General features: G+C 34.8%; 3 protein-coding genes and 1 non-coding gene across 6 annotated transcripts; 3 read left to right on the forward strand and 1 right to left on the reverse strand.

Annotated features, from left to right (window-relative positions):
* The first annotated feature begins 251 nt into the window (after positions 1-251).
* LOC123549106 (nuclear apoptosis-inducing factor 1-like) lies at positions 252-13,388 on the forward strand. Of its 3 annotated transcripts, none has more exons than XM_053534198.1 (8): positions 252-621; positions 2,704-2,770; positions 4,784-4,882; positions 5,167-5,245; positions 5,841-5,891; positions 7,922-7,990; positions 10,209-10,286; positions 10,695-13,388. In XM_053534198.1, the coding sequence occupies exons 1-8, from the start codon at positions 464-466 to the stop codon at positions 10,865-10,867; spliced, it is 774 nt and encodes a 257-aa protein (XP_053390173.1). In that variant the 5' UTR covers positions 252-463; the 3' UTR covers positions 10,868-13,388. The 3 variants fall into 3 exon arrangements, with proteins under 3 accessions (XP_053390173.1, XP_053390174.1, XP_053390175.1); XM_053534199.1 differs by having other exon boundaries at positions 5,167-5,236; XM_053534200.1 differs by lacking the exon at positions 7,922-7,990.
* A 613-nt stretch (positions 13,389-14,001) lies between these two features.
* On the reverse strand, positions 14,002-17,839 carry LOC123549105 (putative nuclease HARBI1). Its single transcript, XM_053534201.1, has 6 exons — positions 17,749-17,839; positions 17,247-17,349; positions 16,524-16,609; positions 16,147-16,219; positions 15,654-15,835; positions 14,002-14,307 (listed from the first exon to the last, which is right to left on the reverse strand). The coding sequence occupies exons 3-6, from the start codon at positions 16,550-16,552 to the stop codon at positions 14,280-14,282; spliced, it is 312 nt and encodes a 103-aa protein (XP_053390176.1). The 5' UTR covers positions 16,553-16,609; positions 17,247-17,349; positions 17,749-17,839; the 3' UTR covers positions 14,002-14,279.
* Positions 17,840-18,277: 438 nt separating this feature from the next.
* Trnaa-ugc (transfer RNA alanine (anticodon UGC)) lies at positions 18,278-18,350 on the forward strand. The gene has a single exon. It is a non-coding gene; the product is annotated as a tRNA-Ala (tRNA).
* A 2,167-nt stretch (positions 18,351-20,517) lies between these two features.
* On the forward strand, positions 20,518-27,558 carry LOC128553089 (androglobin-like). The gene is made up of 5 exons (XM_053534197.1): positions 20,518-20,775; positions 21,190-21,285; positions 21,623-21,852; positions 22,860-23,043; positions 26,131-27,558. Exons 1-5 carry the CDS (start codon positions 20,518-20,520, stop codon positions 26,332-26,334), a joined length of 972 nt encoding a protein of 323 aa, XP_053390172.1. The 3' UTR covers positions 26,335-27,558.
* The last annotated feature ends 43,010 nt before the right edge of the window (positions 27,559-70,568 follow it).

Raw genomic sequence — 70,568 nt, forward strand, 5'->3', positions numbered from 1 at the left:
TAATAGCAGACTCGGTTTTAATCTGTTTGTGAGAGGTAACAAAATGTGCAACACCTAACACTCCCTAGTACCTGCCTAAATGGAACTCTTGTTACACAACTTTGAATAGACACCAACTCCAAGGAAGAACACAGAAATACCATCCAGAGTTTGAGCACTCGCTGTGAATGGAAATGTTCTACTCAACAACATTACTTGGGAATATACGGGCGAGTTTTAAAGAAAGTATTCTAACTAGCTATTTTTGTCTGTCTTCTGGGGGCCGTTTTATCAAAGTGTCGCAGATAACGACAAAAATTGGTCGCAGACGTTATTCTGCGACTTTGTCTTACGACCGTTTTACTAAAGGTGTCGTAGGATCGATGTCGCTACAATGTCGCAGTCTTTGTCGTAGACAATAAATCACGCGAGTCACAGTCTGTGTATACATTTCCGGTGACGTCAAATTGTTGTCTATCACAAAATGTCAGACGATAAGGTCACTAAAAAATCGAAGTGGAGCGAAGGGGAGGTTATTTTGTTGGTGGAGGAGGTTACTGGGAATGAGAAATTGGGGAGAAAGTTTAGCCCGGACAACACAGCAGTTGATAGGACCAGGTTTTGGTCTGAAACTACTAAAAAGTGAGTATCGGAAATGGTTGTTTAACCCCGCCCACCCAAGTGTTTATAAACAAACAAACGTGGTTGAAGCGCTTTTAACTCCTTGATAATATAATCCTTTCATACGATTAAAAGATTTTTTTACTTGAAAACATGGTCCGAATTGTCCCTAGTCAAAATAGTTCGACGTTCAGATTGTTTATTCTAGGGCAATCTAAACATCAAAACCGTGAAGGACCAAAATAATGGAAGTTAAATCACAGTATAGTAGTCGCAACTTGACCGCGATGGTTGACCTTAGGCTGATTATTCATATCGATTACTTCATTATAGTAATCAAGGGTGCTTAGTGTAGCCGTGTATATTTATATTGAATTAGTTTGTATACATTGCAGTATCAAAATACATATACTTACATTTGATCAGTTAAAACTTTCCAATACACTAATTTTTATCTACATAAATTTATATTTCCTTTTTCTCGCGCAGCTCGTGTTTTACGTACGCTCCTTTTCAATAATAGGTTGTGCCTCATTATGTTTTATAATGCAAAGGTCAACCATCGGGGTCAAGTTGCGTCCACTATACACAGTCGTGCAAACAGGTAAAGTTATTGGTTTTATATATAGGTGTAAACACACAGGAAACGCTGATCGTGTACAGTACACACAAAGTTTAAATCACCAGAAAATGTGGAAGTTTGAATATTATTTGATAATGTTAACATATCAGTAGATTAATGAGGAATTGAATCCCCTGGTAAGCAGTCTAACATGTATATTATTAGTGTATCTATAGTATCAGTAGATCTATTAATTATTATTCAGATCAATATAAAAAATCTAAGCATTGCTCTAAACCTGCAGTATACTTTATACATGATTGAGTATTTTATGGGCTAGCCTAAAACATATAAATATTTTTATCATTGCTGGCTGACCACAAAGGCATCCAAATTTGTTAAGGTTCATGAAAATTGACACCTTTTAGTTTTAATTGGATTGCTTTCTTAACCAAAAAATCACAGTTTGGAGCCTGTATGGCCAAAATCATATCTGGCTAGTATAATTCTATGTGAATGCAGCTGCTGCCAGGATGTGAAACTTAGTCTCCGGTGAAAACCTATTAGAAAGTTTTAATTTTTTTTAATTAATTACATTTTAAAGTAATTGACACCAGGTCTGTTAGAAACATGAATTTCTTTATATAATTACAACAATTATTTGTTGTCGTTATATAATTACAACAAGATTGGCAGGTGTATATATTATATTGAAACTAAGCCTTCAGCAGAGTAAAAAATCTAAAGTCCTTAATGACTTTAAAAATAGCTAAAGGAAATAGTCAGCTTACTTCTGAATTCTTGGACAGTTGCTTCTGACTAAGGTTGGAAATTTTTGCAATATGAAAGAAACAAAGAAATACACCAAAGTCAGAAAAAAATGATTATACTGTAAATATGTAATAATTGTTAAATTTAAAAAACACAGTGTAGTAAAATAATAAGCAGTGAGTGGAAGCTTATTTACTTCAGCTGTGGCAATTCAAGATCCATGCAGCCTGACCATAATCTGCACTGTCTGCATGCTGTTCAGTTTTTAATTATCCCAAAAACTATAAATGGTACTGTCCTAATTGGAAGATAAAGCAGGCCATTTTATAAATACATAGCAGGGTAGAGAACAAAATAACCATCTCAAAGTTTAATTAATGTTTCTTTTCTTTTCTTTTTTCAAGCTATAGCTGTTAATTCTTATTTTAGTTCAGAGTTTATATTTTCTAATTAATATGAATTAAAATGTAGTGTCTGAATAAAAGTGTTCATTTTGTATATAAACTTTGACTTTTAAATAAAAGATTTGTCACAAAATTTCAACCTTTGTAATCTTTCCTTTTTTATGTAATAGTGACAAATGCAAGTCTATTTTAGAGATATTCCTAGGGACATGGCTGTAAGATATTGGATGTAGGATATAGGCTGGCTGCATTCACAATCTTTAAGATAAAGAAATGTAATATCATAGTCTATGAGCTTGTCTGATGACAATAATAATGAAACAATTTCTGTATTACTTTAAACAATAATCTGGTATTAACTTTCAGAATCAATGCTGTTGGAGGAAAGGAGAGGAATGTAAAGCAGGTAGAGAAGAAATGGAGAGATCTTAAGGTCAGTGGATCTGTTAGTATTCTAGTGTTTAGAAAATACACAGATTTTATTGTTGGTGATTATAGAATAAATATAATATTATTCCTGTAACTGAGATAAATCATTTAAAGCACGAGAGTCATCTTACACCCTTACACCTTTTCCAGCACCGTTAAAAATACCAGAAATCCCCGTCTGGTATGCAAGAAAACACTGTTTTATAAGACTGAAATGATTTTTTTTCGACTGCCTTTATTTTGCCACAGTCTACAGGCCCGTGTGCAGGATTTGTTTGCTGGGGGGGGCCCAAGCTGGGGTGGGTTCGGGAGGGGTATCCCCTCCCGATTGCGAAAATTTTTTAATATGGCACATGAATAGATGCATTTTCCTGCTACCTGAAACACCTTTAAGGATGCATGAATGTATCATATATTTAAGGAAAAGTCTACTTTTTAATCATTTCATCAAGCCTTTTTCAATGTATGTATGCAGTCACAGTGTCACATGATGGACTTATTTTTCTGTATGATACCCAGTTGAAAAAAATGTTGAAGTTTTAAGATGATTATTAAGAAGACTAGCTCCTAGACTATGATATTTATTTTCACATTTTTATGATTTCATGTAGTGAACTGAGCCAATATTACAATTTTAACATCAGTCCTCTTAGAAAATCTCTAGAATAGACTGGCTTTTGTCTCTATGAAAATAAAAAAGAAAAAAAAACAGAAATATCGTAATTATCAGTCTAGTGGCTAGCCTAATTATTAAGGGTATCCTATTTGCAAAATGGCCAAATGTTTTTAGATTTCCAACAAAACAAACAAAGTATTATGACAATTACTATTTACATCATAGATTTCAAATGACAATGAACTCTTAACTGTACCAAAGTCTATAAAAATAAATAGATGTGTATTTTATACTTGTTTGACTGTACAAACTATAACATCACAGCACATATTAAATGAATATTTTTATGTATAAAACTCCTCATAAGTAACGAGTTTTAGATGCGTTTTGTGAGATTTACTGAAAAATTACTTTTAAAACTATGGGAGTTTTTAAGTAAGGTTATTGGACCCAAAAGAGTAAAATTGATACAGCAGTTTCAAATTCATAATTGTTGTAAAATAAAAAGATAGGATAAATATCTTTCAATTTAATAAATTTGGGGAATGTGCCTTAATGTAGAAACAAAATACAACCATCATAATATTTCAATTTTCAGATTCATTTTAATATTTACTTAACAAAACCAACAATGTTCTGATCATTTTATAACACTTCCAAAGAGTAAAAAACATAATAGTTTCTCCACTACCCAATCAAGTACCATCAATGAAGCATGCACAGATAAACTTTTACCTGTGACATGCCTGGGGCTAATTTCCACTACGGGACACGGTTTTATGGCTCTTTAGCCTGTGTATTGCTGTCAAATCAAGCCAGTTGCCCTGGTGTATAAATTTGTTAATTGAGGGGCCCATAGTAATAAAAATCGTAACTAGGCAGCCAGCTGGGGGGGGGGCCAGGGCCCCCTGGCCCCCCACCTGGACACGTGCCTGGTCTATGTACTGTGAAATGATTTTTTTTCGACTGCCTTTATTTTGCCACAGTCTATGTACTGTTCATTTGGAGAAAAAAATGAAGTGAAATAGATGAAATACTATTATTATGTCTGCCCTGATGATTATAATATGAAACCGGTAGGTAGACAAAAGTATTATATATACAGAGGAAACCCATTGGATGTTTTTTTCTTTTCTGTATACAAATAAATAATTCCAATTGCAATTTTTTCATAAATAATTTTTAAAATGTTTTTAATTTTCAGTTATGTAACAATGTGTCAATACTGGGTAATAGTATTATATATTTCTTTGTTTCAAATAGTATTAAATATTTTTGTTTCAATGAAGACAGTATAAACTTGTTTTAGTTTAAACATTACTCAGCTTGTAATATAAAATTAACCTAGTATTACTAAATTGTAATTAATTGTAATTATGTAGCTGTGCAATTTTCTTGTAGAGCCAAACAAAATCAAGGGAAGTGAAGAGGCGGACAGAGGCCAAGAAGACAGGTGGGGGAGTAAGCGAAGCGCCATGTCTGTCATCTTTGGAAGAGAAGGTAATTCATCAAAACAAAAAATTTCCTGAGTCTAAATACTTTTGTCAAGTTTTGCAATATATTGCTATATGTTTGTATTGTCTACAGGTCTGATCTATCAGTTCCATTGGTCAAACACACACACTTTTTATCAATTAACATAATATCTTGCTTCATTTTTTGAACCATTTATTTTCCCCAGTAGGTTTCAGAGTTGCAAAAATTTGTTAATTCCATTTCAATGTACTCCTTAGATATCTTTTTTTTTGTGTCATGATAATACAAATTTTATTATATATTTTCAGATACTTGGTACTCTACCATCTTGTTCTTTGGATGGAATTCCTGGTGGGAAAGATTCGAGTCTTGATTCCAGTATGCATGGTATTTGAATTACTAATAAGATTTATTTTGTACCCCCATAGTGGGCATTTAGAGTTGCTTTCTGTCCATATTGAAAAGTGACATGTGGCATGCATTAGCTACCCTTAACTTAAAACGTTCAAGAGTTGCCAAACCTCATACAAATGTTAAATGAGAATTAAGAGATGTTGTGCACATAGGTACAGAATTGCCCAGTGTGCCAAGTAGACTTGAAGTAGGGTCTACCAGTTTAAGTTTGAAACTCAAGAGAATTGGTCAGAATATTTGTCTTTATGACCTCTAGGTCGGGTATGAATCTAGGTAATGTGGGATCAAAAAGAAGGGTCAGTCATTCAGATCACAAAGGAAAAGCCTGTTTACACTCCAAAGGCCATATTAATTTTTATCTTAATACAGTACTGTTCAAAAGGGATGTATGCATTGTTTGTTAAAAAGGGATGCATGCACAATGTTTTTTCATAAAAAAACGTTTACTTAAAAAAATATGATTAAAGAAATTTGCATAAATCATTGAAGTTTTATTTTTTAAACTTAAAAGTTTTTTACATTGCACAATCATTAATTATGTTAATGCCCCTGTTCATGCCTATTTCAGATGACAGTAATTCCGAGACAAATTTGAATGAGATTTTACAGACAAGATCAGGTCAGTTTATAGGTATACTGTAAATCTAAAATATTGGCATATGTCTATAAATCTACAGATATTGCAAATAATTAAATAATGTCAGGATTTATTGCAAATTCTATACTGTTCTAAAACTTGCACAAATCTCATAATTAAATTTAGTACAAAACAGTTCTACAGCTGACAGTACATGTAAGCAGTATTCTTAGGCATAAAAATATTTTGTTTCCCAGAGTATCCAGACCCTAAATGAATTTATGACACTGGAGATTTTGCTTTCAACTGTGTAATTATTTCCAAAAAAGTCAGATAGTCATGCACCTGATAAAAAAGTCAAATCTAACTTCCCTGTTTGTTTAGCATGTAAACAGAAACAAAGGATTTTTAGACCTTCAAAGTGGTTATATACAACAAGCATTTATAATTGCAGACAGAGTATAAATTACTTTTAGCTAATTTGTCATATCTTGACAAGGTGAGGTTTGTGAAAGCTAGATGTTCGTCATCCATTGTGTGTCAACAATTTGTAAAGAAAATCTTCTTATTCTTCAGAACCTCTTGGCAGATTTACACCAAACTGCATAGGAATGATACTTGGATGGTTCCTTTTCAAAATTGCCTAACAAATTTAATTACATACAACACTTTAGTTGCCATGGCAACCAGAAGGAAATCTTCTAAAATCTTTTCAAAAGCTGTAAGCTGGATTTCAAAAACATTTTGTAGAAATAATTTCTGAATGACCCTCTACCAAACTTGCTAAAGCCATTCTGTCTCAGTGGAAAAAAAAGCTGGCTAAACCTATATAGTACATTTCAAAAATTTTCTCCAAAACCACTGGGCCGATTTACACTAAACTTCACAGAAATGATCCTTGGTTGCCCCCTATCAAAATTGCCAGAATAATTGATGGAAAAACTTTAAACACTGTTCTCGTCCAAAACCACAATAGCTAAGTGATTTGATATTTGGTTTGTTGTATCATCTAATGGTCATCTACCAAGCTAGTTAAAGTTATCACCCTAGGGTCAAATATGCTCCAGTCCTTGGGGGTTATATGGTTTAAATGGACTTATATACACTTGGAAAATCGTATTGTCCAAAACCACAGGGCTTAGGGGTTTGATCTTTTTTATGTAACATCATCCAGTGGTCCTCTACTGAGATTTTTCAGATTATCCCCTAGGGTTAGATAATGGCCCACCCCAGCGGTCACATAGTTTATTATAGACTTATACAGGGAAAATTTTTTAAGATGTTCCTGGCCAAAATTATAGGTCATTGGGCTTTGATATTTGGTATGTAGCACCATCAAATAGTCCTCTACCAAGTGTGTTCAAAGTATCAGCTAGGGTCTCAAGGGGTCATATGGTTAATATAGACTTATTATAGGGGAAAACTTGGAACATCTTGTCCAAAACCACAGGGTATTGAGCTTTGATAATTGGTATGTAGCATCAACTATTGGTCCTTTACCAAGTTTTTTTTTCAATTTATCCCCCTAGGGTTAAATATTGCCAGGTTGGGTACCATGGTTTAATTAGAGTTGTTTAGAAAAAAAATTTCTTGCCTGAAACCACAAGACTTAGGCCTTAGATGTTTTGTATGTAGCATTGCTTAGTGGTCCTCTACACTGAAATTATACAAATTATGCCCCTTAGTTGAAAAGAGGCACGAACCAGGGTAACTCAAGTTTTACATAGACTTATGAAGAAAAAATAGAATAAAAAATATCGTGTCTGAAAGTTCAAGACCTAGACCTTTGGTATTTGGTATATATTATTGCAAAGTTGATTTCTAGTAAGATTGTTTGAATTATGCCCATGGGTTGAAAAGAAGCCTCAACCTAACCTTCTTCCTTGTTTTTAAAACACAGCCTTGAAATTTTGGTGACATGTACAGTTTTGCACACTGATTTTAATGAGACTTTCAGTGACCATTTATTCAATGTATTGACCTACTTTCTTACATTTGGTACATGTAGCTCATATTACCAAAGTGAGCGATTCATTATGACCCTCTTGTATTGTGTTTAATGTATTTTGTAGATGGAGAAAGAATGTTCCATCAAAAGGTACAGGAAACTATTTCAGTGAAAGCTGCTGAAAAAGCTAAAGGTATGTTATATAAATGCAGTGTTTAACTCTTACTTTATGGTTATTTTTGGTTGACTCAACTTGGAATGAAGCTAGCATCACTTGTGAGAACCTGATTCTACTGCTCAGTTAGTTTGGTTTATCCTGCTCAGTAGTAACACACACTCAAATTGCTGAATTTATTTTTGATGGTCACTCTTGTTCAGCTTGAAATTAAATGTGTTCAATTTTTGCATTTTTAGCTCACCTGTCACATAGTGACAAGGTGAGCTTTTGTGATCACCCTTCGTCAGTCTGTCCGTGTGTCCGTCCGTCAACAATTTCTTGTCTGCACGATAGTGGTTTCATTTATGATTTTATTTTAACCAAACTTGCACACAACTTGTATCACCATAAGATCTCGGTTCCTTTCTTGAACTGGCCAGATCCCGTTATGGGTTCCAGAGTTATGGCCCCTGAAAGGGCAAAAATTAGCTATTTTGACCTTGTCTGCATAATAGCAGCTTCATTTATGATTTGATTTTTACCAAACTGGCACACAACTTGTATCACCATAAGATCTTGGTTCCTTTCTTGAACTGGCCAGATTCCATTATGGGTTCCAGAGTTATGGCCCCTGAAAGGTCCAGAATTAGCTATTTTGACCTTGTCTGCACAATAGCAGCTTCATTTATGATTTGATTTTAACCAAACTTGCACACAACTTGTATCACCACAAGATCTTGGTTCCTTTCTTGAACTGGCGAGATTCCATTACGGGTTCCAGAGTTATGGCCCCTGAAAGGGCCAGAATTAGCAATTTTGACATTGTCTGCACAATAGCAGCTTCATTTATGATTTGAATTTAATCAAACTTGCACAAAACTTGTGTCACCATAAGATCTTGATTCCTTAGTTGAACCGGCCAGATCCCATAATGGGTTCCAGAGTTATGGCCCCTGAAAGGGCCAAAATTAGCTATTTTGACCTTGTCTGCAAAATAGCAGCTTCATTTATGATTCGATTTTAACCAAACTTGCACACAACTTGTATCACCACAAGATCTTGGTTCCTTTATTGAACTGGCCAGATTTCTTCATGGGTTCCAGAGTTATGGCCCCTTAAAGGTCCAAAATTGCCTATTTTGGCTTTTGCAGCCATATAGAGACTTCATTTATGGTGTTGTTTGATACAAACTTCCAAAACAACTTCAACAACAATAATTCTTGGATTTCATGACAAATCAGATCCAAGCGTAGGTTCAGAGTTATTTTATATCTGATTACCTCCCCTGATTGTAATCAAAATGGATTTATATCAATAAGTACTTATAGGACTTATTTGAAATTTCATTATTGTCATTAGTTGGACTGAGCCAATCAGGGTAGATAACTATGGACTGATTTTATGTCAAATTACCTCCCTTTATTTCAAATTAAAATGGGTATATCTCCATAACTAATAAAGATACTGATCTGAAATTTCATTTATGTCAACAGATTTATTTGGCAGATCCTTCTTTTGTTCACTTACAATAATTTTTTTTGTTTTTAATTACTTTCCTTTTACGTTACTATAAATAGCTTATATTTAGTAACTTTTTTATTATTGGCCATAGGGAAAAACCGAGACCACTTTTCTGTGGTACAGCATGGATGGTACCTCCAATTTTTAGGTGTATTTTGACAGATCTGTACCTTGTAAGATTTTTTTTTTTTTTTGTTAAATTTCTTCCCTTTGTTGTTCCTGTCCTTTTTCTGAGGACCTTCTTGTCCTCAAGTGCAATGATAACAGGTGAGCGATATAGGGCCATCATGGCCCTCTTGTTTATGCTTTAATACAGGGATATCTAGATATTTAAAAGTGCAATTGCTCTGAAACTTCATTACAGTCTTCAGGGACATGAAACAGTCATGTTGGATAATTAAGAAAGAGAATGCATAAAAGTCAATAGCTCAATGTAAAACCCTTACCCAGCTAAATTCTTACAATGAACTTGTTCATATATCAATTTGGACAGTTCCATTTGATGTTAGAAGGTGTGATTTTAAAGCACAAACTACACAGTTGTGCAGGTATGCTGATCGCAAAGGCAGAATCAATTTAACCCCAATTTGATACAGTTTATGGGATAAATGGTGTTGCCGTTTTATGTAGATTTATATGCCTGATACAGAATTACATAGCAGTTATATTTTGTTCTGTAAACTGAAATTGAACTGGATACATACATCATGTTCCTGTTTTATATGCATTTCAGATTCATCACGTCAACCTGATTTAGCATTTTCGAAGAGTACGGCAGTAACTGGGAAGAGTTTACAGAAGAGAGCAATAAGTAAATTCTCTTTTAAATAATATTTGATATTTTAGAGCTTAAACTTGAGCGATAATGCTAAAAACAATAGACTATCAACTCTAAATTTAACAAATGATCAAGTAAATTTTAAGTCCACTAGTTACCAGTCATAGACATGGAAGATACTTTTTGCATTCCTTTTTACAAGTCTATCGATAATTTCACGTCAGTTCTGTAACTAGTGTGGTAATCTGTAAGAACAGTGTAATCTATATCCTTGTAATGTATCTTGCTCAGCATTCTGGTCACTGCCACTGAGGTGGCATTTCTGACTGCAGAACATTTTGTTATAGTGCTGAAGTATTCACAAAGAATTACTTATCAACACCAGTGACATGCCCATGATCCTGTGTAATTGTTCTTTGCATTTCTTTTATTGCTTTTTAGGTGGAACTGAGGAATTTATTTACAAGATGGAGGAGAAGAAAGTGGCGGAGTTACAGTTAATTAACAAAACGCTCTCCAGCATTGACAGCAGTTTGAAAGAACTTGTTGCAATAAAAAAAAAGAAATTAGAAACTGAGATTGAGAGCAACTTTTTGCACCAGTTTGAATTTTAAACATTGATAAATCTTTAATACTTTCAAATCAAAGGAAAAGCTTGTTAACACTAGATATCACAATTTTGGCCCAATCTTAATGAAACTTGCTTAGAATTTTACCTAGAGCCATCTTGGCCCTCTTATTACCCATTTCTTACCCATCCTGGCGTCAGTGTCACTGCTAGGTGAATGTTTTGCATGCAAGTTCAGTTAGCTATCATTGGCATATAGCTTTTAAACTTTCTTTTCTTTTTCTAGGTCTATTATAAAACTGACTGGGTCAAGTTCCATAACTCTGACATGTATTTTGAGCAAATTGTGGCCTTCTTGATTTTTCACTTGCAAGTTACTGTCTCCAGAACTAATGCAGATATTGAAACTTTGCATGTGTTTTCAGGATCATAAAACTAGTCGGCAGCATAAAATTCAATAGCTTTGTCAAGCATTTTGTCTAAATCATGCCCCTTTTTGGAATAGAAAATCCTGGTTAAAGTTTTGCATGCAAGTGCATACAGCTATAACCTTGAGGCATGCAGATTAGAAATTCATTTTTTTTTGCCAACCTCACTGGGTCGAGCCCCTTAGTCTAACATGTATTTTGGGCATATTATGTCCCCATTTGGACTTAGAAAATTCTGGTTTAGATTTTACATGCCAGTTACTACCTGCAGAACAAATGGTGATATTATATTGAAACTTCACATGTTTTAAAAGTATTTGCCAGCATCAAGTACCATAAATCTGACATGCATCTTCATCAAATTGTGTCCCCTTTTAAATTTGAAATTTGTGGTTAAAGTTTTGAAAATAAAGTTTAACATGCAGGTCACTATCTACAAAACTAATGCAGATACTGGATTGAAACATATTTTAACATTTAGGGTAATATTTTCCTGCTTCTTGGACAGTAATTCGAACAGTCAAGCATTCGCTGTCTAACAGACAGCTCTTGTTTATAAAAAAATGTTAGTGGTAGACCTTTTTCATTTTTTAGCTCACCTGAGCACTAAGTGCTCAAGATGAGCTTTTGTAATGTGATCACCCTGTGTCTGTTGTCTGTCGTCATCAACAATTTGACTGTTAACACTCTAGAGGTCACAGTTTTGGCCCAATCTAAATTAAACTTGGATAGAATGTTACCCTCAAATAATCTTGGACAAATTCGATATTGGGTCATCTGGGGTCAAAAACTAGGTCACCTGGTCAAATCAAAGGAAAAGTTTGTTAACACCCTAAAGGTCACAATTTTGGCCCAATTTTAATGAAACTTGGTCACAATGTTACCCTCATTAAAATCTTGGATGAGTTTTATATTGGGTTATCTGGACTCAGAAACTAGGTCACTAAATCAAATCAAAGGAAAGGCTTGTTAACACTCTAGATGTCACAATTTGGGCCTAATCTTAATAAAACTTGGTCAGAATGTTACCGTCAATAAAGTCTAGGACGAGTTTGATATTGGGTTATCAGGGTTAAAAAACTAGGTCACCAGGTCAGATCAAAGGAAAAACTTGTTTACACTGTAGAGGCCACATTTGCGACTGTATCATCATGAAACTTGGTCAGAATGTTAATCTTCCTTATCTATAGGTCAAGTTCAAATCTGGGTCAGGTGGGGTCAAAAACTAGGTCACTAGGTCATTCAAGGGAAAAGCCTGTTAACACTAGAGGCCACATTTATGATGTATCTTCGTGAAACTTATTGAGAATGTTAATCTTGATGACCTTTGGGTCAGGTTTGAATCTTAGTCATGTAGGGTCTAAAACTAGGTCACAGGGTCAAATCAAAGGAAAAGCTTTTTAACACTTTAGAGGCCACATTTATGACTGTATCTTCTTGAAACTTAGTCAGAATGTTAATCTTGATGATCTTTAGGTCAAGTTAGAATCTTTGTCATGTGGGGTCAAAAACTAGGTCTCAGGGTCAAATCAAAGGAAAAGCTTTTTAACACTATAGAGACCACATTTATAACTGGAGTGTAATAAAGCCATTAAATAAAAATGATAATACACTAGTGTAATAAAGCTTTGACGTCGACGTCATTTATAGTATAGGCTATGTCGGTCAAATTGTCTTGTTTATTTAGTAAAAGAAAGTCGATTTTTTGATGTTTCGACAAGAAAGGCTTACATGTGATAAAAAGAATATTACATTTGTGACTTTCCACATTGAATATATTAAACTCGTTCAATAAAATTGATAAAATGCTTGGCATAGCCTCGCATTTTATCATTTTATTCAACTCGTTTAATAAATTCAATATGAAAAGACACTCGTGTAATATTCTATATTAATTTTAATATGATTTAGTGCATTACACAAATCTAATATTACTTTCAGTGGAATATATTGTCTTACAAGCTGTTATTTGTCAAATACACATTAATGTGTATTATTTACATTTGAAATATCAGGACTTTTACACATTTCACTGTAATTTTCCAGAGTTTTATTTTCTTTGTTGTTATAGTAATATGAATAATTTATTGTATAATTTCATAATGATTTAGCTTCAATAAATTTGTTAACTTATCCTAACTGCTGTCAATGTTATTTATCAATCAAACCATTATGAAAAGACACTTGTGTAATATCCTCTATTTGTTCAATTATTCAGAATTATCCGAGAACAAACAGTATTTGGTCATATAGGAAAACTGAGTCTGTATTGACAATAAGTTCTAACTTGGCTTTTATGAATCATTGTTGGAAGTTAAAACGTTTGCTTCATTGATAACTAGGGGAAGTCAAGTCATAGAGATTCTACAGATGACAGGTATAAACCATATACAGTACAAAATGTACCTCTTTATAAGTCTGGCTGGCTTTTAAATACAAGAACTCGTCTAACAGGAAATGCCCCCCTTGGAACAGAAATTATATGCTCACTGTAAGCAAAACGAAAGCTTTACTGTTCTGGCTAAATGTGACCTTGACCTTTTGACCTCTGCTGGTCATGATCAACTTCACTATCAACTTTCATGATCCTAGGCCCAAGTGTTCTTGATTTATCATCTGGAAACTGATTGGTCTACATACCAACAGACAGACTGACAGCCATCTGTAAAAAATATACCACTCCTTCGTTGGGGGGCACAAAAATCAGCTGTTCTTCTGCAGGAAAAAAATGTCATAAAAAAGCAACAATAAATTCCTTGGTCTACATTATTATTTCGGTAAATGCCAAAAATGATGTTGAAAAAACACATTTACAGCAAATCCAAATAAATGATTTCATTGAAATAATCGGACCAGCCGTGACCTTTTCTCCGAGCCAGACCTTGATGGTGGCAGCTGGCATACAGAAATGTCATCACTGGTGTCACTTTCTGCCAAATCTTCATTCAGTGGTATCTGTCAAATCAATACAGAAGTTGTGAAGCCTCACACAAGCTTCTGCGACTTTGCAGCACTTGCTTGGTTTCAACATCAGACATCCCCGGACTTGTGTAAACACCTGAAAAAGTTAACAATGATTTATTCATGGAATAGGGAGGTAGAAAATTTTGGAGAAAGTCATCAAATGTTATACAGTACTAAGCAAATAGTTTTACTGATTTTTTTCAATCTCTGTGGCAAAACAAGTTCTCACCTAGAGATAGCTAACTTACAATGTAAAGTTATCACTCTCAACACTAACTCACAGTAGTGTTAATCAATTGGCTATAGATACATTTGTTTTACTTCTGTGTATTAATGAAACCAACATAGTTGTCAAGTTTGAATATAATCGATTCACAGGTTAGAGATCGAGTCCTGGAAACATGATAATATCAGAGATCACTATTACTATATTACAGACTTATGCTTACTGGAACAGAATAGTAGGAAAGCACTTGTATGTCAAACAAAACTAGAGCTATCACTAAAGGAGATGAGAAATGTACCCCCAGCCCACGCCCCCCCCTCACCCCCCTGCATAATTATGTGGACTGTATGTATACAGATAGTAACAAAAAAGCAAGTGCCATAACTATGCAGAATATTTATCTAAAAGAACAAAACATGCCCCATGCACAACTAGAGTTGGTAATGATCACTTGTGTGAAATTTCATTAAATTGTGTGCGAGGGTTCGAAAGATTAGGCGCGCATAAGATTGCATATGCAGACTGTATGTACATAGTATGTTAACAAAAACAAAGTGCCATAACACTGCAATTTTTGTTCTTGAAAGAACCTAACATGCCCCATGCACAAGTACTGTTGTTACTTATCACTTGTGTGAAGTTTCATTAAATTATGTTAATGGGGATGAGGAGAGATGGTGCGCACAAGACAGTGTCTATGTATATAGTATATAGTATAGTAACAAAAACCAGAGTCCCATAACTCTGCATTTTTTTCTGGAAGAACCTAACATGCCCCATGCACAACTACTGTTGTTACTGATCACTTGTGTGAAGTTTCATTAAATTGTGTTAATGGGGATGAGGAGAGATGGTGCGCACAAGATTGTGTCTACGGACAGACAGACAACCTGAAACCAGTATACACCCCCTTACAACTTTGTTGTCGGGAGCGGGGGTACAATTACTCATATGTACAAATAACATAAGCTTTTTATTTTCTGAAAATTAATATACAATTATTTTAGGAAGTCATATCTTACTACAGTAATATTACATTAAAGCTCAAATCTTAGCAGAAAAGGGTTCAAGGTTTCTTTCTTTAACACTTATCATGATGTTATTGCACTATGCTGACAAGAATAAGAATATAAACAAGAAGCTGCTGAAATTACTTATGTTTCAACCATTTATATGCTATGAACTTACTAGGTATTTACATGTATATATATTACCTGAATCTGGATTTAAGAACCCCAAAAGCCTTTTCTACAACAGAACGGCCAGAACTGTGATGATTGTTAAAGTTTACTTCAGCGACTGATGAAGGATTTAAGATTGGTGTCATAAGATAACTCCTGAGTGGATAACCACTGTCTCCAAGGAGATATCCTAAATCAGCAGACTCCAAAACATCCTGGAAAAAGTACACACATGAAATTAATAATCCTTCCTCTTATAAGCGTGTCAGAGAAAGTTCTACATCTGACTTAATGCCTCTGTTATATAACAAAAATGAAATACTAAATATATTGATGTGTTATGTATATTTTAAAAATGAAAGTATAATTGACACACCAGGCAAAAAGCAGACTGTTACACAAATGGACCAACTTATCTGTTTGTGGAAATGTCTGCCTTGGTACAACAATCTTGTGCAGAATTGAAATACTGCTTATTATAACCATACAAAAAGGTATGATTTGCAATGAATGCCTTTGAAAATACCTTCAATCCACAATTGTTGAAGATGAAAGAATCATGTTGAGATCCAGGCCACCTTGCAACAATATCCAGAAATCTGAAAATTATACATGTAATTGGGTTGGTAATCAAGCACATTTAACTTAATATACCATGAAATGGTAGTAATATGTCTAACAAATAAATATAGACTAGTCAACCAATCAACTAGAGCATTTAATAAAGAGAAATTCTTTAAACTTAAAAGACAGTATTAATAAATTAAAGCATCTTTAACTTAACAATACATTGTAAAAAGTGGGAAAAGTGTAACTAACAATCAACACAGGATAGTTTTAAACATTTGATTACTGGAAATGAAATTAAATGAAATGTAAATGAAACAAATATAATACACATACCTCATATTACTGTCAACAACAGCTTGCATATTTATGGCATGAAACCCCTTCCTACAAACATATGCTGCCTCATTTTCTGCTGGGGCCTGTGTTGGCAAGAAAAAGAAATGCCTTTAATATACATAATGTGGTACAATATTAAATATTATAATTCAATCCTCTTGATGATGGAGACAAATATTTCCAGTTTTGATACCATTGCATATGAATATCAGCCTGTAAATCCATGCAGTTACATTTCAAAAGTATGTTAATACTTTTGAATATTTTCACGATTTTTATTAATAAATAATCATTAATTTACAGAATATTATTCCTATTTTGTGGGACTCACAAAGGACAAGACAAGTCCTTACTTTTTTTGTGAAAATTCTTCCAGAGAGTCTGTCAAATGAACTGATACTAGTAACTGATATACATGTCCACTATGCAATCAGATCAAGATCTTAACTGATTGCTAAAAATATGATTCAAAACTTTTAATTTAATTGCCACTGCCCTGAAATTGATAAGTTCATTGTAAAAATTCAGCAGGGTCAGGTGGAGTTGGTTCTAAAATGCTAGCGCAAGTATAAATTCACACACACACACACACGCACAAACACACGCATAATTAGGACATTTTTTCAATAAAATATACGAAAACCAATTCATACTGTCAATCAAATAAAATTAAAAATTAAGTGCTGAAAAAATTGTTCAATAAAATTGACTGAATGATACCTGTATAGGAATAAGCGTTCCGTCAATTGCTCCTATGACATTTGGCAACCCGCATTTGTTGTAGAAACTGTACTTTGTACAATTCAGGCTTTCCAAGGGAAATCTACAAAACAAAAAAAAACGTACAATTACCTATACAAGTTTATCAGCTTCGAAATGTTGTCATGTTAATTTCTACAAACAATTGTTTGTTATTGTTATACAAAAGCCTAGCTCTTTACCAAAACTAGTATAACCTTGAACTGTGCTTGCTGAAATATCTCATTATGTTGACATAATTTCAAGTAAAATTCAGTTGAAATCAGTCACAAGGTTTAGAAAAGGTTGTGTTGTAACACAAATTTAGACAGCCACTGATAAACTGCTCAGCATCTAAATGTCCAAGTAAGTGGGCAGACACAAGCAAAACACATCTGTACAGTCTGATCATGATCTGCAACATGAAACTCCCTATGAATTGTAAATGCTGCTGCCTAAATTGAAAGATGAGAAGGTTTAATACCTTATGGTGTCTAATTTGTCATTAATAGCTGTGACAACTGACTCGACTGCATGGCAGACAAATACTCCTGCTTACACCATGAAGGTCTGCTACCTCCGATAGAAGCTACCTTTAGCCAGGTATCTCAGTGTAACAAGACCTGAAATATAAATTATTTTGCAATCATGTATATGACACTGGCAAGAGTAAATAACGGCATTACAACATAATTTACAGAGCTGCATATGTATATACTGCCTCTAGAGCATAGTGGTAAAGTGTATGCCTTGAATGTTGGAGGTCTGGGGTTCGATACCCGGCTATGTCATACCAAAGGCGTGAAAAAAGGTACTGGTAGCTACCTTGCTCGGCACTCAGCATGAAAGGGTTACTACAGGAGGTAAAATAAGCACAGATAAGTACTGTTACTGGATACCAGGTTTGTTGCACAAGAGCTTTGTAGCTTGTGTTGCATTCTACTGTATGGGATGATAAAAAAGCCTGCAGCAGGTGTGTATATAATGTATATAATTTGTCTATGATATCGGTTGTCCGATTAGCTCAGTTGGTAGAGCATCTGACTTGCAAGCAGAAGGTCGCAGGTTCGAGTCCTGTATCGGGCTGCACATTTTTCCGCTCCTATTACATGTCTATGATATCCGATTAGCTCAGTTGGTAGACACACACCACAAGATGAATGCGCGCAGTCTTGTCAGATCACAGGAGCCTGAAATTCTATCTATAGAGTGGTGGAACCTATGCTCGCGGTATTTTGTAGATATATAATCTTTTTAAGAAGCAAGAAAAAATTATTATTTCGATTTGCCTATGCAAAAACATAAAGTTATCCTCCTTTTATCGAAACATATTGTTGATGTGCGTCATCACGTGACTTAGTCGTCTAGTGAGCTATCGACACGGCATACGTGAAAAGGTGAAAATTCGTCCTGAAGGGAACCTATGCTGGCGATATGTAATATCGATTAAAATAAGGACGAAAAAAAAATCAGCAGACTAAAAATGAACAAACAAGCATATGCGAATATAATATTTAGAACATTACTCATTTATTATGTGAAAAAACAAAATAAATGGGGATAAAATTTAGTATGTGCCTCTATGTGTATATTTCCCTTTCCGAAATGGAGTCACTATTAGAACAAAGCTTAAAAACTTATCATAATGTTGTTTAAAAACAGAATGTTCAAGTATTAAAGATTCAAACAACGACAGTGATCAACTCGCTAATGTTTTCTACGCTTCTTTTGTGTGTAGGAAATTTACTCCTCCCTATATCTCAGAAAGAACCATTTGGACTTTGTCAAAATACTAAGATCAACATCGATCTTTTCATGGTTCGAAAGGCACTCGTAGTGTAGCCAGGCGTCACATTCATCACATCTTGCTCTTAAATCTATCTTATATCTGAATGTAATGCATGATTTCTAAAAAACTATCTTTAGTTTAGTGATTTTGACATATATGTGTGAGATTTGTGCGACGGATACAGATTGCGTAAAATGTATCGGCTGCTGTATCCGTCACGTGAGCGGCACGCGCGGCTATCGCTACGTTTGTTGTAAAGGCATTTCACCACTGGTCGGTGTTGAACATAGCATGATGAAATATTTTTATTAGTACTTCTGCAGAGAACATATTTATCGAAATACCGCGAGCATAGGAATACCGCATAGGTTCCACCACTCTAATGCTCCAAAATGGCTAAATATAAAAATGACCCCTCCTATATAGATAGAATTTCAGGCTCCTGTGGTCAGATGCAATGCTGTTCGCTAACTGTCTCAAGTTGAACACTAACAGCATGGATCCTGACCAGACTGTGCAGATCCATTAGTCACAAAAGCACTTAGCTGGTTTTCTCATGGCATGGCTCATATTTTAGTGCTCTCAGTAGTCAATTAAAAAGGCTCAGTTAGAGCTTACAGTATGTTATACTTATACTGTATTAATTTATTAATTGTCTTGACGACATAAATCAGACTTATATCTTATCTTATCTTATGGTAAATGCCAGCCTGTGTGAAAACGGTCTGCCTTGCAGGTTGATAGACAATTCCTCTGCCTGTCTGCTAAATTATTTCCATAAAAGTGACTGTCTTCTCAGTAGATCTATGTGGTTACAGCGAAAGTAACAAAAAACCTGTGCTTTTTAAGTAGTTAACATTTTATTCATTAGCTCAGGTACATTGATATAGATGTAGGGTCCATTATAAATCCTAAACAAACATTGAAAACATTACTCTGTGCTTTCAATGTTTGTTATATTTTTCAAGGTCAAGGCCATGATTTATACAGTACAGTAGGGTTACAGGTAGATGGTTACAGGCGCAAAGAAAATGTAAGAAGCGCAAAGGATAATAATTTGGTAAAGTGAGCGGAACCGCAGTAATCAAAATTAAAAGGAGGGCTCACCTGAATTTCTGCACTTATTGAACACGATCTCCGTGTAGGTTTCATCAAGTCGTCAGCGAGTAGTCCTATCAAAGCTTCGATCGACACTCTGTCTAACCGGTATCTAGACATCACCTCAAAATCTCTTAACTGATCCAATCCTATCCTTTCACGGAACAGTCTATCATTTCTCCTTCCTTGGCAATTGTACAAATGCAACAATGCGGCCATATTGAATACAATAGACTGACGTCGCTAAGACGTCTACGACGGCACGTATGTTGTCGTAAGTCTGCGACATTTTCTACGACGTCGTAGACCACGACAAACGTTGATAAAACGGTACCGAACTGTCTGCGACACCTCTAAGACAAAAACATGCCTGCGACATGTCGTAGAACGTTGATAAAACGGCCCCCTGTAGTGGCATTCAAAGAGAAAACTGCCGAGGAGCCAGCAAAGACTGAGAAAGCTCCCGCTGCTGCTGATAAAGGTGCCAAGGGAGGTAAGGGTGGAAAAGGCGGGAAAGACAAGGGCAAAGACAAGGATGGCAAGGGGTCACGACCTCCATCACAGCAGTTTGACCTTGGAAAACCTCATTGGTCCCTCAGAGTTGTCAGTGATGCTAATGCTGTGGTATGTTTATGTTTATTCAAAGTACAGCATGTTAAGAAAATATGATGTTATTCATTAATTCTAATTCATTTTAACTAGATATTGTAAGTGTAGAATAAGTAGATTAAATATAAGGCCTCCTTGGCTTTGTGGTTAAAGTTGCTGACCTCAGATCACTTGCCATCACTGCTGTGGGTTTGAAACATCACTTTGGGTGTGGAATTATTTCATGTGAGGAAGCCATTCAGCTGACTTACAGAAGGACAGTTCTACCTATATGCCAGCCACACCTGAAATAATGTACCTCGGGGGCACCTTTGGTCTTCTTCTACTTCCAAAATCTAGAATGTTTTCATGTGACCTATCATTGTGTCAATGTGACATTACACCCAGTAGAAACAACACAAAAGTGGATTAAACATTTCATATTTTCAGGAGGAAATTGAGATTAAGAAAGATACAGAGAGAGCTGATGAGATTCGAGCCCTGAAGAAAGCTTGGGAAGATGCTGAACCTGGTAGAGTTGCTAAGGTTAGTTACCACTGATACAACATTCTGTGTTAATTTCTGTAATATAGGTCACATGATAAAAAAAAGCAAATATTTTGTAGGAAAACAATTTAAAGATGTAGATGGTGATTCTTATTAAAATATAATTGCTTAACCTTCAGAAACCATTATGCAAGATTAACAATTTCCTGCCTTGGTGTAAATAGTGACTAGAGGATAAGTCAGATTTACTAGTATCATAATGCAGAAGCAATCTTTACTGGGAAGGCAGTGGTGAAGTTATGTCTTCTGAATGTTATATAAACTATTTGTCATATTGAAAACCTTATTTAAAAAAAAAAATCAATGTACCTGCTAGGCGATGCAGTCACGGTTGAAGTACCTGTCTACACACACGATCAAGTTGAAGGATGATGAAGAAGAGACAGAGAAGGTTGAGGGTGAGGGAGCTGACCAGCCTGGATATGTACCTCCTCAGACCCCAGGGTCCCTTCTTGGTGATGATGATGGAAATCTCACACTTGAGCCACCTCCACCTCCTACACCTAAAGAAATGTTACAGCCAGTAGATATAACTCCATTCCTAAGGTTTGTAGAAATTTACATGTTTTGTTGTAAGCCATTTTAAAATATATATATACATTTATAAAACAAGCCCATCTGCATAACTCGGTATAGAGAGCACAGATCTATGGATCGCAGGGTCGTGACTTCAATCCAGGGGTGTGGCATATGTTGTTTATGACCATTTAATAAAAGACATTATGTCTCAAACCATTTGTCCTCCACCTCTGATTCATGTTGTGAAGTTGACAGTTACTTGCAAAGGAACACTAGTAAGGTTAACTTTCTGCAGTTACATAACTGTAACAGTTGGAGAAAAAAAACAGCGTTATACCCAAAAACAAACAGTTATGAAACATATATACTATATAAGGCTTTAAAATTACCATTCTGTTAATCTTTCCATATATTAGTGTCCATTCTCTATGCACCTATGATCAGGATCTGATCTGATGATTATGTGAGGAAACAAGTTTGCTGAGGGAAGACATTTTTATTACCAAAAAAAAGGCATGATTATATAACTAGTATCCAGTAAACATCTGCATCTGTTTCGTACTAGCAAAGCTAAAATATTCACAAATTTGTGTGCACCATAGGAAGGGATGGGGGCACTAGTTTAATAATAAAATTTGCCCTTCTCCCTTTGTCTGGATGTCTGTTTGTAAACATACAAAGTTTTGTCATTCATATCTCAAAAAATATTTGATCCAGAGTCATCAAACCTTATAGGATTGTTACTAAGCATCTGCATTTCTACACCCTGGAATTCCACTCATCCAGAACCAAGTATTGCCCTCGATTATGACAAAAATATACTTAGAGGGCCTAAAAGTTTGTGTTGCACGCGACCCAAGAAGAACCTGACCCAGTCGTTAATTTTACAAATAGTACCCAGTATGTGAAATTGTGCACCAGAGTTTTTTTTGTGGGATTTAAAACTCATTGGTCTACCCAAGTACCCTTTGAGGAAATATTGTTTGTGAGTCTACGTCTTCTACCATTAAAGCTTGAAAAACGATTTGTTGCAGACATACGACAGACACTCCACGATACCTGGATGAGGAGGAAATGCAGCGTAGGTTCCAGGAGCAGCAGAAACAGATCGCAGAGTACAAGGCATTCCGACAACAGGTGGAGGATTGGAGAAAGAAAGATAAAGAATTACGCAATATGACCAAGGAAAAACAATTACAGGAATGTGAAGAATTACAGGTGGGTTAAATAGTCTGGTTCTTGTCTAATGTTATTTGAAGTAAGTCGCGTTAGAATCAAAATAATAAGTATTTAAAGCATAGAATAACGTTCATTTGTCGTTCTCTATGATATCTTCATATGCATAAAAGCTCCAGACTCTGGTTATTTTATGATAAACCTAATTTTGATACTATTATTTCTCAATGAAAGTTTTCACAGATCTGTTTTAAATTTTCTGGGTCCAGATGTTATTCTAAGTTATTTGAAAAACTGACATAAAACCAAATTTCTCAAAAACATACATGCAGCATTACCTTAAAGGCACTGACCTCCAGATCTGGCTAAAAAAATAATCTCTCTTTCAAATTGAAATTTGGTCATATTAAGAACATTAGAATATGAGTTTTTGTTTCTAAAAGATTTCAAGAATTCCAAATCAAGTAAAAAAGATCACCACGTCAGGAATCAAACCCCGGACCGCTGCGGCAATAAAGACATTATCCTGTCATTGTAACCAATAGAACTACAGTAAAACTCACTTATAAGGAACTCGGATATAAGGAACACTCGGTTATAAAGAACAGTTTTCAATTCCCCGATCTAATTCCTTCTTTATTCAATGTAAAAATCCTCGGTTATAGGGAACTCGGTTATAAGGAACACTCGGTTATAAGGAACACTTTTTCTAGTCCCAAAGTACGGAATTCAATGGAAAACCCCTCGGTTATAGCGAACAGACATAAAGAATAAAAATTATTGAAAACCAGAAATAAACAGTGAATCGCTGATGACGTCAGAGTAACGTTGGCACTTTCACGCGCTTTAATGCACATGAATAAACACAGCTTATTTCATTTCTATGATATTCACTGATACGATAAAAAGAAAATATATAATATCATTAACATTTACCAAATAAAAGACGACAGTAGACTTATATTTGCTCAAGATTACGTTCGAGAGCTAGATCTAAATGTATTAGGTATTTCATGTTGACAATAGTGGACGAAAATCAGTAACGGTCACGAATAAATGTGCTAATTACGCGTCATTAACAATGGCAAACAGTCCAGTTTATCAAATTTCCAATTGTAAAAGATATAGCAGGTGCTAAAATGGACAATTGCAGAACTATAGGTATAATTTACACTTTAATCCGTATGTATGGCGCTGTTGTCTAGTCGTAATGCACTATATGTCATCAACACCCTACTTTTAGATTTTAATGGGTAGTCTAATTAAATATTTTTGTAATTAAAATTTGAACATTTTTTTGTATTAGTATTGATGCCTATTCACATAAAATGCAGTCGAGCAAGGTAAGGGGAGTAACTGCAATATATCTCATAATCATAATGTAGTGCTCTCTAAAAAAAGAGGGTAGAAAAAAAGAAAATAGAAAAAAAAAACGACAAAAAATAAACACAAATTACGGTCATTCTTACCGACGTACATTTTGGCTTAGTTTAGGTTTAACGCCGTGTTTCAACACTATTTCAGTCATAAACATGCAGGCAGTTTACCTTATCATCTCTCCAGGAAAGGACCGGTAGATCTACTAGACTCGCAACATTGATTCATGGTCGGCCCGGAGTGTGAACACATAGCCCTTTTCAAACGTCAGTCAAATAGTGTTCGCTATGCAGATTGTGTTCGTTATACAAACCTTGGTTACAAGGAACTAGTTCGCTTTACGGATATAAGGAACTTCGGTTATAAGGAACAATTTTTAGAGGTCCCAAGCTGTTCCTTATAAGCGAGGTTTACTGTATAGCGGAATTAGTGAATTATGACTTCAAATTATAGATATTTATTATCGAGACAGTTTACCTGGAGTAAAGCGTTACAAATGCTTTTAGATTTTCATTGTAAAAGTTTTAAAGCATTCTTCTGAAATATAGCATTTATTTCCAGATACCTGAAAAAATATTTTCTTTGTTGTTGAATGATCTGGAGGCCAGTCCCTTTAAGTGGGACCTTCATGGATATATGTATTGACAAAAGAACTTTGTTGGGGGAAAAAAGGCTTCAAAACCAATCAGCAGGAAGTATGCTGGTAAAGCAGATTTTTGTATGCCCGTCTCTGAAAGAACTCCCGTGGCAGTGGACAGTTGTTATATCTTGGCCAAGTTCGAAAAACTCCCAAATCACCCCAGGCACTCTTGGATTGTGGCCCTTGAATTAGGCCAAATTTGATGATGGGCGTATTTAGTGACAGTCTGGCACTCTTGTTTTCCATAATGTAATTGAAAAGAAGCACATTTTTTTACGCCCGTCTCTGGAAGAGCAAGGCATATTATGTGAACACCCATGGCAGACGGGCAGTTGGCATCCAAAAGCATATCCACTCTCTAAGACAAACAGTTTTCATTTGATCTTCATCAAACTTGGTGACAATGTTTGTGGGCATAATATCTCGGCCAAGTAGGCGCTTTGAGTTATGGCTCTTGAATTACTCGAAATCTGCAAATTTAGCCTTGTCTGCCCTCTAAATCAAACAGTTTTCATCCAGTCTTCACCAAACTTGGTGGCAATTTTTGGGTATAATATCTCGGCCAAGTTTGATAACCAGCCAAATCGTCCCAGGCACTCTTGGGTTATGACCCTTGAATTACTTGAAAAACTGTGAATTTAGCCTTGTCTGCTCTGGTAAGTCGAACAGTTTACATCCGATCTTCCACAAACTTTTAGATAATGTTTGTGGGCATAATAAATCAGCCAAGTTTGATAACCAGTCAAATCGCCCAAGGCACTCTTGAATTGTCACCCTTGAATTACTCGAAATCTGAATTTAGCCTTGTTCGCTCTCTGAGTCGAACAGTTTTCGTCTGATCTTCATCGAACCTGCTGACAATGTTTGTGGACATTATTTCTCAACCAAATTGTCCCAGGCACTCTTGGATTATTGCCCTTGAATTATGCCAAGTTTGATGGTGGGCATATTTTGTGACAGTCTGTCACTCTTTTTAACAAATATGAAATGTTTTACAACCAGTCATTAAGAACCCCAGCCTGTTGCCAGAGAGAAGTGTGAGTAATTGACATTACTTAACATCATCATTTACAATTTTATCTACTTAATTTATTATTTTTTTGACATTTCAGGCCATGCTTGATGCAGCTAGGGAATCTATAAACAAACCTAGAGAAGCATTTAGACAGACGTATCTGGAAGCTGAACGTAAGAAACTTGAAGAACTTGAAGCAAAAGAGGCAGCGCAGAAGGCGGATGCAGAGGCCAAATCCCCAAAGGGCAAGAAAGGCAGTGCTAAGGGCAAAAAGAGTCCCTCCGCTAAAAAGAAGAAATAACCAATAAACATTTAGTTTACTTTTTAATTAAATTTGATTCTAATCTGTGATAAAGTATTAGAGTAATAAGTGGATTATTTTAAAGCGAGTTGTGTAAATAATAAATATATATTTATTGTTGAAATTATTTTTTATTGTGTTGTTAGTGTTTATCGAAATATGCATGTTAATTGTGTTTGGAATAATCAGTACTATATGCGAATGTAGGCATGTTGTTTTAGGAAATTTCTGCAAGAGGATATGAAGATGAGTGTATATTTATACTGTGATGCTGAAGTCTGTGATAACAAAATATATATGTGTGACATGATGGGACTTTAAAAAAAAATCACTGTTTATTTGCTTATGATATACTGAACGCACAATTATATATAATGTCAGAAAAATTACAAAGAGGTGACATTGTGATTTCATTGTTAATATGTATGTGTATTACCTATAATTTTTTAATTAGATGGGCATCTGACTGCCCAGTGTCATGTGGCTTAGCTGCCTTGAAGATATTACTGAATTAGAGGTAAAGGTCTCAAGATCTATGCCTCCGACAGGTTGTTTGAAAATGACCCATGAAAGTGTGACAGTCAGAAATCAAACCTAGAATTTGACTTAAAGAGCTTTTGCACTTGAATGTATTGTTGATTTAATGTTGTTTTTTTTGAGAAATCAAACTCCGTCCTAATATTGCTTTATGAACAAACCTAAACTGCTTCCGTCCTGGATAGAAAATGACAGTTGCTTTTCCTCTTTGTTCTCTTCTGTTTGAGGAAAGGATGAAAAAAAATATTATTTTCATTTGGAGACAAAAGACAACTAAAAAGATTGTCAGTTTCTTTCCTATCTCACCTCAAGTGGCCCTAGAAATGGTCCGTCCCAAAGTGTAACATATCATTGGTGTTGTGCTGCAGCTCGAATCTTTTCTGTGTTGTTGCTATATTGTTGATTTTACTGATATACCTATAAGAGTTGGCCTTTATATTAGAATATACTTTAAGTCTTTGGATTTTGATTCAGTCATACTGTTCTAGATGAATGTAGGGAGCACAGTTGTATATTTAAACAGTGCAGTTATTCTCTTGTTGTGCATTTACAAGAAGACAGTTAAAATAAGACAATATGTTCCAAACACCTGTTCATTCTGTTTTCATTAGATTGCAGATTTTGATGTTGATTTTTTATGCTATAATAAATGTATATTGAAATGCAAAATAAAAACACTGGAATATCTACCAATTTGTTATTGTCATATTGAGTATAATATTTGGACAGCTATCGCTTAGTACTAGGATAAGGATTGCATGGTGTTATTGACTTCAGACTGCTACCAGGCCCAGATTTAAATTGATCTTAGTCTGAAATTTGGAGTCCAAAAAGCACTCCAATGGTCTTCACCCTTCTTAGCTCACCTGTCACGAAGTAACAAGGTGAGCTATTGTGACTGCTTGATGTCCGTCGTGCGTCAATAATTTCTAAAAAAAATCCTGAGAACTACTGGGCAGAATTACACAAAACTTAACAGGAATGATCCTTGGATGTCCCCCTTTCAAAATTGCTCAAAGAATTGAATTCCATGCAAAACTCTGGTTGCCATGGCAACCGAAAAAAAAATCTTGTCCAAAACCACAGGGCCTAGGGCTTTGATATCTGGTGTGTAGCATCATCTAGTGGGCCTCTACCAAAATTGTTCAAATTATCCCCCTGGGGTCAAATATGGTCTCGCCCTGGGGGTCACATAGTTTATATAGACTTATATAGGGAAACCTTTGAAAATCTTCTTGTACAAAACCATATGGCCTAGGGCTTTGATTTAAATTCTCTTTATCTCTGTTACAGAGAAACTTAAATATTTATTCCTCATCACCGACATCATATGATACATGGACCATGACTCTTGAAACAACATTTCATGAATTATCTTTTATATTTTACTTTGAATTTTTAGGTTAAAGTTTTGGTGCACTTACACTCTATATTTGTTATTACTAAATTGATTTTATTCAAACTTAAAATAAATGTTCCACATCACCACCCATATCATTTAACACAGGGGCCACAACTCTGGCACCAACATTTTTTTTAATTTTGTCTTTTTACTTAAAAATTCCAGGTTAAAGTTTTGTGCACTTACACTCTAACTCGGTTATTACTAAATGTATTTGAATTAAAATATTTGTTCTAAAACATTACCCACAAAATAAGACACATGATCCATAACTCTGGCAACAATTTTTCATAAATTATGCCCCTTTTTACTTACAGTTTTAGGTTAAATTTTGATGCACTTTTTATTATATATATATTTCACTCTGATATTACAGAAAGATTTGATTCAAACTTTACGTAGTTGTTTCCCATCACCATGCACAACAAATGACATACGGGTCACAAAAGTTGCTCAAATATTTCATGAAGAATTATCCTCTTTTTACTTAGAATTTTAAACCCTATATCTGTTGTAATTACTGAATGGATTTGATTCAAACTTAAGATAATTGTTTCACATCACCACCCACATCATTTGACATAGGGGTCATAACTGTGGCACCAACATTTATTTATTAATAATTGTCTCCTTTTTACTTAAAAAATTAAGGTTAGAGTTTTGATGCACTTTTACTCTCTCTCTGTTTTTAATCCCCCGCCGTGGCGGAGGGATTATAGGAATGGTCTGCGTCCGTCCTTCCGTCCGTCCGTAACAAATTCGTGTCCGGTCCATATCTCCTAAACCCCTTGAAGGATTTTCATGAACCTTTGGTCAAATGATCACCTCATCAAGACGATGTGCAGAACCCATGAGTCAGCCTTGTCGGTTCAAGGTCAAGGTCACAACTCAAGGTCAAAGGTTTGAGCCTGCCATTTTGTGTCCGCTCTATATCTCCTAAACCCCTTGAAGGAATTTTATAAAACTTGGGTCAAATGATCACCTCATCAAGACGATGTGCAGAACCCATGAATCAGCCATGCCGGCTCAAGGTCAAGGTCACAACTCAAGGTCAAAGGTTTGAGCCTTCCATTTTGTGTCCGCTCTATATCTCTTAAACCCCTTGAAGGAATTTTATAAAACTTGGGTCAAATGATCACCTCATCAAGACGATGTGCAGAACCCATGAGTCAGCCTTGTCGGTTCAAGGTCAAGGTCACAACTCAAGGTCAAAGGTTTGAGCCTGCCATTTTGTGTCCGCTCTATATCTCCTAAACCCCTTGAAGGAATTTTATAAAACTTGGGTCAAATGATCACCTCATCAAGACGATGTGCAGAACCCATGAATCAGCCATGCCGGCTCAAGGTCAAGGTCACAACTCAAGGTCAAAGGTTTGAGCCTTCCATTTTGTGTCCGCTCTATATCTCTTAAACCCCTTGAAGGAATTTTATAAAACTTGGGTCAAATGATCACCTCATCAAGACGATGTGCAGAACCCATGAGTCAGTCATGCCGGCTCAAGGTCAAGGTCACAACTTAGGGTCAAAGGTTTGAACCTTCCATTTTGTGTCCGCTCTATATCTCCTAAACCCCTTGAAGGATTTTCATCAAACTTTGGTCAAACGATCACCTCATCAAGGCGATGTGCAGAACTTATGAATCAGCCATGTCAGCTCAAGGTCAAGGTCACAACTGAAGGTCAAAGGTTTGAGCTTTCCATTTCGTGTCCACTCTATATCTCCTAAACCCCTTGAAGGAATTTTATAAAACCTGGGTCAAATGATTACCTCATCAAGACGATGTGCAGAAATTATGAGTCAACCATGCCAGCTCAAGGTCAAGGTCACAACTAAGGGTCGATTGTTTGAGCCTTCCATTTGGTGTCCACTCTGTATCTCCTTAACCCCTTGAAGGATTTTCATGAAACTTTAGTCAAATGATCACCTCATCAAGACGTTGTGCAGAATTCATGAGTCAGCCGTGTCAGTTCAAGGTCAAGGTCACAGCTAAAATCAAAGGTTTTACCCTTTCACTATCCATAGCAGTGGCGGGGGATTTAGCTGTCTTTCAGACTGCCTTGTTACCAAATGGATTTGTGCTACCAAATCATGTTGAGATGCCCCCCCACCCCGGCCTACGTTGAAACAAGAAATATCTTTAAAAAAGATGGTCGGCGTGATGTAACTGAAGCACAAATTATAATATGTGCAGAAACCTGTATTTTAAATCTTTTGGCAATGTTGAAAGGGGCCTCTCTGAAGTTTTGTATAAATGAGGACAGTAGTTCTGAAGAAGACTGTGTTTAGAAATTGTGGAGGGACACACGACGGACACAAACAATCACAAAAGCTCACTTTGAGCCTTTGGTGCTTAAAAGGCTGTATGTAGCTTTTGTAAAACTATTTACAACCAGTAATATATACAAAAGGAAGCTCATGATTTAAACGTGTTTTGTGCATGCTAACATCAGAGTTTCCCTCTTTTCAACAGTTGATCATAAAACGATTCCTCGCCGGGAAAAGCTCTAACATAAGTGACAAAATACTAAACTATAAAGTAAACATGTATATAGGGTTTTTTGAGATAATTTGTATGAAGTCAGAGCACAAAAAACTCGTATAGTCATAGGAACAAACTGTGCATCCCTTTGCGCACATTTGTTAATATTTATTGTTATGAGAGAGAATTATGTTCAGCCCTTCTTCAGATACGCCGGAAAGTCAAAACTGGGAGGACAAATACATCTAGAAAATTATACGTTAAAACCACAGAATGCATTCAAGGAAAATATAAGTTTACATTACTTCTAGATTGCTATATAACATTTTTGAAAAATGTAAATGAAGCAAAAGCCATCGATATGCCACAAATTAAATTTCGTTTACAGGAATACTGCCAACGGTTTTGGCGTAAGCGGCAAGAGTGAACAATAAACTATTATACACTATAAGTGATTTATTTCTGATTAATAGTATATTATTTTACATATTGGTCACAAGCTACATATAATTATAGATGATACATGTATGTCAAATTGTAGAAAAGTAGAAATAAAGCAAATCATTCTTGACTCTGATTATTATGCGATCAAATCTGTAAAATATAACATGAATGCAAACATAAATTATTCTAATAATATTAAAGAAACTGAACTTCTGATTGTGGCTAGTAAATGATTTTTTTTTTAAAACTTAAGTTCGGTCATATTATGAATATTGGAAAAAGACTTGTTATTTTAAATCATGAAAACAAATCTAAATCAAGAAAAATATGTCTTAGCTGGGTATTGAACTCAAGATTTCCTGACAATGAAAACGTTCTTACAATCTTGACAAGTGCAGCACGGAGGAATTTGTACTTAACGGCCGTTTGTATCACTTTTTATGATTAAGGCAATTTACCTGGTATCCCGTAATAAATGCTTTTCATTTCTGATGGGAAAATTAGGTAAAACAATAAATAACCGTTTGTTTTCAAAAATATTATCTATTAGTAACTAAATCTCAAAGCCTTCTTAAGAAAATATAACATCTTAAAATATGTTTTTCTTTGCTTCCGTTAAAATCAAATGATTATGATTACGTTTAAATGAACACTCAATAATGTTGGGTCATTTTAAGCATGTTATCGTAAAATCAATCTAAAGTTTGTTTACATTTATATGAAAAGCTTCAATTACACAGTACATGTCAAAATGAATTTCTTTTTCGAGAAAGAAACATGTCTATTGGATACACACAAGGACTTCAAAAACACCCCACCTTTGCATTTTGAAAATGTGATCTGACAACAATCTCGTAATTTATAAATTTATCAAATATGTAAAATAATGAATAAGGGTGATTAGGCATAATTTATTTGTAATAAACGAAGCGTGACTACAGCTTAAGAAGCTCATATTCAAGTAGGACCTATTCAGATATATAGAGACTTGGTTGTCGTTGCCGGATAAGAATATCCCCGTTTAAAGCTAATAACAAATTTATAAGTTTATCCAGTGATAAAAGGATAAATTGATTTAAAAATACTTGACTTCACTTTGCAAAAATGAAAAACAAAAATCATGGCAACCACCGCGCAGGAATATGGTCAAACAATCATCCATGCCTCCAAGCAAATCACGTGACAATGGTACAATCATATGATCCTAAATTGGCGACACTATTGGCACGCACTGCCGGGTAAATCAACTGCTTGCCATAATCTACTGTCAAATTGACATTTATGTCATAAAGTTTAAAAACATATTTGTCTATATTTTGCAGTATGTCATTCGTCAAATTCTCTAACTGTTCTCAAAATACCGTCAAGTAATTTATTTGATTACATTTTTGAACGTGCGCGTCTCAACACCAGAAAAGAAGCAATTTTAGTATTACTGCATTATATCTAGTTGTTTGCATCTCGTTTTACAAGCAAAATATATAATATTTATCTACTGAGCTTAAACTGTGTACAACAATATCACAGTAATGAAAACAAATAACTCGGTTGAAATTCAGCCCAATTTATACGTGGTGGCAGTGTCTACTAAGAAGTTTACATATATGGGAGAGATATTTTTAAAGTCCTTGAATATATTTGACTTTAAACAAATAGCCAGCATAAAACGTTTAGTAATGTAATCGATAATCTAACATGTATATCAGTTTTATATATAATGACATTATCACTCTAGTATATTTAATCTAATTAGAAACATAATGGATATTACCAATTTGAAAAATACGTAAATTATTAATCTAAAATTACAAATTATTTTTCGTATTCCTATAACGCAAGTTAATAATTAAAAGCATTCACATTTTTATGAGATTAGTTGCTAAAGAAACTAAGTTTAATTTGGCATTTTATTATAACATTTCTTATGCAACACAGAGAAATATTGATAAAATATTACAATACTATCATTTCATGTATTTTCACAGCACATGCATCTACATAGCGTATTAAACCATGTCTTTGTTGTAAAGTAGTCACAATTTAAGATGTCATTTATATGCGGCATGCATAAAAGTGCAGTCACAAAAACCTTAGAATGCTATAAAACATTTTTGAAATTTAATGTCAAAATTAGGTTTCCCGGAATACTGCAATCGGTTAAATGAATATGAAAGAAAACCTAGGTATTATGGTCATCTTACAAAGTAACAAAAACTAAATAATATTATAAATGGTATATGAAGAATCAGAAAAAAAATATGCAAATAAAATAATCCTTGATTATGATAAATACAAATATATGCAAACAAATAATTGTGATTATGTTAACAGGAATCACCAAGAGTATTCGGTCATTATCAATCGAGTTTCCTTTCAATCCAACTAAAGTCCATCCGCCATTATATAAAAACATGTAATTTGTATTATTAAGAAAAACACCCCAATCAATTCAATGTAAACCTAATGTAACCTGACTGATATAATAAAAACCTTTAATAAATGTATAGAAACTTATAATTGATGATCCTCTAACATGCTCATCAGTTCCATAAACTATCAAACAGTAAAATATCTGTCGTCATTGCAATACAGGACATATAATTACAAATATAATAAAAATTACAAAAAAAAAAGAAAATAAAAGTCATTATTTACAAATATTTATAAAGTATTTCTGGTACACAGGTATCCTAAGTAAAGTATGAATTTAGCGTTTTAAGATCAGTTTGTAACTAGTACATGAACTTTCGTGTCAGTAACTTAACTTATGTTACTCTAAATTGTTTCTTATTATCGCACGTATACGCCCAACTACTATTTTATCTCATATTACACCCTTTTCCGATAAAAAATGTTTTAACATGTATTTATGCTCATTCTTTTACGTGTTGTTTAAGTCTATCATCTGACAAATTAATCAAAACTAAATAATATTATGTATTGTATAAGAAGAAATGTAAATGAAATAAAAACATTCTTAATTATGATTAATACAAATATGTGAGTAAAAATAATTGTGATTATGTTAGCAGGAATCACCAAGAGTATTCGGTCATTATCAATCCAGTTTCCCTTCGATCGAACTAAAGTCTGCCCGCTATTATATAGGAATTTGTAATTCTTAAAACGAGAACCCCAATAATTCCATGTAATCGCAATAAAGCCTGACTGATATAATATGACCTTTAATGAATAACGTGTTTTTAATGATTACCATTCAAAACCGGTTACTGAAGGAGCTCCAATGATGTTGTAAGGATCCGTTTCAGCTTATGTCTTGTTGGTATATTTATATACTTGTTGCGATTTAATCTCTTTTTGGGTCCTTTCAGCCAGGGTTGATTTTGCTTCTATTCGAAGGAATCCTCGATTGTTTATACTTGCTGATGTTTAATATCCACCCCTCAACTGCCCTTATTTTGCTTTCCGTGTTCTCAGCCTCCATCAGTAACCGGTATGAAATTCAATACATAACAATGTATAGAAATCTATAATTGATAATCCTCTAGCATGTTCATCAGTTAAACAATCTAACAGTAGAATATCTATGTTCATTACAATACAGGATATCTAATTTCAAATATAATAGAATTTACAAAATAACTACAAGGAAAATAAAGTACATTATTTACTGATATTTATATAAGTATTTTTCTGATACACAGATATATTGAGTAAACTATGAATCTAGCGTTTTTATCAGATCAGTCTGTTACTAATACATAAACTTTCGTGTCAGTAACTTTTGGTGCTCTACATTGTTACTCATTATTCCCAATGTACACTCAGTTTCACTATATCTTGTCATATAACACCCTTTCCCGAAAATGATGTTTTCACATTTATACATGCTATTTCCTCTTTAATGTATTATAGTCTATCATCTGACAAATCAATTAAAAACATTCTTAATTCTGATTAATACGAATATCTGAAAACAAATGATTGTTATTATATCAACAAGGATAACCAAGAGTATTCGGTCATAATCAGTCAAGTTTCCTTTCAATCGAACTAAAGTCCGCCCGCTATTATATAGGAATCTGTAATTCTTATAACAAAAAAAAAAAAACAAACCGCAATTAATTCCATGTAAACGCAAGGAAACCAGACTGATATAAATCTTTAATGAATAACTAGTATTAATTTCAAAACACAATAATGTATAGATACCTAATATTTATGATCCTTCAACATCTACATCTGTTTCATAAACTATCAAACAGTGGAATATGTATAATCATTACAATACAGGGTATCTAATAAAGCAGAAATAACAACATTACAAAAAGTAAAAATAACGTACATCATTTACAAATATTTATAAAGTATTTCTCGTACAGAGAAATTTTAAGTACACCATGAATTTACCGTTTCTATTACTCTAAGACAAGCTTGTAACTAGTACTTCGTGTCAGTACCTTGTGTTATTCTGTAGTGTTTCTTATTATCCCCAATATACAATCATCTTTATCATATTTTCTCTTATAACAACCCTCTCCGAAAAAAGTGTGTTAACATATATTTATGTTCATTTCTCTTTTAATCTCTTATGTCTCGCCATATTGTGTCCAGGCCGCATCCATCCTCATTACACCCACAGCCCCAAATTACCTTGAAGTTAAAAACTATTTAATGACTGTTTTATTGTATCAATAGTTTTTTTTTATTTCCGAAGGTTGAGATTACTGTCCGTTCAAAAACTCTTGTCTTTACCAGTCTCTTATTGATGCTTTTGATTAATTAATATCGACTTTATCTTCTTGTATAGTTATAGGCAGGCACGTCCTAAAAGTGCACTTCAAGTGATTTGATAGTCACGCTTCCAGTAACGGATAACCAGTACCAAACATGTTGCATGCAATTTGCAAGGACGAAAGAGTTGTAACTACCCTGCCTAATTAAAAACGAAATACATCCAGATTTTCAAATCAAATATTTGCTAATTTTCAGATTTGCATAGAATACCCTTGACTATGTTTTAAGTCAGAATGTAGTTTAATATGAAAATTGAGTATATTTCTTCTTTCCCACACATATTTTAAAGCAGCACGTCGAATTTCGCATTATGTATTAATTGTTTTTATATATACAAGCTGATACCTGACTTAGAAAAATAAGAAACTGGAATAAAATCAATGGCACCAAAAACCGTCAGAAATCCATTGTCGTATAAACATTTATTAATTTAAAATTATCGTTGAAAAATTCAATAGCAAATATGATAGAATATGAGTTAATTACAAAAAATATGTTTTCCTCTAATTTACCAAATAATTAACCAAACAACACTTTTTTGCTTTTGTTTCATTTTCGCTAATAACTTTCTGAATAAAAAAACATTAAAAACAACACTTATTTATATCATTCGCAAAAAACAACAACACAAAACACACTAATCAAAGCAGTCATAGACATTGAACAGAACTTATGATTGGCAAACGATGAAATGATAAATTATACCAATACTTTTAATCAGGCCTTAACAACACTTATATGTACAATGTAGCACTTAACAGAACTAATGATTGACAAAATGATTATAGCAATTCTCATGAACAGGACTTAATCTTATAAGCACTTATGAACATCATCCAACATAAATGACAAAGTAAAGTAAATTGATAATATTAAAAATATTTGAATAAAACACTCTTTTATAGGTGACCAGTTATAAATGACTTCGACTGTATGCGGACCTCAAACATTTTTCATTCGTTTTGAAAATATTAAAAGTATGTCTTACTGTACATATAAAGGTATATAGCCATGATTTGTCAGTTATGTAGTATGGATGTTGGATGTATTAGGCACTCAAATCCTGTTAAACAAAAGAAAGTAAGCCAATTGCCATAAAATTGACGGTTGCAAGAAACAAAAGTAGTCAATTGCGGGTATGCCTGCAATGTAAGAACAAGACTGCACGGAAAATAATGACAAACATTCGCATATTTGTTAATGCGATCTTATAGAACGTGGTTAATAAAGATCTGACGATTGTCAATAGTCTCAATATATGCTGCGTATTATAATGTTTATGTTATGTGTATCCGAAGACGTCTTACTCACATCAAGCCGCCGCAAGCAAAGGCAAATACAGCAGACTGGTAATCAATTTCGTGGACATTGCCGAAACAGAATATTGTAAACAAAATTATTCAAACAGAGAACAATACAACACTTATCTTACGTTTTATTCCTGCGGAGCCGTAGAATTCAACACCATCGAAATTTAAATTTGTTTGACATCGGACGCAAAAGATTCGCATTGCTCCTATTAAATATTGTGGAGGTTTGGAAAGTAACGATTATGTTTGCAAAACTGATAAAATGTCTATTTGTTGTAACTACTGTTTTTTTAATGAAATAGATACAGATATAACATAATGATGTGTTACAAAAGTTTAAAAAACTACAATTATAGATATATCAACTCTAATGACAATAAATATGTTTCTGTTTATATGTTACCCTCTCTCTATTTGCCACTTGATCAATGGGTTTACACATGCAAAATGAATTTGTGTTACTTAAATTAGTCATCCGATTGGCTACTTGCACTTGCCGTGTCTTATGGTCTCTTTCGATTCTGTATAATGTTCGTTTATTTCGTATCCATGCTTGTTTTAATTTTCTCCTGCAATGCGGCGAAAATTGTTTCCTCAATCTTATTCAACTGGGACACTAATCTCGACTCCATGCTTTTTATTTCGTTTTGCATATATGCTTTTGTTATTCCTTCTTCCTTATTCAGTTGGGACATCAACCTCGACTCCATGCTTTCCATTTCGTTTTGCATACATGGTTTAGTTATTCCTTCTTCTTTTTTCAACTGGGACACCAATCTGCACTCCATGTTTTTCATTTCTTCTCGCATATCTGTGCTTGTTGTTTTTACTTCATTCTTCAATTCCGAGTCCATATTTTTTATTTTTCTCTCCAGTTCAGTTATATCTTTAGTAAAACCATCCTGTGAACAGATAAAAATAATATACATTTGTATTTGAATAATGTCAATATGCATGTATAGAAGTTGACCTTAATATGAAAAATATTAATTTAACAGCATTTTGCTTTTGTTTTGATAATGGATGAAAAATATCAAAATTAGCACTTACAAAAAACTTTAGACACAGTATGTATAGTGTAAACTAGCTACTACACTGATAAACTAAAAATTGTCACATAATTTCAATTTTTATTTTTTTTTCCATTTATATGATGTTGTAGCGATCAATGTGTGTCTATTTCATAGAGAATTGATTATAACATATATTTGGTCTAGGATATACATGTAGACCGGTTATATTCATGACATTAAAATATGCAGTAAAACACGTGATCTCAATTCGGGACCGAGTATTTAATTTTGAGATATTGTACAAGATTCATATGTATCTGTTTTTTAAAAGGAAACTATATTTAGGGTTGGTAATGCAGTTGTAAGGATGTCGGATATTTTTATTATATAAAAACTGAAGCTGAAAAAATTGATTAAACGCCTATTTTTATACAATGTTATATCCAATGGTGCTGTACATAACAATAATAATAATAATAATAATGATAATAATAATAATAATAATAATAATAGCCTTATTGTAATAAACAGTCCCGACCGCGACCCTCCCCTTGAGGTCATTTACCCCTATTGTCAATACCGGTGCTTAAAGGTCCAATACTAAGGAAAGTGAACATTTTAATTTCTTTTAAAAAGCACAGAAACTATTTCATTTTATTGGAAAATGAAAGTTGGTATGTAGAAATTCGAAATAAATCGCAGTATATGTACAATTATTTTTCTATGAAGTATGAAGAAAGTTAAAAAGACCTGGGGGGTCATTCTGTCGATTCATTGAAATTTCAACATAATACACATACATTTCTTTGAGTTCCAAAGACCTTCTGTAAATTTTGACCTGCCAATCTTCATTATTTAGTGTCTTGCAGAAGTCTATGCACTGGCTATGAAAAAAATTGCCAACTCACTTTCCCTTAGTAATGGACCTTTAAAGCATCTGGAGCGCTCAGACGAGCTACATATAGAGGTTCAACCCTCTCTCTCTCCCCCCCACCCCGGTTAATGGTGCCATCATGTACTATTTAAGAAAGAAATACTACACACTACACTACTCATAGAGCCTTACCAGCAAGTGCGTTTATAAAACAATTCTTGGAGGTATAAATGTTGAAATGTAAAACCTTCTACAAAATTTTTAGAAATATCACCTACTGTTTTCGCATGATAAACAGTTATCAAAAATTTAAAACAATGCCGCGAAATCTCTGAATTAGTGTCTTGATATTTTTTAATGTGTCAAGTGTTTTACTTTTGCGTAGTTCTACCGGCTGTTCATTCCAAAGTTTTGGACCAATAGTTCAAACACTTCTCTTTTGCAGATACACATTGTTTACGAAATCCTGTATCTGAGTTGATCAATATATATATATACGCATTTATTATTTGACACAAGAAAAGCTCCGCTCAGTAGAAAATTAACAGTATATCATCAACAAAGACAATGTTCCATTGGTGAGTATGACAGAGTCCCTGCGCTCCGTACATGTACGTGTGCCAAAATAGAGATATGATTTTTTTTATTTGGAAAGTAAATATTGTCATAAAATAATCAAGTTGCACAATCGATGTGGAGAATATTTGTGCAAAGTTACACACACCAAGAGCTGTCTGTAAAACACATTTGTCCCCCATGATGCCTTGTCCAATTATCAGTTCGTGATTGGTCACTATGACCATGACCTTTGACCTCAAAACGATAGGTGCAATAACATTTATAAGCTTAATCGTGCTAGTAAAACTGACATTTCTAGGTCAAACTATACACAAGTTATTCAGTGGAAACAGTTTTTAATATTCAGGACCCTGTGACCTTGATCTTAGACTTACTAAACCCAAAACACAATGGGATCTTTACCCTTATTAAGTCCAATAATGTTATGAAATATGACGGTACTTGATTCTCAAGTTATAGTGAGTTTTCGATGTTCAGGTCCCTAACATTAGACTTTGACACATTAACCCTAGAACCTATACAGCTCATTTACATTATAAGCCCAATCATGCTGCCAAGTTTAAAGGTCCTTTGTCGTTCAGCTCTCCAGTAATTTTGTGGAAACGGTTTCCTGATTCTGGCCCATGTGATCTTAACCTTTGAACTTCTGACTCCAAAAACTACACAGTTTATCTACTTTATAAGACACGTCATTCTACCAAGCTCTAGTTATTGGACAGAAACTGTTTTCAAGGTCCGGGTCCGAGACCTCGATCTTTGACCTGCTGGCCCCAAAACAGTTCATCTACTTATAAGTTCAATGATGCTTTTCTTTGAAAATTTTTGGTCAAGTGGCTCTCCAGTTATTGGGTGGAAACCGTTCGGTATACGGACGGACAGACGGACGCGACCGACAGGTAGAAATCACAGTACCCCCCACTTGTTCCAATAATTTGATCAGTTAATAAAATATAGGCAGTCTTTAAAATGTGACTACGAACTACGCGCTCGTGATTTCATTATTATGCATGCAAACTTGCCTATATTTCAATACATGTCTAAGGGACATATTTATTATTTCCTCAATTATTACAATTAAATGTCAAAGGGATAAAGTTTTAATTATAACCACACATCATTGTTACCACGGGAACAAAACCTTAACTGAATAAATATTTTCACTTTCTAAAAATACAGATAAATATTAAGACAACTACCACTTCTAAATATATATCAAGGAAAATATCTTTTTCCAGCACAGCATCCTACAATCTGACAATTAATTTTGTATATTGTTCGTAGCTCTTCTAAGGAGAGACACACATTTGCTCCATATACACGCATTTCAAAAAGAAAACAATTAAATAAAAGGAGACTTGATTAAAATGTTTCATTATCCATATGATCAGCATACAATAGCATAGGAACTAGTTTGCCATAACGGACGGACTCGTCATTGAAATTGACGAAAGTGTCCAACTTATTTTGCAATATCATCGGCGTTGTACAGTTAAGTAACAATAAATATGTCACTATATGTTATCATTTAATAAGATTTAAGCAGGCGTTAAAATGCCTAATAATCATAATTATATCACGAATGTGTAGCACGTGTGTTGTTATAATACGCGTCCGAACGACTGCCCATATTTTATTAACTGGTAAAATTTTTTGGAATATATTTATCATTTCGTTCTTGCACTCAAATATTTCACATTTTACAGCACTTCATTTTAGCCCGCTACGTCATTCGGCTAGCCGTATGCTGTTATAAACACCTCCTATCAAAAGGAATTTAAAATGATAATTTCAAATAACATCATGTTTTGTCAAAATACAAAGTATAAAATCATTAAGTGTTTCGTTCTGTAAAGTAAAGACAAAAAGGCTTAACATTTTTTTTTCAGATTCATACAGTATGATATTTATTTGTTAAAAAAATTGTCTGCAGATTTAAGGTTTATCTGGAAATGGCTGAATCAAAGCTAATAACTATATTGATGGTGTTACACCGCAAAACAAAACATCAAAGACATACAATGGTTAAAAATTGTTAATGCTTACAATCATCGAAGCTGATGGAGGGTGACTTTTCAATTTATCAAATGACACCACAGTTGAGAGTTCAAGCTTCTGGTCACTGTTTCTGTTGTTTAATGTTAGAAATTTCAGCACTGAGTTAAAACTATTCATATAATTATTTTTGGCTTTTTATATCGACACCTTTATAGAGTACGTACCGTCCCAGATTTTTTGGCCTTTCTTATATATTTTTCAGTTAATTTCCATGATTCATAAATCTTCTTTTGGAACCAGCTCTGTCTTTTTGGCCAAAACTTCTCTTTACTTTGATCATCTGTCTTCTTAAAACATTTGAAAAAGATCCAAGACGAAAGTCTCTCCATTTCAAAAACAAATTCAATCTGAAATTGAAGGATTCGGAAGATAGTTTGCCAAGCATCAGTCTAGAAACGTATGATATACATACATAAGCTGCTGTACTTTAGATTTTTCATAATAGTTTCTTGTGTATGTATATTTAGATTAAACTGTCGATAACTGTGTCACCTGCTCTACCGCACCTCAAACAGTTTCTAGAATTGTGAAATATGTTAAGTTCCTATGGGTTTTAAGTTCGAATATGACGACAATCTACAAAGACCACATAGGGGAAGAACTCTAAAAGACTAGGCTTTTGTTCTAATCCTTTCCATCAACTATGCTTGTAAATGGTAAAAGTATGCTAATATAAGTATATTAGTGTTGGAAATAAATATGTATAAACCAAGAAAATCATATCAAGGTATCAATTGCACAACTGACCGATATTTGCATTGACTGCATTATTTAATTGCTTTTCAGAACCTGTCCGATTTTTTAGCAAACACCAACAACGTATTTAGGATACCTTTTGACATGTCTTACACCTGAAAAGTATTTTGGGCGTAATGTTTATATTTCCTGTGATTTTCAGACCACCAACATTCTGATTAATTAAGTTACAATGTGTTTCTGGCTCTGGAGAGTTACTGTAAATATTCACGTACAAAACATTAAAAGACATTTGATTACAATTCGAACAGTCACTGTATCAATATAATTTTGTTAAAAGTATTGCATTTATTTCTATTATAATTGTATACTCGATGTTTTCTCTACCTCTGTAAAAAAACATTGCGTTAAATGTGTAAAATGCATATATGAATCGAACGAAGTAAGACCAACAAATCGAGAAGAAAATCGGCAGTCTGCGATAAAGTAAGACTTTTATAACTTATCATTTGTAGTAGCTTATCTTTTCCAGGTATAAAATGGTAAAGAATATGGGTACTTTTTCAAGATGAAAGGAAAATGTTTATTAAACTTTAGCGTTATATTTATACATTTAGATATCGGCGAAAATAAATATAAAGGCTTCTACGCTGAATACGATTCACAGAAATTGGCGATTGATTTTTTTTATTTATTTGGATAATTAATTGTGCCTTCTTGAATAGAAAAACAAAGAACAGGTCCTTGGCTATCACTATTTAAGGTCAGGATCACATACAACTTCCTAACTTCAGCTTTTACTTAAGACAATACAATTCGAAAATCTGCCCGCCCGCTATGATCTTTAGACTTGTAAGAATTGGTTACATGTATTCAAATTATGGTGAAAGAAACCAGACAGCTCAAGATTGCAACGTGTTTCGTATTAAGATACTTCTTCAGGCAAACATACAATGTATCAATGTAAACAAACATATGTATGACGTCATTACGTCAGTTAACGAAATATAGACAAATTTATGGTTAGTGCTTTGTTTTTCTTTGTGTTATTTTATTTTTGGATAAGGATATTAAAAATCATGCTTCGTAGTTCGACCTGTATACAAACAATGATATATCCTGTAAAATCTCTTCTTAAATAGTGAAAGAACAAGTGAGATATGATGAAAATTCTGCGAGCATTTTTATCAAAACTTCGCTTAACTGAACCACAATACTGTACATGAATGCTATTTTCGTGATCAACTATTCATTCCAAAGGAAAATATAGCAAACAAAACATCAAATATTATATTATCGTATTATTTATAATGTTTGATTTACTGGAAGTGCCTAGACATTGCTAAAATGTATCCAGTGCTCAAATTGCGGCACCGGGATAGAATTGCGTATACTGTTAAACGGTATTTGACTTTGCCAATCGTTTTAAATACAAATGTAATAATAACATTCCATGAACAGGCTCAATCAAACCGAGGCTGCAACATTTTCGATTTTGTCGTGTTGAGCGGCCTGTGAAGTTTCCACTTTTTTCTATTTAATTCTTTTAGGTAGAACCAACAATCAGTACCTCGTCAGAACAGGACCAAGAAAGACAAATACTGGATGGTTGCACTACACCGTTGAGCTGTTGACCTGGTTGAGACAAGTGCAGAAAAGTGATGCATTTTCATACGCCAGAAGGAACGTATTATGTTATACCCTCGGTATCCGTCTGTCCGTTAGCAATTTCGTGTCCGCTCTGTAACTCTTGAACCCCTTGAAAGATTTCAAAGAAACTTGAAACAAATGTTCACCACACATATACGACGTGCAGAGTGCATGATTTGGATGTCTCGCTTCAAGGTCAATGTCACACTTAGTGGTCATATGTAATATCAGTTTGTTTCGTGTCCGCTCAGTAGCTCTTGAACTGCTTGAAGGAGTTCAAAGAAACTTGGCACAAACAACACGGAGACGACGTGCAGCGCGCATGTTTCGGATGACTTCAAGGTGTTATTCATAATTTGATACCTACAAGACTTTGATGAAGACCTTCTGAAGACTTTTTTATGACAGGCATACCCATGATATGGGTAAATCTTCGAAAGTGTTCCCGTGTGTGGACTGACGATAAAGGTCCACCGGTCAGCAACCTAGTAATGTCAATGCGAGACTATCAAAACGTGTATCAGACGCTTGTTGCTTTACCCTGCGAAAAATTTCTCTTGAAGCATGCTTGGCAGTTTTACATATTGGCATATGGACATTGGTGTTGACTCAGTGATCAATGTTTGTGCGTCTGTCGAGAAATCTCGAATTCTTCCTGCCTTCAGTTTGCTACATGTACAAATATGAGAAGTGTATGACTGTTTGCCGTAAATTTGTCATGAATTCGTTTTAATAAAACAAGTAAAACTAGAGCTATCACTAAAGGTGATGAATGTACCCCCCGCATGCACTGACACAGTACATTGCAATTTGACGCACACAAGATTGCATAATTATGTGGACTGTATGTATATAGACTGTATGTATACAGTATAGTAACAAAAAAACAAAGTCCCATAACTATGCAGAATAGTTATCTAAAAGAATGTAGCATGCACCATGCACAACTAGGGTTGGTACTGATCACTTGTGTGAAGATTCATTAAATTGTGTGCAAGGGTTTGGTAGATGAGGCACGCACAAGATTGCATATGCAGACTGTATGTACATAGTATGTTAACAAGAAACAAAGTCCCATAACTCTATATTTGTCGCTGAAAGAACCTAACATGCCCCATGCACAACTACTGTTGTTATTGATCACTTGTGTGAAGTTTTCCATTAAATTGTGTCAAGGAGATGAGGAGAGATGGTGCGCACAAGATTGTGTATATGTATATAGTATAGTAACAAAAAAACAAAGTCCCATAACTCTGCAAATTCTTTTTCTGAAAGAACCTAACATGCCCCATGCACAAATACTGTTGGTACTGATCACTTGTGTGAAGTTTCATTAAATTGTGTCAAGGGGATGAGGAGAGATGGTGCGCACAAGATTGTGTATATGTATATAGTATAGTAACAAAAAAACAAAGTCCCATAACTCTGCAATTTTTTTTCTAAAAGAACCTAACATGCCCCATGCACAACTACTGTTGGTACTGATCACTTGTGTGAAGTTTCATTAAATTGTGTCAAGGGGATGAGGAGAGATGGTGCGCACAAGATTGTGTCTATGTATATAGTATAGTAACAAAAAAAACAAAGTCCCATAACTTTACAAATTTTTTTTCTAAAAGAACCTAACATGCCCCATGCACAACTACTGTTGGTACTGATCACTTGTGTGAAGTTTCATTAAATTCTGTCAAGGGGATAAGGAGAGATGGTGCGCACAAGATTGCGTCTACGGACAGACGGACAGACAGACAGACGGACAGACAGACAGACAACCTGAAACCAGTATACCACCCCCCGTTACAACTTTGTTGTCGGGGGGTACAATAACTAGAACTGTGATGCCCAACTGGTTGTTAATAATTTAATAGGAATTCTTGAATATAGTTTTGGAGGACCAGGCGTGTTTTTCTCGAGTTTGCTTGTTTCTTTGTCTTTTGAAAAGGAGATTTTCTTGATGTGAACACAAGTGATTTTCTTTTCATATACGTTTACGGTTTGTTCTAAATTCACAGGAAGCCATTTCTGAGGATGTGAATACAAACTAACTAAATTGATTGTTATAGAAACATGTTACATTTTGTATTCCAGATTATTATTATTTAATGTTCAGTATTTCAGTGAAATATGAATGTAGACATGATCAATAGTTATTCTGGTAAAATTTATATTTGTACAATATGATAGGTGTTTGTTCAATTTAAGTTATAGTTTGTTTTATTAGAAAATAAACTGAACATATCAAGATGCCCGCTTTTCAAGTACAGTCAAGCTATCCAGACACGAGATCCAGTAAATATATATAAGAGTTGTAGGTAGAATATATGTCATCTCCAGTACACATTGATTAGATTTCTCAAAATTACTCGCTCCGGTCGTTCCTATGTCATTATTTCCTACAGTGTACAGCATACTTTCGAATAAATCAATATTACGTAAGCCACAATAACCATATTTTATAAAATATTTATGGGCAAGCTCCAGTAATTCACCTCGAGACGTGTAGAAATCTTTGTCGTTCTGCATCTTACACTTTGGTTTGTCCGAAAGGCATACCGCTTTCGTAAACTAACATGGTAGTTCAAATATCATTTTGCGCTATTCTATCTCCAGTGCCGCAACTGAAGCACCGGATACATTTTGAATTATTCCAGCTATGTCTTTTAGCTTCATGTAAGGAAAACACGATTTTAAGTAAGGTTATGTATAAAGTTGCGATTTATTTGCTATATTTTCGTTCGGAATGGAAAGGATAGCAAGAACAAACCATTTATGTACAGCATTCAGATATCATTGAACAATATTTTGAGCCGTAGGTCTGCAGAATTTTCATCGTACTTCTCTTGTTCCTTTACTAATCAAGCACATATTTTCTAGGATGTGTCTTTGTTCATATACAGGTCGAACTACGAAGCCCGATTTGTGAAATCCTATTTCAAAAACAAAATGATTTAAAGAAAAGTGAGTTACCAAAAGTAAATTTGTCGATTTTATGTGCGCAAATCGTTCACCGGAAATGCCGCAATTCCATTGAAGCGGAGCACCAGTGGTGCTCGAACTGCGCGATTAGCAGCCGTGACAGTGTCAAATGAGTTACTGTATATCATACATAGTCTTCAAAATGAGGTCTTGTGGATACACAGTACCATATTTGTGCATCCAAAAAGTTTCCTTCAGCAGCCTGTTCATTTTAACATTAACAAATAAGCATAAAACTAAAGTCAGAAAAACTATGGCAAACTATTGAAATGAATAGCTACATTACTTGAAAAATCTGGATCAACCAACTTTTGATATCGAATCAATGGCTATTCATACGGCGAGAAGCTTGCTGGCTAGCTTCACCAATAAACTGTACATCACACTTTCTAATTACCTGCAATTTTCTTTTGATGTTTTTATTCAGCACTGACAATATTCTTTAAGAAAATATAAAATTGTAAGCTACAGACATTTAAAACGGGTCATACTCTGTGCTGTAGCCATTTGAAATTTGTCAATTTTATCTAGAATAAAAAAGTCCAGCTATTTGTTATGTTCAAACCTTAATGTCTTTCCCCAAACATAATATTAGAAATGTCAACATGAGGTAATTTAGATGTTTTTATGCTGTCTATTTCCTTTAGAAACTAGAATTTTATCTGGCACGATTTACTGACTTACAGCTTGATACCTTTGTTTATAACATGACATGTTGTATTGTTCCAAACTTTTGAAATTACAACTTGTGGTGCACTAACTTGTATGCAACATGGTACACATTTGTTTGCTGCATATGCATAAAACAAAACCATAAAGGGATAATGTTACGAACAACCAACACTTGTACACACTTTTATTTTCTAAAGTAAAACAGTTTGATAGTTGTCACTAAGCTGGAGCTTAATTTGGCTGTTCAAAATAGTCTTGGTACATGCTGACTAATTCCGTAGTAAGCCGTCTTATTGGCATAAAAACAAGGACAAAAGTCCAATAGGAAAAGACACGTAGACTTAAAGCTAACATTCTTTATAATACATTATCTGGTTGTGATACTGTCTCAGTACGTTTGCAAGACATGACAACTGGAAGGATAGGTTGTTCTATCATGCAAAGAAATATCAAAATGAGAATACATTTTCTTCAGCAATTAGACGTATTAAAAGCAACCCCGTAAGAGATGTTCATGTATGTTGCAATTAACAATGTATCAAGCAGGTTATAGACCGGCATTTATAGTATACATTGACATTGCCAATCCTGTCAACTGGAAATGGTCAAGAGAACTGGTACTTGGCTTTGATTATGTAATACGCTTCATAATTAGCTGCTGTCAGTTGGAGGAAACTCATCAATGTACATGTACTTACAAGAATACATACAAAGGCAGATATATATGGGCCGTTCCATGAGAAAACCTGTATTAGTGACATGATATAATTATTGCATAATAAGTAGTTTAAAATACTGGAAAATCACTGTTTTTCTTATGTTCATGAAAAATCTAGAAACAACTTTATTGTAATAAATTTATCAAAGGCCAATTAAATTCTACCATATTTAACAAATAAATATCATTTGTGTTGCCATGGCAACAATAATTTCAAAGCACGTATGCATCACGAAAATATGGAGGTGTATAGACAAAAGGTCCGTCATGTAACCAAAAACATACGGATAAGTTATTTTTCAGAAAAATCATTTTAAACTGTTCCTAAATATTCAAATGTATGATGTTTAATATGCGATACGTATAATATGTTGCATTAATGACTTGAAAAATGCACAACATGCATAGCGACGTCATACTGTCTTTGTGACGTTCTCAACGTCACGTCTTAAAATGCCTTTGGTGTCTCACTTAAAAGCATTGTAACTCTTGAAATAGTAAAGATAATTACTTCAAATTTTCGGATTTGAAAGGCCAAAGGATGTTCCTCGTGAATATTTTGTTATCCCAATTTTGATTTTTATGTCACTTATACAGGTTTTCTCACGGAACGGCCCATATGTATCAAGCCGATCCTGTATGCTTAGACATTTTGAAGACATGTGTGCTAGAAAGTGAAATAGACAAACATATTACAGTTTTAGTTAAATATTGGAAGGGTTGTTATGCCTAAAGTTAAGAGTTGTTTGTTTAGGGTAACCTGATCATAACTTTTCTTTCAACTTCTGTAAGTTCATGAAAAATGCTTCGGACATTACCCTAAACAAGCATTATAATTGCGTTACTGAGAGGTATTCCTAACACTGTATTGAACAAAGAGCACATATCAGCTATTATTATAACTAGGACGGCCTGCAATAGTCATTTTACCCAAGCTAAACGAGCTCCATCGGCTATACCGAGATGTTGAGTGTACTCAACTCTGACCCACATGTACAATGTTCCGAATGATCATTTCTGTATCAGATACATGATATCATTATTTAGGCCGATTTGAAACCCAAGAGAGAAAATACTCTAATTCAATATTTGTCAAAAGGCTTAACATGCAAGATATAACTGTAGCTCAGAATATTTTAAGGAGACATTGTTTATAAACTAATCGATTAATCTTTACCTTAAATAATTTACATCAAACTCTATTTGGCATGACTTTCTTGATTTCTGTATCATAATTTCATCTTAAACTAGTTTTTATATGTAACTGTTTGTACTCTTGGGGCGTCTGCAGTGAATCACTGCAAATATTTGTAGTTATAACTTATAAGCTCTGTGGAGGGGTTCAGTAAGAGAGACCGCTTAGTGGTCAAGGTGTTGTCTGATCAATAGGAAGGTTGTTGGTTCAAACCATACAAAGGTTAATGTATCATACAATACAAGTGCTCTTTTCAAGAAAATGGAATTTAGACTGATTCTTAAACTTGAAATCTTAATAAAATTCATCTAAATCAGCATCATTGAATGTAGTATAAATTAGCAATAATAAATATATAACAATACATATAGTTCACATTCCATTTTCTTTTGTTGTAAAAAGCATTAGGATGATCGTATGCATTAGCGTGAAGTCATTGTCTCGAAAAACATATAAATTATGTTTAATTTATATAATACGTTATACATGATTGCATTTAAATTAGATATTGAAATACAAGAAAATCACAAAATAATCCCTTCTTTAGCTGCTCTTTTGAATGCCTAATAATAATATTCATAGGGAAATTGAACTATCGGAACCCCATGTACAGTATAAGTACTATAAAATCAATTATATGAATTACTGAGTGTGTACGTACAAATGTATATGTCAACTTGTTTTTATAAAGTACCCTTAATGAACCTCAAAATGTAAAGAAGGTTTCAATAATATTTTGATATACATAATTAAATACTAAAATTAGTTTTGTTAAACTTTTTCTGAGTGATATAATATTCACGCTTAAAAATAAAGTCATCCTTTAAACGAATTTTTTAAACAATTTCCCCCCTTTTAGGGCCTCATCTATGTCATTTGGCAGTGCCCTATATATTAAATGTGTATAAAATGTAACTAAATAAATATTATGTCAATAATAGTTACTTATTTAGGTTATTAATTAACCTTTTGGACATTGCTTTCAAAAATATATGACTAAAATAAATAAAATATAGGTCCCTTTTTGGGGCCTCATTTTAAGGTAATTGGGATTAGCAAACTGCGTGTCTCCTCCTTTTTTTTGGATTCAGCATGCTTCAAAATAGTTGCATACAAAGTTTGGTGCTTTCTTTGGCGTTGCTGGTGCCCATGACATCAATTAATTGCCTTACGGACTGTTAATTGATGTCGTGTTCCTTTTAAATTGAGCTGCATCGAGTCACTAGGTCGGGACCATAAAGTACTTGTAAGACTAAGCTAGCTTCATTATTATGCATAAGGCATCACTATAGCGCATCTTCACAGCATACTGACACCGGTTTTTCTTTTCTACGTTAGTGATGGTCTCCACTACCTTCCATTTGATATCAGTAGCCATCAATCGCACAAACGGTGACGGCGGTATTGCAATGTTATTTCTTGGATGTCGTTAGCCAACAAAATATCGGCTGGCTTAAGTTGTCCTTGCATTTAATTGTATACACTTGTCCCGTTAATGTTTCAATTATGTTAATGGTTTAGAATGGCACAACGTTTATATAAGCTAGAATGAGCAGGGGATCAAGGACTGACCCCTGGGGAACATCAGATGGGACTGGTACGGCATATGTACAGGTGCCACTTGAGAGTCTGACCTCTGACTCCATAACTGTGCATTTTCAGTAAGACTTTCCAATTTCTGACATTATCGAAAGCATGACAAAGTAGCTTGAGATCTGCTTTTTTATCATAGACTGCGTTAACCAAATCATTAATTAATATTACTAGTTGAGTGACACATGACCTGTTTTCACGAAACCCATGCTGTAGATCGAAGAGGATGCGATGACTGGTGAAATATTTTACAAATAAGGAGGAAATAATGTGTTCCAATACTTGACTTGCGAATGTTAGAAAAATAGGTCTGTAGTTGTTCACCTTTTTTGTAAACAGATGCAACATTAGCTGACTTCCACTGGGATGGTAGGGATTCCTCATCAAAGGATTTCCGGAATATAAAGTTTAGGATTGGGGCATGTTCTTCAGACAAATTCAAGTATGGTAGGTTTTCACTGATCCAGGTCACTAGCCTTATGGGGGTTAAGGTCATTGAGAAATTTCTCTATGTCTTTTGGGCTAATATTAATATCTGGCTTGATAAGTATGAAATTACCATTTTGATTAACAGACATACCTTGGAATGTTGGCATCAGTATTATGTAGATTTAGGACGTCTTCAACAGATTGGTGACAAGACTCCTTACTCTTCTGATCATTCTCTTAATGTTCTGAGTGACCCGGGGAAGATGAACCCTTACTGCTGAATGTTTGGATAGAATCCATGTTTTTCTGTTAAGCTATTGCAAAGCTATCCCATAACGCATCTGTATTTAATGCGAAATATTTTTAAAGGTCATTAAATGTTGGAAGTCGTTAAGTATGTTTTGGCCTGCCAGTTAACTTTCTTGTATAGTGGATTATTACGAGGCTTGTACTTTTCAGGTCGCGGAATTAGAATTTAGGCACTATTTGAGGATATATTTGCCCACTTTTTTGTAAGTTGCATGTCAAAAATAAGTTTACTCTTTATTATATTCAAGTCCAAAGCGTCCCTTTACTGTATATGTGGATTTTCTATATCAATGTCCATTCACTTTGCAAGTGACTCCATTACAGACATGAAACTTGCAATGCATTTGGTGGGCTCAATGCATCCGGTAGTTCTTCTTTTACTTTTTTATCAAAGAATTGAGTCTATATAATATAATTCTTACATACTTACTTGCATTTTCCTCTTCTTTATGCCGGCTTTTAAACGGAATTTTCGAATGTCCTCTACAGCTAGACCAGTCTAAAATCACACAGATTACAAATAAAAAAAAACAAAAAAACTTTACATAATCGAATAATTCTACGCTGCATTACATACGGTTAATTTAACACATTGCGAAGTTCTCTTATCAGTGTGTTTGTATATTTACTTACTCAAAGAATTCTAAAATCTGCAGGAGCAAGGGATGAGAGGAAGAGGCAGGATATGGTTTGCCTAAAGAGAAAAGGAACTTTTGTCGGAAATAACAGTAGATAAATGAAAAACAAATTTAGCAGTGCGTTTGAAAGTTCTGTTAATTTTAATGGCATGTCAACTGTAAATAAGGTAAATAACGTTTCAACTGAGCCCAAACTTTCAGATAGCTCATGATTAAAGTATACGCTCATTGGCACAATAAGTTATTGGATTATGAAATTTAACAAGTTTCAAGGTATCTCTTAAAATTTCTTAATTTGCTTTAATTTTTTAAGGGAGGCGGGTGGGAGGGGAGGGAGGGGGAGGGGTTAACGTCGCACCGACACAGTTATATGCCATAAAGCAACTTTACAGCTTTGATGGTGGGGAAAATACCCCATGTGCCTCTTCATGCATCATTTCATCTCGAGCGGGATCTTTGGTAGAGCCACTGACCTTCCGAAAGCAAGCTGGATGGCTTCCTCACATGACGAGTTCAACGCCCCGAATGAGACTCGAACCCACATCGACGAGGGGCAGTAATAAGAAGCCAGTAACATCAACCACTTGCTCACAGAGTTTCCTTATTTGCTTTTTACAGTAACGCAGGTATTGAGACAAAACCAGTCCAGATGGGCCTGTAAAAATAATGACAACATCCGATAACGTCGCAAAGAATACAGTGCATTCTGCAAGAAATAATGACAGCACAAATCAAAATGGTTACACCAGTATACAGTGTACTGTAAGAAAAACATGACAACATAAAGAAGTCAGGAAACCAATGTATAACATACTCTGAAAAATACCGACAGTTTTAGGCAGTAACAAAACCAATGAAAAGGTGATTATAAGAAATGATTACAGCATAAGCCAAACACACAACGCATATATAAAGAAGTTACTTTAAGAAATAATGACAGCATTAGACAAAGAGACAAAACCGGTAAATAGATGCTGTAAGAAAAAAAATGCAACATAAGATAAAGTAAAAAATAGACTAAGTCGAAAAGAATATACAAATGATATAGTAAGAAATGGTTAAGCAATAAAAGCTGCGGATGCGAAACGGATCTTCTCGTATGTTCAAGTAGTTTAGCTATCCATATACTCAAAAAGAGTCGAGCTAGACATTGCATTAATTTCTTTAAACCTCAAAAATAGCTTCCACAGAGTGGAACCGCTCTATAATAAGAACGGATCGAGAAAAGTATTTGTCCAATAATTTTGATATAACAAATGTTATTAAAAAGACGCGAAACAAGCCAAATGTAGACTAATTTACATTTGAACGTTTATCTTTTCATTTTATAGCCAAATAAGGGTCAGAGTTCTATGTGCACCAGATGAACTATTTCATTTTGTTCATTTTATTAAAAAAAACACGAAAAGTTTTGTTTGGCAAATATATATGTCATTGTACCAAACATATTTGTTGGAGTCAGCTGAAATAAAACAGTTCAGAGCATAATGACAGGGAAGAGGTTTTAATATAAGCTTTAAGCTTACTCTTCAATCCTACTCATTCATCTATGATTGGATTATACATATTTGGAAAATAAATATTGTTTAAACCAACAAAATCAAAATTCCATCTGCAAATACAGGTGCTAGTGTAAAGAAAGTTGCTGTGACGGGCATATATTGTGACATTCTGGCACTCTTGTTTAGAATTTTAAGTTACAGTACAGAATGCTATGTACAATATGTAGAAATGTTAAAACTGAAAATTGAAATCATTTAACACAAGAAGGCCATAATCGTCCTATACTGTTAACATGATTTTAGTTGCTTGCTTGAACAAATTTCTTTACTGAAGCTTCAAAAACAATAATCTAGGTGAGTAGGTCATGGTAAACATTACTCAAGATAACTAGTGAAATATGTTTATAACTACACAGGTTGTCCGAAGGTCTTTGCTTAAGCTTAAATTAACTAGAAGGTATGTCAGTAGGGCAGGGTAAAGAACGTCAAAGATGAGTATTGAAAACAGTATCAAATATTATACATGTGATCCAAATTTCTTTGCCATTGCTCTAAAAACAGAAATAAAAACGAAAAAGAAAACAAACAAAAGAAAAACAAACAAAAAAAAAAACACACAACAAAAACAAATAAGTGTACGTAAATCATGTGACAGTGCGGGCGTGGCCTTTTTTGACCCCAGGGTCTTATGGTTTCAGAAGAGAACATTTAAAGGCTTTTTTCCAAAGAAAAACCAATGTTTAAACACTTTCTCACGAAATGCGGTTTCTAACAAACTTGGTAGTTCACCACCGAGCAATATTAGATACCAAATATCTAAGTTCTTGGCCTTAGGGTCTGGACTTTTTTCTTCAGAGATTTACCTGTATAAGCAAATGTAAAACAAGGGACATCCGGGAGTAGTATGTACTGACCCTAGGGTCATGACTGAACATCTTAGTAGAGAACCGCTAGAGCATGCCACATACTAAATATCTAAATTCTGAACCATATAGATTAGGACATTTTAAAAGTTTTTTTTTTCTTATACAAGTCTATCTAAAACAAGAACAACCCTGGGTTGAGTCATTTTTAACCCTAGGGGAGTATTTAAACAGTTTTAGTTAAGGACTACTACATAAAGTTACATACCAAATAAAGCCCTATGCCATATGGTTTTGTACAAGAAGGCATTCAAAGTTTTCACTATATAAACCTAAATAAACCATCTGACTTGCGAGGAAGGGTCATATTTAATCCTTGTGACATAATTTGAATAATCTTGAACAGTGCCAACTAGGTAATGCTACATGCCAAATATCAAAGCCCTATGACCTGTGGTTTTGAAAAAGAATATGGGCGAAGTTTTTCCTATGTCAGTCTACATATACCAGGACGGGGCTATATCTAACTCTAAGAGATAATTTAAATACTTTTGGTAGTGGACCATCAGATGATGTTACATACCAAATATCAAAGCCCTAAGACCTGTGGATTTGGACAAGAATAGTTTCAAAGTATACTCAGTGTCACTAAAATGTTACCACCCAAATGGCCCTTATATTTTAAAAATCGCATTGGACTGTGTTAAATGCAAAACACGACTACATTTTAGACGCAACTGAGACGTCACTGGTGTAAAGGTTTTTCAAATTCGATGTACTCCATTTGAGGCGTGGGCTGCACGTGACTTTTTCCAGCAATGTCCACGTGTACGAAAATTCTATCGCAAATCATTCATCGCGCGTTAATGTTAGTCGACAGACTAAAAGGGATACGTTAAAAAAATCCAGAATATCCTTGCTAAGAATGCTATGTTTAAGGCACGATGAACGCCATCAGGCCATTGACATGGTTGACGCCGAACTTTCATGTCGTGAAATTGCACGTCGTATGTGCTGTTGTCACCTGACAGTCATGAAGTGGGTTAGGAGACATGATCGGACAGGGTCTGATCACATCTGTTTGTAACTCAGATACTATACAAATGTTTGAAAGGGTACACATAGGCATGTTATACATTTATGGTAGTGAGAGAAGCAAATACTGTGAATTCATTATTATTCGTTGGGTTAAATTTTCATCGGCTTATCCTGGTTGTTTGTTGCCGTAGATTGGCAAATATGTGCTTTAACATACTTGTAACACACCAGGTAATATTCTGCATGCCCCCCCCACCCCCACCCCGCCCCCTCGCGACGCGCACACCACTAACGATGAGGATATAATTTGTTTTCAATTTTGTTTTTATAATTTTTTGTATTTCCTATATATTTTTCATTTCTTTATTTTTCATCTTCTTCTGTGCGTTTATATTTATTTCTTTTAGACACATACTAAATGTCACACGCATTCATCACTTCATGTTTTTCCTTCTGTGAAAACTGAATTGAAGACTGTTCTTTGCGGCGGACTAGACCCTACAAATGACACATTTTGAATGTATTTGCTAACAACTTCAGCCCTGATTAGGCATTATCTTTAAATTCGTTGTAGTCAGGCATATCCCGATTTAACTTTTTTCAGGTACCGCTTCCTTAGGCAAGCCCCACAAATAACTGTCATTTCGAATATATTTTTATTACATGTTTAAGCCAAATGAGCTGTGCCATGAGAAAACCAACATGGTGCCTTTGCGACCAGCATGGATCCAGACCAGCCTGTGCATCGGCTCAGTCTGGTCAGGATCACAGCTGTTCGCTTTCAAAGCCTGTTGGAATAAGACCAACCGTTAGCGAACAGCATGGATCCTGATTAGTCTGGTCACTATTGCACTATGTTGGTTTTCTCATGGCGCGGCTCAAATGTTATCTGTGCCGCTTGTACTTATTCCAAGCAAGAACCAACCATACGGCCTTGATAGGTTGACTGCCTTTTTCTTAGTATTAATGTTATACAGCACACAAATAATCTGCTATCACTTATAACAGAACTGTACAGACATGTACATGTACTTAAATAACTACCTGAACCACTGATATAAAACTGACCGGTCACTTATACATGTATACCTATTCACACATGTAATGCATCAATAACTTTACATTAGAACAGTGTATAGATAAATCAAGTACAGGTTGTTTGCAAAATATCGTTCTATTTTTTTATTTATTTATAGGATTTTAATCTTAAAATGTTATTTTTTTCCTAAATAAACAGATTTTATCACTTTATTCGACTGGAACTCATATATTTAAAACTTCCGTAAAGTGATGATATTATATGTTTACTGAATTAAACATTTTTATTTTTTTTTAAGAAAATATACCCTGGCCTAGATAAAATAAGAAACACATCTTGAAAAGAACAGATACAAACTAGTTTCTACTGTAATAAGTTAACAAACACATTGATTTATCATTGACTCGAAACAATTTTGGTATTGTTTAAATACTTAATGAGAATTGTGCCGTCAAAATGTAGGCTAGAAGCATATGATGAAGTCCTTTGTTCAATAGCCTGAATAGGATTGACAATACTGAACTAAATAGAAGAAAATAGTGCAACAGCACACACTGAATTACCGTGCGTCACGCACCCGATATGAAATTCAGGCGTCAGTATATGGAAAAATATTGACGTTTCCGGTACCAGTGTAACTTAACGTGGAATGGAAACAAGTATGTAATAATAAATAATATTCTATATAAAATACCAGTGGTTTTTGCGTGCTAAAATGTGGCTCGTGGCCGTTAACTGTTAACTATTGTAGTAATGGGTTGCATACACACAATAAAATTTGGATAGCCACAGAGCAGGGCTTTAAGTGAGAAATTTCTGACCAGTTTTACATATCTTTAAAATTGATCTAAACATAACTTTACTGTAAACTTTTAACTTTAATTCTAAACAGGTCGTGATATTTGTCTTAAGGTTAATACGGGAAAACTCGTCGGTCTAGGAGAAGAATGCTTCGTTAAACAGGATATTTTATTTTGCATAGAAGAATTATGACAATGATATAATTGCAGCAAATACAAACAACACCAATTTCATTCAAGTCAGTCTGCTATTGTAAATTGTGACGATTTTCTGTACAATTAACATGGAACATAAATTTAGAAAATAGCCAAGTTTAATGATCGTGATATATTCCAAGCGTGTCTGAAATAAGATTAATAGTTTAAACATGATTAAATGCAGTTATAGCTAGTGGTAATTGGTTTGAAACTGGTCAAAGTACAAATGTTCATATTTTGCTGAATGTCATTAATTCATATCCAATTAACAGATGACTTTTTATGCCTTTAAATATCATAAGATATTTTGCATTTAACAAAGTTTTGTCGACGTGACAGTCTTTCAATTCGTGTAAAACTGTCAGTTCCCTGGATCCATACTTGTATATACATCCACAATTACCCACAAGTATCTGACAACTTCTTCACGTGGATCAGATGCGGAGGACCAGAACGACTTTAAACTATATGATATTTATTCAAATCGTTGCCATGTAAATTAAAACAGAGGCCTCGAATCACAAGCCTCTTAATTAATTGTACTCGTTACTTTAATTGTAAAGACGACTGGTTTTAATATCTTTTCGATGGTGTGCGTGCAGTATTTTTAACACATTTCTTTGTTTCTTGGCGTGTGCCTAATCACGGTACATTACGATAGCATATCTTGTGATAATGTAATGATAACTAGAAAATGCTTTTGTAAAAAAGCGCATGTCTCCCCCAATGCAAAGTCCTATAGGCAAGAAGTCAATAGGGGTCAGGAGCGAAAGTCAAAGAGACACTGATGGTTGGCTGCAATAGGGATCATCTACTTGGCATGTCCAGTCATCCCGCTAAATTTCAACACTCGTGGCCTAGTGGTTCTCAGGTCACTGTTCAGGCTCCTGTGACCTTGACCTTTGATCAAGTGACCTCAAAAAAATAGGGGTCATCTACTCTGCATGTCCAATCATCCTATTAAGTTTCAACATTGTAGGTCAAGTGGTTCTCAAGTTATTTCCAAAAAATGATTTTACATGAACAGGCCACTGTGACCTTGACCTTTAATAGACTGACCCCAAAATCAATAGGGGTCATCTACTATGCATGTTCAATCATCCTATGAAGTTTCAATATTCTGGGTCAAGTGGTTCTCAAGTTATTGATCGGAACTGGTTATCAATGTTCAGGCCCTGAGACCTTGACCTTTAACGGAGTGACCCCAAAAACAATAAGGGTCATTTACTCTGCATGAACAATCATCCTATGAAGTTTCAACATTCTGGGTCGAGAGGTTCTCAAGTTATTGATTGGAAATGGTTTTCCATGTTCAGGCCCCTGTGGCCTTGACCTTTAACAGAGTGACCCTAAAATCGTTAGGGTATATCTACTCTGCATGACCAATCATCCTACGAAGTTTCATCATTCTGGATCAAGTGGTTCTCAAGTTACTGACCGGAAATGGTTTTCAATGTTCGGGCCCCTGTGACCATGTCCTTCCACAGAGTGACCCCAAAATCGTTAGGGGTCATCTACTCTTTATGATCAATCATCCTATTAAGTTTCAACATTCTGAGTCAAGTGGTTCTCAAGTTACTGACCGGAAATGGTTTTCAGGTCCCTGTGACCTTGACCTTTAATGGAGTGACCCCAAAATCGATAGGGGTCATCTACTTTGCATGTACAATCATCCTATGAAGTTACAACATTCTGGGTCAAGTGGTTCTCTAGTTATTGATCAGAAATGGTTTTCAATGTTCAGGCCCCTGTGACCTTGACCTTTGACAGAGTGATCCCATAATCAATAGGGTTATCTACTCTTTATGACCAATCATCCTATCAAGTTTCAACATTCTGGGTCAGGTGGTTCTCAAGTTATTGATTGGAAATGGTTTTCAATGTTCAGGCCCCTGTGACCTTGACCTTTGAAGGAGTGACCCCAAAATCAATAGGGGTCATCTACTCTTCATGACCAATCATCCTATGAAGTTTCAACATTCTGGGTCAAGTGGTTCTCTAGTTATTGATCGGAAATGGTTTTCAATGTTCAGGCCCCTGTGACCTTGAACTTTGACGGAGTGACCCCAAAAACAATAGGGGTCATCTACTTTTCATGGTCAATCATCCTATTAAGTTTCGTCTACCCCAGCAGCCCTACAACCCTATGAAGTTTGAAGGTTCTAGGTCAAATGGTTCTCCAGTTATTGCTCGGAAATGAAGTGTGACGTACGGACGGACGGACGGACGGACAGGGCAAAAACAATATGTCTCCTGGGGGAGACATAATTCTATATCAATATTTTATACGGCAATGTATATTTAGGTAGCAAATTAAAAAAAAAAACTAAATAAACTTAAAGTTTCTTATAATAATTATGAAAAACAAGCGCTGTCTCTATTGGTGACAAATGCCCCCAAAGTTGGCCCCAGAAGGCTACAGTTGTATGCGGAAAAAAAAAACAACTCACATATCATTTTGTAACCTTGACCTTGCCCTAAGATGCCTTGGTCATAAACGTGACACATCTCCTCAATATGGTTAACATTTGTGTGAATGTTTTTCAAATCCCTTGATAAAAGGCAGTTATGGACCAGACAAAAACACCTTTGATTTCTAAGTTTGACCTTGACCTTGGAGCTAGGGGTCTGGGTTCCGCACATGATACCTCATCTTATTATATGGCACATTTATTCCAAATAATTTCAAAATCCCATCATCAATGGCAGAGTTTTGGACCGGACAAGAAACAAACCATGTCAAACTTTAAGCTATAATTGTGACCTTGACCTTGGAGCTAATGGTCTAAGTCTTGCTCATGACAAGTCGTCTCAATATGAGGAACATTTATGCCAAGTGCTTTCAAAATCCCTTAATGAGTGGAAATGTAATGAACCGAACACGAAACATACCCCACTAACCTTTGACTTATCAACGGTCTTTACTCAGGAAAGATGCCATTTGTATTCATAAAGGTGAGTGACTGTTGAGGGAGGTCCTGGGGACCCTTGAGTGTTTCTCAAGGTATCATAATGTAAGTTTAGATGATAAATTTACAATGTTTAATGAATTTGAAGGTAAAGGGAAGTTCATATTTGTGCAATGTATTTTGGAAAATATATTTAATATTACTTTTTAATACATGTTGTTGAGGACGACGAAAACGCCAAAAGACCCAACAAATTAAGACTGTTTAATAAATAAAAAAGCTAAAAATAGACATAGGAAATCAAATATACATCTAAGAAACCTAGCCTAACGGGGCTAATCAGTCACTCCCAGAAACACATGTAGTAGAAACAAATATTCACATTCACAAGCATAGATATCGGTTAATTCATACTGAAAAATATAAACAATCTGTCGAAGACCTTATTATTATTAAATTTCATTGTGTAAATGACAACGGAAACATTTATTTTATAAAAGGATATGAGCCGCGCCATGAGAAAACCAACATAGTGTGTTTTCAGTGTAGTCAAGACCCATGTTGTTCGCTTTTAAAGCCTATTTCAATTAGAAAAACTATTAGCGAACAGTATGGACTAGTCTGCGCCGATAGCAGGATGGTCTGGATGCATGATTGTGTATATGTGTGAATGTATATGAACTTTAATTGAAGGTCATACTAGAAATAAGTTGCATAATATTTGTATTTGTACACTTAGTATGTTACCTTCAGAAAATAAAGTTATTATTATTATTATATTATTATTATAAACGGACTATGTTGGTGTTCTCATGGTGCGGCTCAATTATGTTTTAGTAATTGAAATTTAAAAACAAAATACGCGGGCTGGCATTCGAGAAACAACAACAATTAGTGGCATAGTTAAAAATTCTGTTGTTTAAATAAATTTAAATTTCAGCGAAAACTAAACTTTTTATTTCTAAGTATAAATTAAATTCTACTAATGCAGATGAGTAGACTGGCTGAATGACGGGTGAACGGACGGAATGACGTATTAAAAACAAATAGAAAAACGGACGAACGGATAAACATACAGACGAACAATAAGATGACAACTTCCAACTACAAAAATAATTAATGTTTTTGTCATATAAACCGTTATAATCCCATAAATCCATTGTGTACAATGAAACCGTTACTCGAGCTGTCCTTCCAAAAGTTAACTTTGAGTTGAGTTTATGAATATGACCTTCGAACTCCACTCACACTCCCGCAAGGTCTACTCGAGGTCCACTGGAGTGATACATACCCAAGTTTGAGTCAAGTATGAGTTTGAGTAACGACTATGAATATATAATCATCCGAATATTTCCCAAATTTGCACGGATTCTTCATGCATAACAAAGTGTCATGTCCTAGTTGCCGACAAATATATTTACAGGTGCGTAGCAAGTTGGGACTTTTGTTATGTTAATAGTATCCGATAAATTGAAGCACATATTGTCTTGTTCCTTCTTCTAACTATTTTTGTGCACCCCCATGAGTGGTGGGGGCATATAGATTTGGTCTTGTCCGTGCATCCGTGCGTCCGTCCGTCCGTCCATCCGTCCGTCCGTCCGAAGTTCGTGACGCGCCTAGACCGAAAAGTATTTGATATAAATTGATAAAACCTTGCATGAGTCTTTATCATGATATGAAATTGCGCACCTCCTATTTTTCGTCTGGCTCCACCCTCTATTTTCAGAGTTATGGCCCCTGAAATAGTCAAAAATGCACATTTTAACTTTTTGACATGCCTAGCTCAAAAAGTATTTGATATAGATTCATGAAACCTTGCATGAGTCTTAATCATGATATGAACTTGCGCACCTCCTATTTTTCATCTTGCTCCACCCCCAACTTTTAAAGTTATAGCCCCTGAAATGGTCAAAAATACACATTTTCACCTTGTGACACGCCTAGCTCAAAACGTATTTGATATAGATTCATGAAACCTTGCATCAGTCTTAATTATGATATGAACTTGCGCACCTCCTATTTTTCGTTTGGGTCTGCCCCCAATTTTCAGAGTTATGGCCCCTGAAGTAGTCAAAAATGCACATTTTCACCTTCTGGCATGCCTAGCTCAAAAAGTATTTGATATAGATTCATGAAACCTTGCATGAGTCTTAATCATGATATGAACTTGTGCACCTCCTATTTTTCATTTGGGTCCGCCCCCTATTTTTAGAGTTATGGCCCCTGAAATAGTCAAAAATGTACATTTTCACCTTGTGACACACCTAGCTCAAAAAGTATTTAATATAAATGGTTGAAAACTCAAATAAGTCTTTATCATGATATGAACTTGCACACCTCTAATTTTTTGGCTGGCTCCACCCCTTATTTTTAAAGTTATGGCCCCTGAAATAGTAAAAATATGCACTTTTTCACCTAATTATATACCTAGCTCAAAAAGTATTTGATGTAAATTCAGGAAACCTTGTTGGAGTCTTTATCGTGATGTGACCTTGCAAACTTGGCATTCTTCTTGAGAATCTTAGCTCTTATTACAGAGTTATGGCCCTTGAAATAGCCAAAATAGTGGATTTTTTGTTTGTGATGCTCATAGCTCAAAAAGAATAGCGCCTAGAATAATGAATCCTTTTCATAAAATATTTGTTGAGGATGATACCCCATTAAGACTGCAAACATTTGAATTATTGCCACTTAATTGTGACAGACGTACCAGTGGTGGGTGGGGGGGGGGGCACACCCTGTGTCCTACAGACACATTCTAGTTTCTAACCATACCTACACATTAAAAACGTTCTTCTAATCCGTAACCAATCTGGATTATGTAAAACAAAGAAGCATGTAGGTAATTAAGTAACCATTCTCGGAATAGGTCTGCATAGTGTTTATAAACCTGTGAGGTTATTTGGAAAACACGCTGGCTATGCTTGCTCGGTCACAAATCCCTCACAGGTCTATAAACACAATGCAGACCTATTCCTCGAACAATAACTATAACATATAAACCATGAGACCACGAAGGCGGGGCAATATTTTACTCTGGGAGAATGATTTGAACAATCTTGTTAGATGACCACTAGGTGATGGTACGTATCAAATATCAAAGCCCATGGACCTGTGGTTTTAGATAGGAGAGTTTTTGAAATTTCAACTATAAACATATGGTGAAAGGAGACCACGCCTCCACCCCCTTGCGGCCATGTTTATTTTTTGACAAATCGTAATAATTTGAACAATCTTGGTAGAGGGTTACATAAGAACTATTTGTTTGAAATTATCTTAAAATCGGAGGACCAAATGTCGTTTAATTATTTTGTAGCCTTCACGACCCCTACTTGAAACCAAGTGGAATCAATTGAACAACTACAGAAGAGGACCACTGAAGGAAAATGCAGGCCAAGTTTCATCAACTTCCAGTGTTCCAATTGTTTGAGACATGTTGTTAATAAAATATGTAGACGGACGGACACCGGATGCCGGAATGTGAGCGACTACAATAGCTCACTCCGAGCACTATTTGCTCAGGTGAGCTAAAAAAATTAAGATGCCTTTAGAATTTGTTCATTATCAAAATGTTTGGTAAAATGATAGCAATGTATTTATTCTAGCGCTACTGAATGTTCAATATTATAACAATGCATTTTAACTCTTCATCAAATATCGCAACATTTATATCTGATATATTTAAGGGTTAACGCATCAAATGTGATCAAACTGCTTGAAGGAATAAAGGTCTTTCTGTCAAATAGGACCTTTAATCTCACAAATCAACATGGAATCTTCTAAACTATTCATTGTAACAAAAACGTACTTGGTAAACTTTCAACGGCTAACAACCGCTTATAAAACGTTTAATACTTAAGAACAACATGTGTCTTTCCATCAATTTTTCTGTAAATATTAGGATTATAACTGAAATTTTTATAAAGCGGTAGCAAATGTTTAAAAGCTTCCGAAAAATTTAAGATTTTCATTTCGGTTAGGACATCACAAAGAACCTTTCCTTCTAATGTGGCGCTATGCTTTTAGTTACTGTATAAGCAAATGTAACGAGAAGAGGATGGAGGAGGAGCATAATATATGTAAATATAGATAAAAGAGGTCACAACAGTATTAATTTAGCGTAACACTCATAAACAATATGCGTAGAGTGGAAAATGAAGACCCATTTACGCTTATGAAAATCAGAACTTTTAAAAAATACTACTGTCATAAACAATTAGCTAAATCCATGAAAAAGAGTTCCTATTCAATACATACTAGCAGACAGATCATGATGACAATGGCATAGCCTGATTAATCTTACTTTTGTACAGCATAGTTAGGAACAGAAATAGTTTCTGCACATGCGAGTGCTCGAATACGCGGTACTTTAATTGCTTTTTTATCATGGAATCTATTGCTAGAGGGGATGTAGTAGTTATACAAAATATGAGGGCGCCAATATAAATTTATATAATGTTATTTTTTTATGTTTTAGCGATTAAACAGATCAAATTATCATTCAAACACACTCCTCAACTGTCCGTGTGCTCAATCTGTCTTTTAATAGCAACTTAGAATAATAGAGTAAGATAAAACACTGTAAATGCCATATTTCCTTAGTCCGGTCAGTATTTTTCAACCTAGCTTGAAACTAGAGGAAATTCGCCCTACCACTACATAAACTATATTTAAAACAGACATCATATCCGTTAATTAAAATCAGTTCAATGCCAAACTAACAAAAGAAGTTGATCAAACTAGGTCATTTAGAATAAGCATAACGGACCAGAAGTTTCTGATAAAAGTAAAAACAAAAGAAAACAATTACATACTGGATTATCGATAAAGATAGGGGTCATAGAAAGCATGAAGCCGATGAATCGTAACTGATGAAGAAAATAATGCTCTGCTTTGACAAAAAAAATAGAAAGTAGATCCCTCGGAAGCACCAAGACGAGGCAAACAGTGCAAATTGCAGACTCGGTTTGATTAAATCTGTTCATGAGCAGTAATGGAAAATGCAACACTGCCCACCGGCTTAAGCAGTATTCAATATTCAAATGTAAATGAGGGGAAATCAATGATCCCGAAGGAAAGATTTATAAAAGTATTACAAACGTGTAAAGGAAAACAGATATGAAGACGTCATAGCGTATAAACATTTAACAGAATGTAAAGTGAAAATATTTCTCAGTTACCTACCATTGTATTTAGTACAATAATGCTCATAAATAGCATGAATATGTAGAAGAATACGTGACTGATTACGTTATAGTGCACTTTCCCATCAAGAAATATCGTAGAATAGTCAAGTTCGCCTATCATCATTTCCGTAGTCTTCACCAATGATACCCCAAAGGTGCTGAACGGTTCCTATAACAAAATGTTACTGATAAGCTACTCGTTCGCAGACAATCATAGTTTGCAATAATATTTATCTAAGAGAGAAAAGCGACTTAGCTAATATATACTAAAAAAACAACAACAACAAAAAACGTCAGTACCATGACTGACTTTGTCCATGATACAAATACATCTAAATGTACGGAGATATTCCCAACAATTAATTTCTGATCATAACTGGGAGGTCGGGGCAGTTGTTAAAAACATGTTACAATGTTACATGATACATGATATTCATGTTGTTAAGAGAGTAAGAGCAGTCATATATACAGCTTGTTGTAAAAAATAAAAACAGGAAGATGACATTAGTACATATACTAGTCTAGGTTAGATGTGAAGCACTGAAGGTTCACACTGTCCTTGATTAAGGCGTTCCAGTATCTGATTGTGCGGGAAAAAAAGGAATTCATATGATATTGTGTTCTTGAAGATGGAATGATCAAGTTTAAATTTCTAGAGGTTGTCAGGTAGGTATGATCTACAGAGGCGAGGTTGTGTGATATTTTATGCAACATGATTAAGGATGCGTGTATTCTTCTTTGTTCTAATGTCTACCATTTAAGAGTTTCAAGCATTGATGTTAAGCTGCTTTGGTATAAATAGTCATTCATAACATATCTGGCTGCAACTCAGTGTACCTTTTCTATCTCATATGTTAAGTTTTTCTGCCACGAGTGCCATATAGTGTACAGTATTCTAATTGTGGGCGAACGTATGTTTTGTAGGCAGTTTCTTTGATATTACGGTTATTACATGTACATTTCTTTTTATTAATCTGAGGGTGCTACTAGCTTTTGAAGATGCAATTTCAATATGTTTTTTTTCCAACTAAAGTCATCACTAATAGTAATCCCAAGATATTTAGCATTTTCTGTGGTTTTAGTTCTTGATTATGTAATTTATACGAAAAGATGATATTTTTATATTTTAGAGATTCTTATGATTTCGCATTTATCAGGATTAGATTCCATAGACCATTTACGTTGAACTTCCCATTCTTCTAATTTTGTCAAATCATCTTGAAGTTTGTAGGAGTCTACTTATGAGTCGATAGTGAGGTATATGCTGGTGCCATCAGCAAATAAGCGTATTCTTCTTTTAACAGAGCCGGGAAGGTCATTGATGAAACAAAGGAAGAGACAAGAACCCCTGAAAGAATTGGTAAAGAATCATAATGTGAGCCTTAAACTACTACAGATTGAGAACGATTACTTAGGAACGACTGAATCCAGGATAGAGATGTTTTGTTGACACCAAGTTTCATAAGTTTATAGAGAAGAAGTTGATGATCGACTTTGTTGAAAGCTTTCGAGAAATCCATAACAATGAGATCTGTTTATTTTCCAGATTGGAGATTGTCAAAAATTTCCTGTGTGAAGGAAAATAGTTTATTCTCACAGCTATGTTTAGAATGGAAGCCGTGTTGGAAAGGTGTGAGAGGATTGTTGTTGTCGAAATGGCGCATGATGTTTGAGGCCATGATATGCTCCATTAATTTGGAAGCTATACAAGTCAAAGAAATTGGCCGATAGTTGCTGGCCTTATATTTAGAACCCTTTTTGTATACAGGTGCAACAATAGCAGTTTTCCAGTCGTCCGGAACTATACCTGTTCTCAGTGAGGTTTGGAAGACATTAGTGAGAAAAGGAGCTGTTTCGAGAGAAAGTTCTTTAAGTAATCTTGGCGACAGCTGATCCGGACCAGACGCCTTGTTTGGATTTAGATCCTTGAGCATTTTCAAAACACCTTATATATTTATATCAATGTTGGACATTTTATTCACTTGTTGAAATTTGTCACTTTCAAAGAGGTTTAATTCACAGAGTTGTTTAAGACTGATTGGTTTAAGTTTTGAGAAAACAGATCAAATTGTTTGTTTAGAATTGTTGCTTTATCATATAGTTTGGTAAGTTTGGGGGCCTTGGGGTCATCCCGCTCAAGTAAGGAAAAGTCAAGCGATATTCGCCCCTGTTTTTCCAGGTATTATTGATCGCCGCGGGGGGTGGGGGACCGGATGCCTAGCGGGATAACTGGTGGTCAGACTCCTCACGTGCGGCTCGCACGACCCACTGGTGAGTCGATACGTTCCGCTGCCCACGAATTTACGCCTATCTATAGGTTAAATAGAGGGAGGTGGATCAGCCCCCGTACATGCGGCATGCCAGGCCCAGCGATGTGTGGATAATGCCCAGCCCCTATACATGCGGCATGCCAGGCCCACAGATGTGTGGATAATGCCCTGATGCCCATGAATAGACACCCGTCTACTGGGCAAATAGAAACACCACTGCCTTGTGGTTTGTCGTTTGATCGACAATGGCTAGGGGAAACAACCTCAATAGAAAATCCGGAGTGGAACCCCGATAGGCGGTTACTTGTCAAACACTGCAAAGTCTCTGGCAACTACTGCATCCGGAGATATCTCCAGCCGTCTGGACTATGTCTTGCCACTGGCTCAGATATATCTGGACGAGAGGGTGAGGACGATGCTGCTTTTTAGCTATGGAAATTTTGCTGAATGCAGCATTTGTAGGACAACAAGAACTGGCAGTACAATATCTCTACTACCAGATGCAAAAATCCTATCGTTAAAACTTGCAAGCCTTGTCACCAGAGAAAATTAAATGTACTTAAAACAAGAGGGCCAAGATGGCCCTGGGTCGCTCACCTGAGAAACACACCACAATACACCATAACAGTGTAAACATAGACCTAGTGATTGCATGGAAAAAAATATTCTGACCAAGTATCATTAAAATTGGAGCAAACACAAGTATTTCTTTTATTTGACCTAGTGACCTAGTTTTTGACCCCAGATGACCCATATTCAAACTTGACCTAGATTTCATCAAGGAAATCATTCTGACTAAATTTCATAAAGATCAATTGCAAAATACAGCCTCTATTGCATACACAAGGTTTTTCTTTGATTTGACCTAGTGACCTAGTTTTTAACCACAGATGACCAATAACCAAACTCTACCTAGATTTTATCAAGGCAATAATTCTGACCAAATTTCATAAATATCAATTGAAAAATACAGCCTCTATTGCATACACAAGGGTTTACTTTGATTTGACCTAGTGACCTAATTTTTGACTCAAGATGACACATGTTCAAACTTTACCTAGATTTTATCAAGGCAATCATTTTGACTGAATTTCATGAAGATCAATTGAAAAATATAGCCTCTATCGCATACACAAGGTTTTTCTTTGATTTGACCTAATGACCTACTTTTTGATCCTAGATAACTCATATTCAAAGCTGACCTAGATTTCATCAAGGCAATCATTCTGACAAAAATTTATGAAGATTTATTGAAAAATACAGCCTCTATCGCATACACAAGGTTTTTCTCTAATTTGACCTAGTGACCTAGTTTTTGATCCCAGATGACCTATTTTCAAACTCGGCCTAGATTTTATCAAGGTTATTATTCTGACCAAAATTCATGAAGATTACTTGAAAAATAAAGCCTCTATCGCATACACAAAGTTTTTCTTTGATTTGACCTAATGACCTAGTTTTTGACTCCAGATGATCCATTTTCGAACTTGGCCTAGATTTCATCAAGGTAATCATTCTGACCAAAATTCATGAAGATTATTTCAAAAATACAGCCTCTATCGCATACACAAGGTTTTTCTTTGATTTGACCTAGTGACCTAGTTTTTGATTCCAGATGGCCCATTTTCCAGCATGGCCTAGATTTCATCAAGATTATTATTCTGACCAAATTTCATGAAGATCAGTTGAAAAATACAGCCTCTATCGCATACACAAGCTAAATGTTGACGGACAGACAGACGACAGACGACAGACAGACAGACGCCGGACATCGAGTGATCAGAAAAACTCACCTGAGCATTGCTCAGGTGAGCTAAAAAACAAAGACAAATATTAAACAGGGAATACAATGATGAAATTCAAACGGAGGCTAAATGAAAGTACGTACATGAATAAACTGTGAGGAATATAAATAACTACTGTGTTTGTGAGAGAGAACAGATGTTTCTTAGAATTTCAAGTAGTCCATACTTATTACAAATAGTTGGTGCGAATCAAAATCAATACCACAAAACTATTAAAGTATCACATGATGTAACTGTACCGAATATGAAAGATATGTGCTGTTAGATGCAAAATTATTACTATGAATTCTTGTTATG

The sequence above is a fragment of the Mercenaria mercenaria genome, unplaced genomic scaffold (assembly GCF_021730395.1).
Source record: "Mercenaria mercenaria strain notata unplaced genomic scaffold, MADL_Memer_1 contig_3459, whole genome shotgun sequence".
Taxonomy (NCBI): domain Eukaryota; kingdom Metazoa; phylum Mollusca; class Bivalvia; order Venerida; family Veneridae; genus Mercenaria; species Mercenaria mercenaria.

Bases quoted from the DNA above. Each gene is read 5' to 3' on its own strand.
- LOC123549106 (XM_053534198.1), top strand. From the start codon at position 464: ATGTCAGACGATAAGGTCACTAAAAAATCGAAGTGGAGCGAAGGGGAG. The intron at 5,246-5,840 runs GTATTTGAATTA...TGCCTATTTCAG, and splicing joins TCTTGATTCCAGTATGCATG to ATGACAGTAATTCCGAGACA. The intron at 10,287-10,694 runs GTAAATTCTCTT...ATTGCTTTTTAG, and splicing joins TTTACAGAAGAGAGCAATAA to GTGGAACTGAGGAATTTATT.
- LOC128553089 (XM_053534197.1), top strand. From the start codon at position 20,518: ATGCCTGCGACATGTCGTAGAACGTTGATAAAACGGCCCCCTGTAGTG. The intron at 21,286-21,622 runs GTTAGTTACCAC...TGTACCTGCTAG, and splicing joins AACCTGGTAGAGTTGCTAAG to GCGATGCAGTCACGGTTGAA. The intron at 21,853-22,859 runs GTTTGTAGAAAT...GATTTGTTGCAG, and splicing joins GATATAACTCCATTCCTAAG to ACATACGACAGACACTCCAC.
- LOC123549105 (XM_053534201.1), bottom strand. From the start codon at position 16,552: ATGCAAGCTGTTGTTGACAGTAATATGAG. The intron at 16,220-16,523 runs GTATGTGTATTA...TATAATTTTCAG, and splicing joins GTTGTTGACAGTAATATGAG to ATTTCTGGATATTGTTGCAA. The intron at 15,836-16,146 runs GTATTTTCAAAG...TACTTTTTCCAG, and splicing joins TCAACAATTGTGGATTGAAG to GATGTTTTGGAGTCTGCTGA.